Source organism: Salvia splendens, chromosome 7, assembly GCF_004379255.2.
Source record: "Salvia splendens isolate huo1 chromosome 7, SspV2, whole genome shotgun sequence".
In the NCBI taxonomy this organism is placed as follows: domain Eukaryota; kingdom Viridiplantae; phylum Streptophyta; class Magnoliopsida; order Lamiales; family Lamiaceae; genus Salvia; species Salvia splendens.
In genome coordinates, this window is record NC_056038.1 from 5,025,162 (window position 1) to 5,081,861 (window position 56,700).

Consider the following 56,700-nt stretch of genomic DNA (forward strand, 5'->3'; position numbering starts at 1 on the left):
ATGCACACCTCGGCGTGGGGGAGACCTCGCGGTTGAGCTTCCGGCTATAATCATGTAGTCGTAAAAGCTAGCCACCATCGGTCCTTCGTCAGCTATAATCATGTTGTGCAAGATAATACACATGTACATGATGTCGGCGATATTTTTCACGTACCACAGCCAAGACGGGGCCTTCACAGTGTTGAATCGGGCTTGAAGGACCCCAAAAGCTCTTTCGACGTCTTTCCGAGCGGACTCTTGACGCTGCGCAAAAAGAACCCGTCTCGGGTCTTGCGGGTTGCTGAGTGTCTTCACGAAAGTCGACCACCTTGGGTAGATAACATCAGCGAGATAGTAACCCATGTGGTATGCATTTCCGTTGACGGTGAAGTTGATCACTGGCGCTACACCATTCAAAACATCATTGAAGAGTGGTGAAGAATAGAGCACGTTCAAGTCGTTGTTGGATCATGCAATACCAAAATATGCATGTCAATTCCATAGGCGGTAGTCGGCGACCGCTTCAAGGATAAGTGTTGGGCCGCCGCCTTTGTGGCCGCTTAGGTGTTGCCCCCTCTAAGCAGTCAGGCAATTCCTCCATCTCCAATGCATGTAGTCAATGCTGCCAAGCATACCGGGAAAACCATTGATTGTTTCGTGAAGACGAAGCAACCGTTTGCAATCATCGTGGTGAGTGCCCGAAGGAATTCCTCACCGAAAGCTGAACGAACGCCGTCGCAAAAAATTTTAAGGCAAAGGATTCCAGTTGACTCACCGACATGCAAATACTCGTCGAAGAGGTCAGCCGTTTGCCCAGTAGCAAGTTGTCGGATGACATACGTACACTTCTGCAACGCCGAAAGACTTTGCCGACCGGCTGTGTCTGTACTTGTTTGAAAGTATTCAACACGGGCAGATAATGTGTTGACAATACGCATAAACAAGTGTTTTGACATGCGAAAACGACGCCGAAAGTAATCTTCCGGAAACCGCGGCTGGTCGGAAAAATAGTCGGCAACGAGCCTTTCGTTGGCTCCTTCCCGGTCACGATGGATGTAGCAACGAGTTGATCTAGTTGGTCGAGGATGAGGGGCGGGGGTATTCGCGGTGACATAGGCTTCATAGGCGGCACGATATTGTTCGTAGTATTCTTGTTCTTCTCGCTCCGCTTCCGCAATGAGATTGGTGAAATCCATTTGAGAGGGTTTGAGTGAGAGAGGATGATGTATATAAGTTGTATGAAAAAATATGAATGAGAGATGATTTGATGCGAAAAATGGATGATAAATGTGTGTATTTATAGATGATTTTAGGAATAAATATAAAAAAATCAAAAAAATTCCAGAAAAACCGTAAAAAAATGCCATATTTTTGGGAGTCTGAATTTTTTTTAAAAAAATTTGGTATTATTTTCGATTTTAAAAAAATGAATTTCCAACGGAAATGCCGTTGGCCAATCAGAACGCGCTGTGTCAGCTGCTCACTGGCACGGACGTGCTCGATGCATCGAGCAGCGCCGCGCCAGCGGCGGACAGCGGGTGCCGTGACGCTGGCACGGACGGACGCCGTCCTTCAACCGCTGCGGATGCTCTTAAGGTAGTGTTATTGGATAGTGGAACCCACATTATTATTAGTGTTTAATGAGTTGTAATGGTGAGCATGGTGGTATAAGTTGTAAATAAATTAATGTATATGAGTTTTCAGTTGAGAATTACTTTCCATAAATAGAAATTGTATATATTTTTATGGAACGGTGGGAGTATATTCACTATACTTGTGTTTGCGTAAATATTTACTACTGTACTTTTTAGATTAATTAGATTTCAAAACTACTTTTTTTTATGGGTGAACGAAATAAATTTAAAGATTAGGCTATGGATGATCAAAAGCCCAAAATCTTTGAACTAAAGTTAATACTCCCCCGTTTCTCTATAGTTGAGTCATTTTTTCATTTTGGGAAGTTTCCTCATAGTTGAGTCATTTCCCTATATAGTAACTTTTTTCTCTTTCTTACTTTACTCTCTCTTACTTTATTCTCTACTTTATTCACTTTCTACTTTGTTCTATCTACTTTTTTCCCTCTCTTACTTTTTTATTTACTTATTTAACACATTTAACATCCATTTCTTAAATTTCGTGCCGAAAAGTTTTGCCTCAACTATGAAGAAACGGAGGGAGTAATGCATAACTTGAAGTATCTCGACAATATATAGTCCTTTGATTTCACAAAATAATGCCTAACTTGAAGTATCTCGTGTTTAGTACTAAGAGTTAATAATGCATTTTGTGAGTTTAAGACAATGACACATTTTATTTTATTATGCCATTCAATATAAGTAATGATATGTCATGTTTAATTTTGATTAAATGTATTGTCAAAATGCAGATAAAGACATAAAGTGATGTTCAAAAAAATTAAGAAATTTGCACTTATTTCATGAGACACTTGAAAATGGCAGCGGACACTATTATTTTTGATGGGTGGAGCATATTATGTTTAATTCATTGGTTATTAAACGACAATCTAATATAATACCCATCTAATCACCTCAATATTAATACGTGTCACTTTATTTATTAATAGTATATGTAATATACTTCACGCTTAGTCTAGTTATCTAGTTATGGGTTATTCCATTTTTGAAAACTTGAACTCGTTATAAATTACATTTTCGAAAAATTGAACTCGTTATAAGTTAAGCTTTCTTATTCATCAGAGAAACTAGGTGTCTGTGTTTCATATAGAGATCCATTCTTTTAGTAGCCCTTATTTTCAACATTATATAATTTGGAAATATGAGTTAATTTATAATGAACTTATAAAACTAGTTTAATGTTAATAATACTATGAGTTAATTTAAAAGCGAATTTTAAAATTAATATAGAAATTTAGAAAAATTAGTGAAAAGAATTTAGAGAGAAATACTCGGAGAAGATAGATATATTTAGAGCATATGATTTCTGCAATTTTGGATTTTCGAGCAACCATCCCCAGCATTTCAATTCACACCATTCCTCTCTCTCTCTCTCTCTGTCACACACACACACACAAACGTAGCCAGCTCTGCTCTCTCTCGGTCTATTCAACTCAATATAATATGTTTCCTGATTCTTGAATCCCTGAATCAGCTCTGGCTCTCTGGTCACCTTTTCTCTCTCCACTTCCACAGCAGCTCAAAAAGAACATTATTGACATGTCTTCTTCATCTTCTTCCTCTCCAATTCCATTATCTCCTCGTAGATCTTCAACAACTGTTGTGCTGCGCTGAGAAGCCTCTCTTCTTCCTCTTTTTCTAGAGAGAGAGACACACACACAAGCATTTTCTGTAATCCCTTCTAGCGCGCCACTTGTCCAATTCAATTACTACCCTTTTTCCTTCAAGCTCATCTCTCTTTTTTTTTGTAATTTAGGCAGAACAACCCTCAATTAGGCACCAAATTCCTGGTTCTCGACCGTATTTCGTTCCCCTCAAATTTAATTATATCCATTCATTTCACTGTAGCGCAGCAAACCCAATAAAAAAAATATTTTTTTTTGTTCCAACTGCTCTGGAATTAGCTTGAATAAAAGGGAGAAAATCATATTGTCGGTCTGCGTGTTGATAGTATACGTGCAAGGCTGATTGGCTTTTTCTTGAGCTGTTACCTTTTTTCATAAGGTAAGTGTGAGAGGTGTGTTCCTTACCCAACCCAAAAGGGCTATTCTTTAGAATCTTCTGCTTCAATCAAGATCGTTCATCTTATCCGTCTCATATCACCTCCGACTTTTCTCATAATTCAGCAAGAAGCAATCTTGGAGAATCTTTGTCAGCTGCAGAGAATTTTCAAGAATTGGTTTTTGGGAGAAATTACTAGGATGGCCATGGTGGCGCAGCATCATAGAGAGAGGGAGAATAGCAGTGGGAGCATAAGTAAGCATCTGGATTCCGGCAAGTATGTGAGGTACACGGCGGAGCAGGTGGAGGCGTTGGAGAGGGTCTACTCCGAGTGCCCTAAGCCGAGCTCCTTGCGCCGGCAGCAGCTGATCCGGGAATGCTCCATTCTTTGCAACATTGAGCCTAAACAGATCAAAGTCTGGTTCCAGAACCGCAGGTGAGGGACACAAATCTTGGTCTTGTTTGCTACTTTTTCAACTAGTCTTGATTTGGTGCATTCTGTATGAATTTGATTGAGGGTTGTGGCGAGTGAATGCAGGTGTCGAGAGAAGCAGCGGAAGGAATCCACGAGACTTCAGAGTGTCAACAGAAAATTGAGCGCAATGAATAAGTTGTTGATGGAGGAAAACGATCGCCTGCAGAAGCAGGTTTCTCACCTGGTTTGCGAGAATGGTTATATGAGGCAACAGTTGCAAACTGTATGTAATTCATTGTTTCCTCTCCTCTAGATTACTGCTGTTGGACTTGGATCTATTATCTTCTCGCCGCCAAGATGCAATTTTTATCATTCTTTAACGACATATTAGTATTGCAAAGACCATTAATTTCATTGTTTGTGTTTTATTCTTTTCATGCCAATCTTACATCAAATAACTTGCCAAAATGAGATTGCACTGCGTGTCTATGGTATCAATCACTTGAATTCTCTGAATAATGGCAACATATATCTTACTCTTATGGGAATTTCTCCAGGCGGCTGTACCGACCGGTGATGCAAGTTCTGAGTCAGCGGTCACGACCCCACAGCATTCTCTTAGAGATGCTAACAATCCTGCTGGGTACTTCATCTGATCCTTGTTTGTTCCTTTGAATTCTTATATATGCAGAATTGTTGGCCTTCTTACCATTTTAATGTGTATTTGCATATATATGATGCTTTTGGCAGACTCCTCTCTATTGCTGAGGAGACCTTGGCAGAGTTCCTCTCAAAGGCTACAGGAACGGCTGTTGATTGGGTCCAGATGCCTGGGATGAAGGTTCAATCTTATTTCTATAACTTTCCTGTGGCTGTTTGAATTAGTGAGGAGGTCCTTTCGAATCTAAACACTTATGATTTTGCTGTTCAGCCTGGTCCGGATTCGGTTGGAATATTTGCCATCTCACAACGTCGAGGTGGAGTGGCGGCTCGAGCTTGTGGTCTTGTTAGTTTAGAACCATCTAAGGTAATCAAAGTAATAATTGGATTATATCTGTGTTTGAATAACTTCCATTGTTATTAGAGATTTCGACTTGCAAATTTTAAGCTTCTTTCCTGAGAGGATTTCATGCTTTACAGATTGCTGAGATCCTCAAAGATCGTCCATCATGGTTCCGTGACTGTCGAGGCCAAGAGATTTTCACTATGTTTCCTGCTGGAAATGGAGGAATCATTGAGCTCTTGCATACACAGGTTGATAGGGTGATATGTCACTAGTACATGTTACCGTATCAGAAACTTGAATAACTTGTTATTGCTTTCAGATATATGCACCGACTACTCTGGCTCCTGCTCGTGATTTTTGGACCCTAAGATACACAACCTCATTGGAAAATGGCAGCCTTGTCGTAAGTAATCTTTCAGTATTACCTGCTTATTGTTGGTATATGCGTGATGATTTTGAATATGATTGTGTGTGCTGATTACTATTTACATCATTTATGATGTGTAACACAAGGCCTCTAGCATGATATATAAACTATTTAAATATGTCTTAGACCTTGGTCCAGCATTGTAAAAATGTTTTCATTTTCTGACTGAATTTATATGCGCTCAGTCTCCCATGTCAATATCGTCTTCACTTAGCTAGCATGGAAATTCTCATTATTGCGATCAGAATCTTACAGAAAGAAGAAACTGATGATTTCTGTGTGCTGCTATGTATGTGATTTTTAGTTGTTCTTATAATTGTGAAGGTATGCGAGACATCACTTTCTGGCACTGGGGCTGGTCCATCTGCAACTTCAGCTTCACAGTTTGTTAGAGCTGAAATGCTTCCATCTGGATATTTGATTCGGCCATGTGATGGTGGAGGATCAATTATTCACATCGTGGACCACGTTAATCTCCAGGTACCCCCCCTCCCCTTTCCTTTTTAGTTTAATTAGCTCAGCAAATTCTCTATCAATGGATGCAACATGATAAAGCAAGTCTCACTGCACTGTTCCAGGCGTGGAGCGTGCCAGAGGTGCTGCGGCCACTTTATGAATCGTCAAAAGTTGTGGCGCAGAAAATGACAATCTCGGTCAGTACAGCATATAAAAGGCTTTCATGTATTATTTGATATAGCTGTCTTATCTAGCTTTTGTTTCTTATTGAAGTGGACACAATTGCAAAACAGTGGTTTCTAATTTATTCCTTCTTTTGATGTGGCTAGTTGTTTACTATTTCCCTCTTTACATGTTACTTCTACAGGCGCTAAGATATATTCGGCAGATAGCCCAGGAAACAAGTGGGGAAGTAGTATATGGTCTTGGTCGCCAGCCAGCTGTATTGCGGACCTTCACCCAGAGATTAAGCAGGTAACAGTCGTCCAACTGAACTCCTATGCAAACTAAATATGGCTATGTAGTTTTATATTCTGTAATAGACATTAAGAATTTTTACAATTATGTCTTGCTCCTTGCAGAGGCTTTAATGATGCCATCAACGGGTTCAACGACGATGGATGGTCGATATTAAACTGTGATGGTGCTGAAGATGTAGTAGTTGCCCTTAATTCAGCCAAGAATCTGACTGCTGATGCAAGTGTTGTTCCGCTGCTCGGAGGTGTTCTTTGTGCAAAAGCATCTATGCTGCTTCAGGTTCTCTTCTATCTTTATCCACCAGGTTACATGTGCCAACTACTTATTGTACTAACCTAAGCCCAATATCACTTACTAGAACGTCCCTCCAGCAATGTTGGTTCGTTTTTTGAGGGAGCATCGATCAGAGTGGGCAGACTTTACTGTTGATGCCTATGCTGCCACGTCATTGAAGTCGAGCACATGCTCATATCCTGTAACAAGGCCTACAAGATTCACCGGAACCCAGATAATCATGCCTCTAGGTCAAACGATTGAACATGAGGAGGTATATGCCTTTTCCTTCTTTAGTAACTTCTTGTGCTATCCCGCACCACACGGCTTTTTTTAAAACATGATTTTAGTTTTTCTGCATAGAAGATATCAATTCCTAATCTCATAATTGTTTTGGTTCTTCGGTGTCACAGATGCTCGAAGTTGTTCGTTTGGAAGGCCACGGGGATGCTTTTTCATCCAGGGACGTTCATCTTCTACAGGTCTTCTAGTCTCTTGCTCGTATAGATGGCTCTCAAGCTTATTACCAGAATTTGCAATTTGAATATTTGAATGCATCTTTCTATAACAGATGTGCAGTGGAGTTGATGAGAATGCTGTGGGAGCCTGCTCGGAACTTATTTTTGCACCCATTGACGAAATGTTTCCAGATGATGCACCGCTGCTGCCTTCTGGTTTCCGTATAATTCCACTTGATTCAAAATCAGTTAAGTTTTGCCTGGTTTATTTATCACATATTCGTTTCTGCATCTACTCCTTTCTTATTCAGCTATTAGCCTATAGCTGAATATTAGTGAATTGTGTTTAACTAATGATCGGTACAAACAGGGCGATGCACAGGATGTATTGACCTCACACAAGACACTAGATTTGACATCGAGTCTTGAAGTTGGCCCAGCATCCAGCCGTGGTGCAGAAAATACAGGGTCTTCTTACAGCGCACGAGCAGTATTAACTATTGCTTTCCAATTCCCATATGAGAGCAATTTACATGATAACGTTGCTACAATGGCATGTCAATACGTCCGTAGCGTGATCTCCTCGGTACAGAGGGTTGCCACAGCTATATCTCCATCAGGGTTGAGCCCGACAGCGGGGCCAAAGGTGTCTCCAGTCTCTCCTGAAGCTCAAACGCTCACACATTGGATATGCCAGAGCTATAGGTACTTGCTAAAATAAAATCCCATACCACCTTCACACATAGGCTTGTAAACACGAAAATGAGATGCAGTTTGATGGTTTTTCGTCTTGAGATATATTTTGTATCATTTGCAGCTACCATGTGGGAACCGAGTTGCTAAGATCCGAATCCATAGGCAGTGACTCAGTATTGAAGACGCTTTGGCATCATCAGGATGCCATCTTATGCTGCTCCTTGAAGGTACATCTACAGTTCTTAATTATTCTTGCCCTACGTCGTTTCTCAGAAGTACTTATACACGCTGTTTGGGCCATGAATGTGTTTGTTACAATGCATTTCCCTCTCTCCCGTCGTAGCAGGCTCAGCCAGTTTTTATATTCGCGAATCAGGCTGGGCTCGACATGCTGGAGACCACACTGGTTTCTCTACAAGATATTGCGTTAGATAAGATATTTGATGATGCCGGTCGCAAGGCATTGTCCTCGGAATTCTCTAAGATCATGCAAGAGGTGACAACTTGGTGCAGCATTTAACTTGCCTTTCTTCCTCTGGTTTTGATTGAACTGGTTTTACCTATTTCAGGGATTTGCTTACTTGCCTGGTGGCATTTGCATGTCGACGATGGGGCGGCACATCTCGTATGAACAAGCCATCGTGTGGAAGGTCTTTGCTGCAGAAGAGAACTCCTCCGTCCACTGCCTCGCGCTCTCTTTTGTCAACTGGTCATTCGTTTAAATATGTAAATTCCCAGATGAAAACTGAAAATGGAGGAATCAAAAAGTTTTGTATGTCTGTTTCTGGTTTTTTTGCTAATCTATATTTATACCAGTGTTCCAAAATTGTGATCCTTCAATGTAAATTCTTCTACTTTTTATAGGTGGTATCTTTTTCTTGTTTGCAAGTCCAATTCGTAGAGATCATAACGAAGCAAGTAAACAAAGGCTAAATCACATTGGCGTTATTCAACGAGGAAAGTACTATCTCTTTCCTGCATTACTTGACTTGAAAGCCAAACCAATGCTCATACACAAGATGGCATTCAACTAGCACTGTTTATATACAAGAGACCACTGGTTTTGGAGTTGCACTGTACACATTAATAATCACACACAGCACGGTGGATTGATTACATTGAACTGGAGAACGAAGAAGAGAAATACTACTGCACATGATAGAGTTCTTCAACACAAAAATTATGTCTGTGATCACAGGATATTAGTTATTTTCATCGAGATGCCAATGACCAAAAATTTAACAAGAAAGAAGGCAATGCGGCAAACCAACTGAGGAAGGCCATAGCTGTAGCAGTTTCAAATTCTGTGCAATGATTTTTACTACAGTCGGCCAGATCGTTCCCAATCAGAACAGTAATGCCTGCTGATGCACATGCTGCAGCAAACGTTAGGTTAGAAGTAACCTGCAGCAGCCAACAAAATAATGTGGTTTAGATAATAAACATGAGTCCTGCTTCTGAGTTCATAAACCAACAGTGAGTTCTTGATGAAATGGTGAACTGTGCTCAAATTGAGCATGGGATACAGGGTGCCAATGTTATGAGAACTTTTGCAGATTACAGCTGAAAATTATTAACTCGGATGAAATCAATAGAAGTCACTTAATAAAAGAAATCACAAAGCAAACATCAATCTATGCCAATAATAATAGATTTATAACATGCCACTTTTTTAATTTAACAGATTCCGTTCTAAGAATATGAAATTGTTAAATGCACACCTTTAATTTGGATTCAATATTAGCATATCTCAACCTGCCCACCCTTGACAGTCTGGTTTTACCGTGAAGAAAATGTCACAAACAAAGTATATGCAAATGAGGGGCTACAATATCGATTAATGATATAACTTTTCTGTAGGACTTTAGCAGCCAACACTCATGGAAGTTGTGAATACAGTGCGAAGTTCATTAGTGATATTAGATAGACTGAAATGAGCATGACCACAGTCAGTTGCAAAACAAATGCCAATTGAGTTGTCAACAAACAAAGATAGATGTCAAGTGGCAGAGGATAAAACTACACATTACTGTTCACATCTATAATCTATAGTCTATAATGTTATAATGCTCAATACCCTATGCACTACATGCTGAATTCAAATATTTTACCAGACAGCCAAAGAAACATAATTCAAATAGACACAAATTGCGAAAATTGACTAATCTGTATGAACAAGCTTTCACACCCAGCAGAAAGTTTAAGGCACCTGCCACCAAAATTCCCCCTTACCAGATGCATCATTTAAAAGGCAAAAGGGCAGATACATAGTGAGACCAAGACTAAGGCAAAGGTGCTTGATTTTTAACTAGTTTGTGCACTTATGATCTGTGAGTATATGGTTTCTTAACATTGGAGACACTTACCCCATCACCAACAGCAAATAACCTAACAGCTTGAGGATTCTGCAAACGGCGTCCCACAAGAAGTGCATAAGCATCAGTAATTCCTAATAAAATGCTCCATATGCTCTGCAAACCAGTAGCAGCAACAAGGTAGCTAAGAGAGAAAAGAAAAAGGAAAGCTAAGTTAGTTTTGCAGCAGAACATCATCTATACAGAGTCAAGTTCCACATCATCCTTAAAATATATGTTGGTTACTAAGGTACAAGCTTCAAAGGGTTCTTGGAAACAAGGTGCAGGTACTTACCTTCTTGAACAAGTTCACAAAGTAAGAAACAGAAAAAAAATTCCATAATCCATATGATAAAGTTGATAGGCCTCATAACACATCAGAAGTCATATTCCGGACGTCAAAGTTTTGTAATTCTAAGACAAATGTTCCCAATAAAGGACAAGTACAAACTTATATACTTATTTATGGTAGTTTTGTAGTCTTTTTTAAGAGCTAAAAGGTACATTCTCAAGAGAGAGAAAATTGAAACCGTGCACTTACTAATCCTCAAAAATATATTTATAACTCTTTATCCACCTGTTAAATTACTTCTTATTATCATTAAAGCCATGGTCAATGACCTAGCAATAGAGTGTTTAATGACTAAGACCAAAGATCTTAGGTTCGAGTCCACTGTTGCATGGTCTTTAAATTCAATGTTGCATTTACGAAAAAAGGGATGATCCACATGGTCAATAATTCGGCCTAATACCTAATCCTCTTCTTAATCCAATTCTTAAATTTCCAGATGGCCACTTCCTAGTTCTTCTCAATCATTCTCTATAGATTCAATGTCTTCATCTCTAAGTATATCCATTATACTTATACAAATTGTAAGTTAAAGAACCTAATTCCAGTAATCGCCCCCTTCTTTTGCCATATTGGTGATGTTGTAAACATGTAAGGTGCAAACCTTAACTAAGTAGTGCGCCTCCAAGGTGCTAAGAATTAAGGTTTGCACTTCATGCCCTAAGTTTGGGGAGAAGTATTGACTTTTAAAACTTTGTGTTCTTTTTTTACCTTGTGAGCAGTAAGAAAGATGTAGAAGACCAACCTGCCCAGTTGAAAATATCTCTACTTTGTTGGTTACATGATTCAGTTTGCAGCTTAAAGTACATATTCAAGGTCCAAGGACTGGGTACAGACATATGTAAACCATAAGCTTGCAAGATTAGATAAACAAATTCACACCTTGCTAACAGAAAGTGGTAGAGAATTGCCGAGCACAGAGAAAGGATATAACATTCTACTACTTAACTTTTACGATGGATCATAGATGTATACAGAGGTGGGACATTTTGACCTTTTTATTGCTGGTGGATATATACACACTAGTCATATGTTTCCCTTAAAATTACATATGTGGACACATTTCATATTGTGAAGGACTTATTCTCACTGTTAGGACTTAATATCCTAAATAGCATTGCTCTGATATTATCTGAATAATCTTATCATGGATGTCCAAAGATTTTATGAAAGAGCGTATACCCTCTGATCGAACTAGCTGCTTCTCACAAGTCACACCCAACAAAAAACAAAATATTTTCTCAAGATAAATGAACACATAAACTTTATAAGTCCAGTCAAACTACTCTACAGGTAACTTTAATCTAAGGCAGCGAGCGCCATATTCACAAAACTACATATCGTGCAGAGAGCCAGAGAGCTGAATCTAATCAGAAATTTTAGAGAATTACATTTAAGTTGTATGATTTCAGTATTTTCTTAATACTAATACCGATAAAATAACTAAATAAATTCAGCGTTATAGCTTTCTCAGAAGCTCAGCAGGCATACAGAAATTCCTTTAGTTTGCTGGGATGACAACTCTGATCGCATCCATCCTCTCAGAGCTCAAAGCCAAGGTAAGATGAGTATAAGATAGTATAAAAAATTTGATCAAACAACGGTAACTCCATAACCAGTAACTGAATTATCAAAAATCTGGAGTGTATGTGAAAGGATTACTAATATACCAGAAGGCGGTGACCGACGGGAAGTCACTGGTGGTTGCCATAACGGCGAGCGCCACCGCCGCGAACAGAAACTGACACACGCGCAACACCAGACCGCCGACCGTCCCCGGCATGCCTTGGAGATCCTTCATCCGCACGCGCGGCAGCGGCACGTTCCCCGCACCCTCCGTCTGCAGCGGCGGCGCCTCCACTGGATGCACCGCTCCCTGGCTCAGATTCATTTGGCTCGCAATTAATTCAACGGCGCAATTGAATCCACGATTTCGAGGACGACCTATCAAAAAAGAGGAATTACGAGTTCCGCGACGGATGACACCGTCGATTCCGATCTAGGCTGGCGGCGATGAGATGTCACCTGAACTGAGGTTCGGAATCGGCGGACGAAGACCGGCAGAGCGAGGTGGGCCACGGCTGCTGAGTGGGGGTCCCACTTGGGTAGTAAGAGTAGATGTTTGGTCGATTGCGCTAACTTCTTCTGGTTGTAGTGTAATTATGTGCAAATAAACTTTGCTTCATATTCACACTCCTCATACAATAATTACAAATATAAATATTCATTCGCTATTGACAAATGTCGCTCAAGCTTCAAATTGTTTTTGAATTCAAATTATTTTCCTTTTTTTAATCCCTAAGTTCTTAGTTTTGTGCTTTAAGAGCATTATTTTGTTTTATTTATTTATTAAAAATGATCATCTAATTCATAAAATTTACTACTAACACTATGAATGAAAATCAATTCATTCAAATGCATAAAAAATTCATACTGCATATTACAATTCCTAAACCATCAAATTAAAATCATAAGAATATATAGTTTAAAATTTTACACTGCTTTCCCAATTTTTGTCCTGAGTTGCGTAAGCAAGATGGTATGGGTTGTTGTTTCGTATCATTGACTCTGCAGTCGTTGATGTTCACCCCGACAGTTTATACAAGTTATCGTGAGACTCCATTTAAGTTTTAATGCAGAATTTTCATACACCATTCAGGTAAAATTAATGATAAATTATGTCAAAAAGTTATAGATACGCAACTGAATATATCTACAATTATTTCACTTGAAATTGTGTATGATCTTTAAGTTTTACCTTAACAAATTTTCTTTATATTTGTTCATCATTTTTTGTAAGTATTTAAAAAAGATCATTTTTTATTTTGCATAACTCATTCTTATTTACAATAATTAGCTTAAAAATGAAATAAATTGAAGTCATTTTGACTAATTGTCACTTACTAATAGTGCTCTAGTACTAACACTAACAGACACACGATCAATTGTTGCGACCCTCATATTTCAGTGCATAATAATAACGGAAAACGAAAAAACGAAAAACGAAAAACGAAAAAAGAAAGAAAAGAAGTCAAGTAGGTTCGATCTTTTGCGGCTTCTTCTCCACATTCAATCTCCCAAAACTAGGGTTTTCCTGCCCCCACCACTCCTCTTTCGCTCCAATTTCCCCTAAACCCCTCCTTTCAAATCTCCTCACACCATCTCCTTCTCTTCCTATTCTTGCTTTTTCTGACTCACAATTACTGGTTTACAGATCTGTTCAGCTTCTTCTGCTTGTCTAGCTGCTCGCCGTCGCCGCTGCTCCAGCTGTTACCTCCAGACGGCCATTTCCCCGCCTGTTTATGCGTAGACAGTATGTTTTGGAAGCTCGCAGCTCTTTCTACTTCTTCTCCTGTAAGTCAACCGAACGAGTTGGTGCTTCCTTTCTTTCAGCTATCTGTATCGGTTAAGTCGGATTCATGATTCATGAAGTGATTTTGGTGTTGAATTACCTTTTTCCATGTTGGTTAGTAGAAAATCTAAGCTGCGGTTCGATGGGGAACATAAACCTTTTGCTGGTCTAGTTATCAGCTAATTACTTGTTTTTTCACATTTGTGTTTGTTTGACTAGTAAATTAACTTATTGATTTTCTTTAGTTCTATGAACCACTTATCATATTACGTCATGTGGTTGCATGACCTTAGAGCATCCACTATAGGCGGCCTTCCCCAATAGCCCCGCCCCCTTTTTTGTCTATAGCCCCAATTTTTTTGTCCACAGCCTCACTATAGGCGGACACTTCCAATAGCCCCGAAATTTTATAACCAATTTTCATTTTATTTTTTCGTTTCATTTTTAAATCAGCTGAATTGAAATAATTATAAAACGAGGTAATTAAGACCGAATATTCGTTGTATTGGCAAAGGTAAAATTATACAACGAACGTAAAAAAAAAATACAAATAAAAACGCCGCCACCGTCTAATCGGTGGCGAAGTCTGATTCCTCCTCCTCTTCTCCGTCGCCTTCTCCGTCTCCCTCGCTGCCGCTGGCCGCCGCTGCCCCAGGACCCTCATCAGCCAAGCGCAGACGGCTGAGAAGGATAGCCGCCATATCCCGACGGCTGAGACGAATAGCCGCCGAATCCCGACGGCTGGGAAGGATTGCCGCCATATCCCGATTCGTGCGAGTCGGGAGATTCGTCGTCTCCACCGTGCATTTTTAGAGTGTGAAAGTGTAGATAGTGAATGAAGGAGAGTGTGTGAAAATGGGGTAAATGGATGGTGGAGGAGTGGTATTTATAGGGGAAATTTTTGAAAAAAATAAAAATAAATTCAAGGGGGCGGACCCCTATCGCCCCGCCGCCCCACTATAGATAGCCCCGCCTCGCCCCAACCGCCCCGTCCTCGCCCCCATTTTTTCGTCCGCCTCGGGGCGGATGTCCCTCCCACTATAGGCTGCCCCGTCGTCGCCCCCTCCGGGGCGTCCGCCCCATATTCCCTATAGTGGATGCTCAACCACCTCCAATAGAGGCAGAGAGATGTTTTACCTTCTCGATGGTAGAGAGCGCTCCTCTGGTTCTGCTTTGAACCAAAAAGGCTTTCTTGGTTTCTTTATATCCAATTAATAATTTACTTTGACTGATTCTCATGAAACTCATGCAAAAACTAAGTTGATGGCAAACTTGTGGAGATCATTAATTGCAGTGTCTCGGTGAGCTAATATTTCTCTGATATCCCTGCTTGCTTAATGCTAATAGAAAAATACAAGGAATGTTAAATAATCTTCTCAAAGCCACTCAAATTGACATATGTTCAAGTGGATAGCTGTGGGATGAGTCAATCATTTTTCAATTTTACTTACCTGGTTCATTTGAGGGGAAGCCTGAAATGCAATCCTGATCAACTCATGCAATAGGTCAAGAACAGGATGATACGGAAGTTTGCTAGCTCGTAAGGGAAAATATGAAACTGACCTGATTTCCTATTTATGAGAGTTAAATCCTAGCTCTAATCGGCTAATTGCTTAAAGTTGGTCCGGACTCCGGAGGATGGGATTTGTGTCCTGAAAAGTTGTATGCTAAAGCGGAGTGTAGTAAGAATTCTTCTGTATTGTTCCTCAAATGTGCTGAATCTAGTTGGTCTCTTTCTTATATTTGAAATATAATAAATGGAATTAGGAAAAAAGGAGTTTTAAACACACTATTTATCACAAGGTCAAACAATCAATATAATGGAAAAATAATTGAAATATAAGCATATTTTCTACTAACCAATTAATAAAAACTTTGAAACCAGTGAGATGCTTGCCCGTTTGATTGTATGCAAAATATCATGCTGACAGGATATGGTGAGTACGATAAAGAAGAGGTTAGTGACAGATTAGTTGAAATGAAGGCTATACAAAATTTCTAGCACTTGTACAACCTAATTATGTCTGTCAAAATTTTGCCTATATGATTCTTAGGGATCCGACCCTAATGGATAATGCATTAGCTCAAGTTTTTCTGTGCGAGAACTACAGTCCTCTTCATTTTATGCTGCATATATAAGAATCAAGATGATTCTGCTTTGTGCTCATCTATCTAGTATTCTAGTGGCTACACTACTCTAGCCTTGTACCTTTGCTTCATTCCAACTTATTGGCTTGAGAGATTGTAATTGACGCTCAATGTTTAGTTCAAGTCTCTTTAAGAAAAGCTTGTGTGGCTTGAACTCTAATGTGCACTTAGTCCTTCTATTTGTCTTCATTTGGCTTTGTTCTCTGTTCTGACAAAATGATTCTTGCTTCAGGTTGAGTCTGTGCTCGACAAGGAAAACTTTGCGCTGGAAGAGCTCTTGGATGAAGAGGAGATTATCCAGGAGTGCAAAGCATTAAACAGCCGCCTCATAAATTTGTATGCCCTGCATGACTCTCTTACTCATTTACCACAAATATTAATGCATCTGTTCACCTTTCGTTGGAAATCTTGACCTGTTGATTTTGCATTAACATCTTTGGTTTCAGTTTGAGAGATAGAGCTCAGGTTGAGCAGCTGGTGCGATATATTGTTGAAGAATCCCCAGAGGATGCAGATAGCAAACGGACTTTCAAGTAAGTTCACATACTAACAAATTTAAATATTTCATAATTTATCTTCTTATTTGGTTCTTCTCTCAGATGGGAATAGAAGTCTGACATACGTAGAGGCATTTTTTTTCTAGTACTTCAGCTGTTTCATTTGTGGCTAAATCCTTTCTCCCCATGCTGTAGGTTTCCTTTTGTTGCGTGTGAAATTTTCACATGTGAAATTGATGTCATTCTGAAGACTTTGGTGGAGGAAGAGGAGGTTAGATATTCCTTCTGAGTATATGAAAATATATAATTAATTTCCACCTTGGAGTTGATATCTAGATGATAGTTCAATTTAATCTCTTCTTGCAGCTTATGCATTTACTCTTCTCTTTTCTGGAACCAAACCGGCCTCACAGTGCATTGTTGGCTGGATACTTCAGCAAGGTGTGAATTTATGGCTTATAAATTTGATTAGAATTTATTATTTACTGTGGATTAACCACCACCCAACCAGCTTGTTTGATGTGATATCTGGCCGTGCAGGTTGCAGTATGCCTAATGGTACGGAAGACCGCCCCACTAATGAATTATGTTAAGGTAATGCATTGTGCATTTTGAAAGTTATGCATGCTAGTCATACTCATGCCTCTAATTATTGAAAGCAAAATGCCTGATTTTGTTTCTCCTGCAACCTTTCCTCCTCCCAGTTTTATTTGCTCTTCCATTTTCTTTTGATGGGGGAATGAAACATTACAAATTGGATTCTTTATGGTCTTCTATGGGCCATATTTTTATAAATATGTTTTTTATTCTTTAATCATTCAGGGTTATTGAGTGAAAAACTGAATTTCCATTAATTGTTGCATAGTTTGTAGGAAGTTCAGTGATATGACCTCAATGTTCACGGCTGCTCTATATTTGGTGTGATTTCATATTTACCTGAGTCAGGCATGCACTTTATCTCTATCAAGTTGGTATTTAGAAATATAACATAAAATGATACTCCGTCAGTCCCCAAATAATATGCACTTTGGGTTTGGCACGGGTTTTAATGTAAAATTGTTAAAATAAGAGAGAAGTAGATAGAAAAAGTATTTAAAGTATTGTTAGTGGAGAATGGGTCCCACCTCATTAGAGTAAAAAGACTTTCCAAAATTAGAAAGTCCATATTCTTGTGGGACGGACTAAAAAGGAAAGAGTGCATATTCTTGTGGGACGGAGGGAGTATAAATGAAGTTGCATGACTGGGGAAGGTTCTTTTGAGAGGACTGGCTTGCCTTTCTGTTGCAGCTTCATTCCTACATTATTCATATAGGTTTTGATTCGTTAATTCCATGTCCTAAATATTGAAAAGTTACTTTGGGATTATGGACTGAGAGATTACTTAAGAATATCTCTCCCTGATAGCTGACTTGATATATTCAAGTGATGAAGGCCAGAAAAACATTGTATAACCATTTCAAATGGTGAGATTTGAGGAAGAAATCTGCTTTCTTTACTTTGATGACTTTTGTTTCTACATCAAGATCCCGGCCACTCTTTGATAAAACTGATGTAGCTTATAATGATTTTGAATAAACTGATGGCGGATGCTCAAATTGAGCACAACAATGCTGGTTCTAAGGGCTTCCTTTAGCCAATTCAAGTGGATTTTGGGTGCAATAGAATTCTTCATTTAATGCAAAGTATGCTTAAGTAGATTGCTTAAAGAATGTTGCTATTACATTATGAGATATGAGACTTGTTCCACCTTGTATTTTTTGAAAATGAATTATGACAAATGTGCTTGCAGGCCCACCAAGATGTTCTTCAGCAGCTGGTTGATTTGATCGGTATCACATCAATCATGGAGGTAGATTCTCATTTATTTTTTGTCTTCTGCTTGGAACACTGTGGTTGCTAAATACTCATACCCTTATGGACAATTTATCTCTTGCTGCTTGTTGGTTATCATCCCTTCTCATCAGTTTTCCTTGTTATCAGGTGTTGGTGCGACTTGTTAGTGCAGATGATCATTTATATCCAAGTTCTTTGGATGTTGTGCAATGGTTGACAGATAGCAACTTGTTAGAAATGATTGTGGACAAGCTCAATACCTTGGTAAGTTCAAAACTTGCAATCTAACATAAAAGGAATTGTTTGCTGCTGATGTAGTAAATGATGCTAGTTCGGTGAGTCTCTAGATATAATTATGATGTCTGGGATCAATATGGAGTAGTTAGTTTGGTAACTGCTGCCTTCTATTCTCCTGAGCCGTCAGGTTTAATTGATAGATTGTCAACTTTTTTTGCTACAATATGGAATAAGTAAACAAGGTCCACTATGGTCATGTTTGTTTTAATTGGGAAAAACTTGCTATGTTATGGCCTATAGACCAATCTGCTTATAGAACTTTAATGTACTGCTCCACTGGCTTCTGTGATTATTGTTTAGCTGAGCTGCAGTTGTAAATTTTCCTCAAGCAAGTATTGCTTCATTTCTAATGGTTATTTTTCTTTATTAAGATAAAATACCTGGAGTTGGTTACTTGGTTTTAAGCAAACAAACCAATTTCACATTATTTCCATTTTAACTATCATGTAGATCAGTACGTTCTAATGTTTATGTTAGTTATTCCACCTCTCTAAATGTTGGCTAATATCTTAAATTCTTAATATTGGGTTCTGCTCATTTTTTTTGTTGCAGCATATCTTATGCATCATATACATTCCTTTATGATATTTAATGTTTGGGGGATGTTCCATAGACTTAACCAGTCTGATGCTTGTAATATCTAATTATTGTATATATCTTGTCTCCTCCAGAACACACCCGAAGTACATGCCAATGCAGCTGAAACATTATGTTCTATAACCAGGAATGCACCATCGCCTTTGGCCACTAAACTATCCAGTCCAAGGTCAGTAGAGCTTAGTTGAATATCTCCAACAATTGGAACAATTATTTAGTCTGATACAAAAAAGTTCATTAAATAACTTCCTAAACATGCAGTTTTGTGGCACGGATTTTTGGCCATGCACTCGAAGATTCACAGTCGAAATCTGCTCTTGTCCATTCACTGTCTGTTTGTATTTCGTTACTGGATCCCAAAAGATCACTTCCTTCACCACTAATGTACTCTTTCAGAGGTCAACATGCATGTGAATCGCCAATAAATGCGGATCCTGATACTGTATGTGCCATGCTTCCAAAACTAGGTCAGTTGTAGCATATCTAGGAATATATAACTTTTTTCATATGTTCTCATGTTATCCAGTTGGCATTCTATTTTAAGTCATTGGTTTTGTTCCTTTTCTATTTTTTGAGTGATGTACAATCCTTGAGAGATCGGTGAATCACTAGGATTTCATTGGCCGTGCTTTTCTGGTCGCTGTTGTCATGGCCATTGGTCATTCGTCATTGGTCATAACTCATGAGTGTTTGTGTTTATCTGGGTCTGCACTTTTATTACAGTTTTGACCAATGTTTCTTCATTTTTGTGATTCAATTATTTTATTGAATTGGACTTTTGTCATCCTAAGTTCCTGACATCTGGAATTTTCCGCATTGATAATGTTGATGATTACCATATCTTAGCTAGTTAAACTTTTATTGGCACATGCTTGTTGTTTCTGAATTTCCATGATGTAATTATCTTTGTTCAGGTGAGCTGTTGATGCTTCTGAATGTTACATCTGATGAGAATATTTTGCCCACAACATATGGTGAATTGAAGCCGCCTCTTGGAAAACATCGTCTGAAGGTTAAATGACATGCTTTAATGAATATTTGCCTTTGATATATATATTTGCTCCATTTGATCCTAAATTACCCTTGAATATAAGGTGGCTGTTTCATTGTTTGTAATCATTTTCATAGAAGGCACATTATTTTAGTCTTGATAGATTTTCAAGAACTTTCTCTGGCTCAACCTTTGTGGTTTTTGCTTGCATAATGTCAGTCATTTTCATAGAAGACACATTATGTACTTTTCTTTGACATATAAAGCTACTGCTTCCCCTCCTCTTTTTCAATTACCCCTTTTGTCTCCTTTACTTGGCCATTTTTCAGATTATCTGAATTGTAATTCCTGTTTTAGATTGTAGAATTTCTTGCTGTGCTGCTAAAAACTGGCAGTGGGGTTGCAGAGAAGGAATTGGTAGTCTCTGGGACTATTCAGAGAGTAATTGATCTGTTTTTTGAGTAAGATTGTTATTTACTGCTATCTGTTTGTACCATATTAGCAACAAACACTAGTTTATGCGACATAAGTTTCTTTAATCTCATCATTAGCAGAACTAGGTATCAGGAGTTCGACATTAATATTGTTTTCATTGGTGTCTTGGTACAGGTATCCATTTAATAATGCTTTGCATCATCACGTGGAGAGCATCATATATTCTTGCTTGGAAAACAAAAATGATGTGATTGTTGACCATCTTCTCATGGACTGTAACTTGGTTGGAAAAATTCTTAATATAGAAAAAACTCCAACACTTTCTGGGACACATAGTCAGGTAATCCGTAATTGTGTGTTAAAGATGTTGAATATTTGGGGGTGTTTTGTGCGCATGTAATCATTCAAAGGACCATCTAGTTTCCTGTCATGTTTCAATGCTTTGTTTGGCATAATAAACAGACCATCCTTTTGAGTGTGGACCTTTTTCATGTTGCCTCTGTCATTATTATTTTTATGTTGAGTTTGATGTGTGGTTTGCTGTGGCGATGCTATGAGAATGCAGCAAACTTCACCACCACCATCAAGTTTCCTGTCATGTTTCGATACTTTGTTTAGCATGGCAAATGGGCTGTCTTTTTGAGTGTGCACTTTTTTCATGTTGCCTCTGTCATTATTTTTTATTTTGAGTTTGATGTGTGATTTGCTGTGGTGATGCTATGATAATGCAGCCAACTTCACCAGCACCTGGAAAATGGGCCCCTCGAGCAGGATATTTTGGACATTTGACTCGGATATCAAATAAACTTATTCATCTGGGAAACATCGATGATCGCATTCTGAAGCATCTTCAGGCCAGTAACATGTTTAATACTCGTTTTAGATGGATGACCACCACTCCCAACTTCCGATGATTGCATTCTGAAGGCATTGCACATTTGCACTAAATCTGTTTAACACAAATATGCTCGACACAATTCACATTTTTCTTATGTGCTATGTGAGTCTTTAATCAATATGTTTTCTATTTGCTTCAGGAAAACAATGAGTGGAGTGAGTGGCAGAGTACTATCTTACAAGAGCGTAATGTGGTCGAAAATGTATATCGATGGGCTTGTGGGTAAGACTCTTTAGTCATGTTTTGCAGTTGCTTTAACTCGGCAACATTGTTACCTTTTGTCTTATCCACTTATTAACCGCACCCTTGGGTCAAACTTAAATGACTAAGAGTAATGACAAATTTCTGCTCTTTATAGTTTGTTAAAGTATTTAATTCTCACTGTTACGACATCAGTCTAACCCTCGTCTCTTTGAATACCTTCGGTTTCCGTAAGATACCTGCATGCAGGTTTTAGACATTGCAAGCCCTCAAAGACATAATTTGATTTTTTTTCCTTTTTTTTGGAGACTAACTCCTGCTAGCGAAGTGTCTTTAGATTGCTCTGATCCGAAATCAATTATTCTTTACATATTTGCAGGAGACCAACTGCATTGCAGGACAGAACTAGGGATAGTGATGAGGAAGATGTTCAGGATAGAGATTATGATGTTGCTGCACTTGCAAACAATTTAAGCCAGGCATTTAGATACAGCATATATGACAATGATGATAATGAGGTAAATTTATAAACAGGGAGTTACTAATATTTTTTTTCTAATATTCTTATATGATGTCTTTAAGATCTATTTATGATTTTCATACTTACAGGGTCATGGATCTTTCGATCGTGATGATGAGGTAATCTGCATTCTGTTTACTTCAGTATTCTCTCATTTAGGGATGTCAATTGGGCCAGCCCACCGAGTTTCGGACCAACCCTATTCGGGTTGCGGGTCAATCGGGTGCGGGCTAATCGGGTTGTATTTTTTTGGGTTATAAAAGTTCAACCCTAACCCTAAAAGCTCGGGTTTCGGGCTAGGCCAGCGGGCTAATCGGGTTGCCACCGATAAAATTAACATGCGATCAATCCAATAAATAATGGTGAAAATTAGTTATATTTATAAAATGTAAAATATTTAATTATGATAAATTTGAGATATATGCTTAAACTCAAACATATACATCAAGAAATTTTAAAGCATGTTTTAGAAATTTAAATATATTTTTTTGTGAATTTGAAGTTTCTAATTTATATATCTATTATTATGTTAATAAAAATTTAATATATAATTTATACTCCCTCCGTCCCATTAAATATGCAACATTTGCTTTTCGGCACGGGATTTTATGTAGTGTTGTTTTGTGAGTTAATGAAGAGAGAGAAGAAAAAGTAGAGGGAGTATTGTTTCCATTTTTAGAAACGTTTCATTTTTAATGGGACAGACCAAAAAGGAAAACGTTTCATTTCTAATGGGACAGAGGGAGTATATTTAATATATAAAATTGAAAGTTATTTTTTTAGTAATCTATATTATAAATAACCAATGAAGTGTCGAATTAGAGTCAAATAAATAGAACGATAGAAATTTTATCGGGTTTCCGGGCCAGCCCATCGGCTTTTCAGGTCTAGCCCTAACGGGTTGCGGGTTAATCGGGCTGTAATTTTATCGGCTGGAAATTTTCAGCCCTAACCCTGTAAATTTGGCGGGCTATTCGGACCGGCCCACGGGTTGCGGGCTACATTGACATCCCTACTCTCATTGCATAGCTGGAAAGATGGAGCCCTTCTATTTCAAGTCTCTAGCTCCATGGAATCAGGATTATACTTTATTATTTTGCTTGTGCTTGTCTAAATGATTTTCTCAGTGCTCATATCTCAAAATTTGGACGTGTAGGTTTACTTTGATGATGAATCTGCTGAGGTTGTAATCTCATCCCTAAGGTTGGGTGATGATCAAGGGAGGTTAGTAGTCTGTTAACTTTTTGTCTCAGTAAATTTAGTAGCACCGCCCTGATAAAATCTCTATATTATATACCTGGGTTGCTCAGATTCGGCAGTTAGTTTTGGAATTTTCTTTTCCACTGGTTGTTGCTTGTCTTAAGTCAAAACTCTTAATATTCTGCCATGTACATATTCATAAGGTGTTTGTGAATTGTAAGGTATAAGGAATTGAGAATATATAAATGGTCGGAAAAAGCTTCTCGACATTATAAGACCATACCTACCTGGCAGTCTAATTTTATGAGGGATTGTTAATAAATGAGGTTTTAATTTTCTGCAGCCTGTTCACAAATTCCAACTGGTTCGCCTTCCAAGATGACAGAAATGGCGGTGATGTGCGAATGGATACCTCATCCTCTGACATGATGGATGATATTAATTTGAATGGAATAACAAATGGTGGTAACAGCAGCAGTGATGATGAGGTTATGGTTGGAGAGGATGAGGAAATGACAGAGAGTAGGTCTTCTCCGAATGGATCGTCTAGTTTTCAGGCAAATGGCTTTGATGGATTTGGTGCTAACAACTCCAGGGATGATGGGGACTCAGTTACCATGGCTGAGAAAACTGGTGCTTCTAATGACTTGGGTTTCTTTCGCTTTGAGTCACCAGACAACAACGACCCTTTTGGAGACAGACCAATACCTGAGTGGGTAGCATGGGGAGAGGGGTCTGATTTTCAAGTTGGTGGATCTGGTGTTAATCCATTTGATGACAATAAAAACATCACAGAAAATGTTATGAACTCAGTTGAGGATACTGCAGCTCCTATCTATCCCACTTCAAGTGGAGAACCTGTACCCAATGGAATCAGTCCTATAGATGTCTGTGATGGTTTGGCTAAAACCACTCCGAGTCAGAAAAGTGTGCCCTCTTTGTTTGAAGAGGATGTTGAATTCGTGGGCGTGGAAATGGAGGGTACTGAGAAGGCTATGGAACAGGCTCTCAAGGAAGGCATTGTCGGTGAAGCTGGGCCGCTGAAAAGGAACACCAGTCCAAAGAAACCAGAAAAGGAGGATGTAGATGACGGTGCTGGAATGAAGGAATTCAATGACGCCAACTATTGGAGAGTCGACCAGGAGGTTGCAGTGTTGGAGTAAGTACAGGATGAGTTACTGTCAATCTTGAACCTGCAGCCACAATACAGTGATCCCATCCTGTATTCAAGTGCTAACGAGGAGAAAGTATGTACAGTATATTTTTGTTAGAGTCGGATCAAATAGACAGGCTACGACATTGATGTCAGTGGTTATTTATTGTCACAGTCAGTTCAGTTGTGTAAGTTTGTTTTACTAGTATTTTTTTTTTACTGTGGGGATTCTTCTCCTCTTTCATACTAGTATTCTTGTTTAGTTCCTTCGTTCTCGCAAAAGTAAACACAGTATTCATCCTTGTGTAACATCATACTATATATGTCATAGAATTCTTCATCAAGTGGATGATGTCTTCAGGTTATATAATATATGCATGTATAGTTTCTTAATTGATATCAATACGACTCCCGTTTTTCGAACAGGTGTAGAGAAGAAACCGCTATCATATTTTAACTTCTGTATGGATTGGTACCATCATATCAGGTTTTCGGTTCTTCAGGTTTCAAGATTGTCGACCGATGCCATTTGAATTTTGCAGACTGTTTACGGAAAAGTATTAAGTTGATTATCTTGTGAATCTTTGCTGTAAATTTGTTCAACTCTCAGCCTTGTTTACTTCCTACAGTTTTTAGCAAAATTATACACAAATATGTACGGAGTATAATTTTCAGTTATGTAAAGCTCATTTTTTGGAGCTGGGATGGCCACACTTTGTTAGTAGAGAGATACAATGTACCAATTCAATTAAAATATCCCAGTTGTGTCACTATGCCCACTCTCAAAAGGTAGTATAACTAAAATAAGGTAGTCAAACGATAACATAGAAAATAATATGAAAACACACTGATTGGCCTCAAGTGGAATCAAATGTAGAATCCTGCAAAATTCGAATTGTCTCAGCTTGCTATATTAAAAATCCATCCCATTATTCATGCATGCTATAATAAGCATGCTGTAATTCTGTTTTCTTTACACAAAAAATCTAATCCCACAATGATGCTACAGTGATAATTTAAGTTATCATCACATAAAAAAGATTTCATAATTAGTCAAGTAGTTGGAGCACTTGCCGCCGGCCGCCACACACGAGTGAAATATAACGAACATTAGCAACATGCAATGTCTTGTCAATCTTCCATTTTATGTAATAATAAATAGAATGTATTAGCTTTTGAAGTCATCCCACACTAATTTGAACTAAATCTTTTGCCTATATATTGACACAATTAATCAACACTTGAAATAAACCAAGATAGCTGGCTCAAACATCATGGACAAGTTTTACAAACTTAGGGTTGTGGCCTTTTTAATGCTGTGTGTGGTTGTCCGGTCCCAACTAAGTTCAGATTTTTACTCTAAAAGTTGCCCCAACTTACTAAACATTGTGCGACGAGAGGTTAGGAACGCGATAAAGAACGAGATGAGAATGGCTGCTTCTTTGCTTCGCCTCCATTTCCACGACTGCTTCGTCAATGTTAGTAAGCGATATCATCATATAAGTGTCTTATTATATTTTGATTGAATGTATATCGATGATGTCATTTTAGGGGTGCGATGGGTCGGTGTTGTTGGATGGAAGTGATGGAGAGAAGTTTGCTCTCCCTAACTTGAATTCAGCTAGAGGATATGAAGTGATTGACACAATCAAAAGTGCAGTGGAGACTGCATGCCGTGGCGTCGTTTCGTGTGCAGATATTCTCACCATAGCTGCACGAGACTCGGTTGTGTTGGTGAGTGATTGTGCATTAGCTTTCTAAGTATTTGATGAAATGTATTCAGCACATTACTACATGCAATTTGGTAGTAATCCACATCAACTGTTATATAATGTGATTAATTGATAGTAATCATAGTATTACGATACTACCTCTGTGCACCACCAATAGTATACTTGATAGTAGATGACAGAATTTTAATACAAATTGATACAAATGTTAAAGAACTATGGAGAAATCTGTCATTTTTAGAAAATTTGAAAATGAAATATTAAATCATGCAATTAAATTTTCAGTATTATCCTATCATCGCATTCGCATAAAATGCCTTTTGGTGATGCTTAAACGATGTTCTTTTAGTAAAATATTTCTTTTCTTTTGCTTTCTTTTCTTTTTCGTTTTTTTATTTGTTTAAATGAGATAATGTCAATTTGAGCATCACATTTTGTACATACGAATGAGAAAATTGCGACTCCATGTAGAGTGGAGGCCCAACATGGAATGTATTATTGGGAAGAAGAGACGGAGTATTTGCAAACCAAACAGCAGCCAATGGTCTTCCTTCCCCCTTCGAGTCTCTCGATTCAATCATTTCCAAATTCGACGCGCTTGGCCTAAACATCACAGACGTAGTTGCTTTATCAGGTCAAACAATTTCTTACTTTCTGATCTCATATTTTATTGCATCGCGATCTACAATAACTATAAAAAGAATAATGATCCCAGGCGGTCACACGATCGGCTTAACAAAGTGCGCGCTCTTCAGCAACAGATTGTCCAACTTCAGCGGCAGTGGCGCGCCCGACCCCACGCTGGACAGCAGCCTGATCCCGGAGCTCCAGTCCGCATGCCCCGTCAACAGCGGCGGCAACAACACTGTGGCGCTCGACAACAGATCCAGAGACCTTTTCGACAGAAATTACTTCGGGAATCTGTTGAAAGGGAGAGGAATTCTGCAGTCTGACCAAGTGCTGGTTGCCAACGATTCAGCGACCAAAGCCATCGCGCAGCTCTACAGTAACAACTCTGCAGTTTTCTTTTGCGACTTCGCGAACGCGATGATCAAGATGGGAAATATCGCCCCCCTAACCGGAGGGGATGGAGAGATTAGGAGCAACTGTAGGGTTGTCAACTCTTGATTTTAAGTAACTAAACATGTTTTGTGGAGTAACTGTTGATAATGAAAATAATAGCATCCACCCTATACATAATAAACAAACTTTAGCAAAGTATGAATTAGTTCTTCATAAATTGGTAACAAGTGAAAGAATCTTAATAAGGAAAATTGGCTTAACTTTTCAAAGAAGACAAATAGTATCATCATAACATAATGAAACTCTCTATTCTTACCACCAGCTTCTTCACGACACTAATACAGTGAAAATTATCCTAACCTAGGCTGGACTCAACTCGACTCGATTTTTTACAAGATTCTACCCAAGTCACAGCAAGAAAAACAAACCTCAAAACCGGAGGAGAACTAAAACAAAGGCTAGGACTGACTAAATTGGTTACCTAACTAAAACAGAGCACTCTGTTTCAGCAAATAGGATCAAGCAGATAGCTACTCACTGGGATGAATTCGAGCTGTGGAGACATCGAGGGCTGCTCCATTTTCTTACCTTTGTTCCTCATCTCTATCACCTTCTTGTGGGAGTTGGAGTGTAGAGTTGACACGAATGTTGGACTCGCTGCTGGACGGTACTCCGGGAATAGGCGGCCGGATCGGTAACGGACACCGCATGCATTGCAGAGCGTCTTTGGCCCCAATGGGCCCTCCCTCCATTGTGGGGTTTTCGTTATTTCACAGTGAGTGCATTTTTTAATGGGACGCTGTTGAGCTGCTGCATTTGCTGGCTGTGAATAATCAGATGACTGAGACGAGTCTTCCATCATTTGCTTGGGGGCGAATGGTGGATGAGTTGATTTCTTTCTCCTCTCCCTTGTTTTCTTTGCATTGCAAGTCTTTCTGGAAGAGGTGGGGAGAACGGGTGATATTACGAGCCATGGACTCATGCCAGTTGGTCTAGCCCGTTTGGATCTTGCTCGCTTGGCTGGATGAGGCTTAAGCAAGCTCTTCCCAGTCGACGAGGAGATGCTGCTTTCAAGCACGGATACTGGGCTTTGTGACTGAAACGTGACAGTCTCTTGCACCTCCACGGATTTGTTCTGTTGACGAATACACGAGCCAGAGGCATCATCACTGAACCAGTAGGAATGCTGCTTTTCCTGGGAAGTAGCATCAATCTTTATGTGATCAGCATTCGGGGGAAAACAAGAAAAAAACCACAAAGTAGAAAAATCAAAGTTGTAGAATTGCAATATCAGATACAAGGGAAGTAAACAGAGCCCATCAACTCTTAGAGCTACTTAGAAAAATAGTGATACCTTATAATCCACATTGTAGACTCATTTTTGTTTTTTCCCAAAATTAGTGTGTAGGATGCATACAAACCAAAAACGAGCCAAACGAGATTAGGTAAACCAGCAGGTAGACAATTAGTATAACAATGGATATCTCATGCTTTTGACTCATCATCGTATACATAATTAACTAAGTTATCATGTAACTACTATATTATTTATACAACGTGCATGCACAAAAACTTGTGTAAGCAATCGAAAATTTCAATCAAACAATTCACCAATTCTTGAAACGAAAGACAGAGCTGAATGAAAAGCAACTCACAAGAGCATCAGGTTTACGCATGAAAACTGGGGGCTCCGTCTCGACTTTGGTTTGAGCAACCGCTGGCTGCCCCATTAGCACGTCCATGGGAATAGGCTGCATGAAAACTGGAGCCCCCGTGTCGACTTTGGTTTGAGCAACCGTTGGCTGCCCCATTAGCACGTCCATCGGAATAGGCCCTAGATACTGCGACTTACTAGCATCCCAATCGGCCCCCTCCAAACCCTCCATCGGAAAATCTGGAAAGTCAAGGATGCTACCAAGCATATTGTCCAACTCATCGTCTCCATCAATAGCTCCATCCCAGCAGCGATAAGGATCAACTTCAGCCATGTTCTGACTATTATTCATAAGCACAATCTATTAGGCCTGACGCTCAACACTATAACAACAAAAGCACACCCATATATTGTCAATATCAAGAATCCAAACACAGAAAAATATAACTATGAAGATTCTATAGTAATAATATATTTCAAGATTTTATAAGACAAATTTGGGCGAAAATTATCCTTAAAATGGATGAGATTCATTCTGTGGATAATAGAGTGACTGAATTTGACACAAGTCTGATAATGTATGACCAAATTATTATTATTATTATTATTATTATTATTATTATTATTATTATTATTATTATTATTATTATTATTATTATTATTATTATTATTATTATTTATTATTATTATTATTAAAAAAATGGATGTGGAGATTAAAAAAATTAGCTAAATAGATGTATATAAGGCGGTATACAAGATTTAAACTTAGTGCTTAAAAGCGCTAAAAATCAATAATAATAGTACAAAAAATTATCTTTCCTTCCTTTTACAAAAAACAATATCTTTCTTTTCTTTACAAAAAATTAAAATTAAAAATCCTGTCGTCTCAACTCACGGATTAAAAAAACTTTAAATTCTTATTAACGCTATAATCTATACTAAGCCTTCGAAAATAAACGAAAACTAGCCCCATTTTCCTTAGAAAATCAAATGGAAATAAAACAAAAAAGGGGGAATTTTAGGAGGAAAAGTCAGGACAGTTTACCTAATATAATAACAAATGCCTAACATATTTCACGAAAAAACATAAAGAAATCCGCAAAAAAGCGAAATGAAATATTCATATTCAAAAAATACACAATCCAAAAATCCATTTCCCCACTCACAAACACAAAACCTAAAACCTATTCAGTCTGAAATGAAACAGATAACTCGAAATGAAAGATATAGACAAACACGAACATGCAGAGGGCACAAAAAAAATTTAAAATGCAAAAAAAAATGTTAACTTTTGCAGAAAAAACACAGAAATGAAGATGAAAATTAGATTGCACCTCAGAAATGGTGGGACGAACGCGTTACCTTAAAACACTTTTCAAGTCATTGGGGGGTTTTGCAGAGGGAATCAGTTTCAATTTTAGAGAAAAAATGAAAAAAAGGGAAAAGGGGTTTTGAGCAGTGAGGGAGATAGGGTAAAGAAGATAGAATGTGGGCTTTGTGTCTGAACTGTACAATTGGACTTTAATGGGAAAAAAAGTAAGTACATTTGCATTGTTTTACTTTAGGGAAAATTAAAAGGTTTTTTCATGAGGAGTGTTGGTTATCCACTGCGGTGATGGTGCATGGGAGAGACGGTGGATGAGAGGATGGCCCAATTGGATTAAATGTTGATTGCGGAACAGGGGGCCGCTTTGTCATGGCTGTGATCTGCGGCAATTGCAAGACAAATTAGGGAAATATTTTAATACGAATATTTACAAAATTAATACAGTATTACTACTTTACAAAAAAAAAATTTAAATGATAGAAACATTATTAGTAGAAAACATGACATACATCGTTAAAATGAAAATTTCCATAAACAAATGGCGTATTTGTTAGTAAATTTCTAACCTTTCGTCAAATTTTGGTTTTATTTATCGATTTTAAAATTTATTTATAAATTATTATATTAATCAATCAAGATTTTAGCATCAACATGATTTAATATAAATCATAAGTATTATTTAACTTAGTATATTGTTTCATCGCCTTAAACATAGCATCGTTTTAATTAGTTGATGTCTGACAGTGTGACTTGAGTAAGTCGTTAAACTATGTTCGTGCTGAAATCATAACGAATCAATAGTTTGGCTATAAAATCAGAAGTAAAATTAAAATTTGATAAAAGTTTATAGGTAAATTACATTACATAAATATGAATATTTGTTATGGATAGAAGGAATCAATGTACTAATTTTAATGGGTCAATATCACAGCTAAGGTTATTTAAAGATTATTGGATGGTTATTGTAGTGCATATCATAATAATGAATTTTAGCTACATATAGAGGAATGAAAACTCAGTTCCTAGGAAGCATAGTTGCCAATCTTGAAAAAATGTTTTGGGGCTGGCATGGTGCAATAATAATTTTGTAGGTGTGATGGATGACTCATGATATAAGGGTTTGAATTAATCATTACCAAGCAACAATCATCACAACTAACTGATAGCAAATTTGCACTACTATCTTGTCCATCACTATATAAACTTTTTTTCAACTTTCATTGCAAAACATCCTTAATCTATTAATTTCAACCCAAGCTATCAAGTGTTCAAGTGTATTGAAATACACGCAACCATATCTTTCATTTTTACTACTCCATGTTAAAAAGTACGTAGAGAAATATTTATCATATGTGGAAAAGAGAATTATCATAGAAAAACATCTACAAATAAAATTCATTAGAGAAAGTAATAGTATATTTGATCGGTGTATAATAGAGAGAATGGAGTGTTGATATGTGATGTTTTGTGCATAGTACTATTATTGGGCTAGAATTGAATGTAGGGGAGAGACAGCCACACACATATCTCTGAAAAAACGAACAAGAATTTATGGGCGAATTAAATAAAATCCCAACATGTCACATGCCAAGTTAGAGCTAGTAGGGTTGGGCATTGGCTCAAAAACCCTATTACTCTCAATTCTGTAAAAGACTACAGATGGCCCTATTACATTATTGCTGCAACAAAAAAACGCAATATGTTTAGAGCAAATTCTGAAATTTTAGGTGACAATCATTTCTAATCACGATCCTTTATTTCTAAGTATTACTGTTACCTTTTCTTCTATAATACAATACATCATCCACCACATTCCATTTTTCCTGTGTTTTACAAACACTAATATTGTTACTTTAGTAGATCTTAAGGGAATGACAAGGAAAAGAAAAATCAAGATCACAACTTTTAAATATACTGTTATTTTTTATAATTTGAAGACATGTTCGACATCATCTAATCGCCTTGAGCTTGAATTTAAATTTTCTTTCAATATTATAGAAGTGGAGATACCTTGAGAGAAATTGAAAGAACATTTCATGTCCGAGGTCGGATACATGATGAAGCAGCAAGTATTTTCCCAACAAAAATTTGAGTCGGTTGAACCTAAAAACCATAGCAATCGTGGTTATGACCACAAATTTTCATGTTTGGTGTATTACAAGAGAATCGGTGTGGGTTGCGTTTTAGTAGTAATGATTTAGTGATGTCCAAATGGTTAAGGCGGCAGGTTCCAATTAGACATTCCGGTAGCTCTTCAGGTGTATTGGCCTGCATAAGCCATAATATTGTAAGAGTCATTGAGAAAGAGAGAGAGAGATAGAGCAAATGAAATGAATAAGCTTGAATGACCATAAAAACAATGAGTTTTACCTTGCCCAAAGCAAGGCTGATCACTCGACTCGCAACAGTTGAGGATCCAATATCAACACAAAAAACAGCCATCGTCACATTCACACAGATATTACTGTATCTTCTTAAATAAAAGGCACATGTCAGTTAAACTCTAGTTTCCCAAGCACAATTTGAAGAACATGATGGAAACTAAGTAAAATGCACAGTCAAGTTTCTTCCCAACTGGAATGACAGCATACCATAACATAAGACAACTGGAACTTCTTGATAGTATTATTTATATTTATTATGTTCTCTCAGATAACTTGAAGTCACACGAAATTATTAATTTCAAGGACCCGCCCATAGCTACCAACTTTTCTCTGCTAGTGAATGCCTTGCGCAAGCAATGAAAGAGAACGTGAATAGAAAAGTTAAACCAGTGTCCCATAAGTAAGCTCTGTTATATGATACCTCGAGGTAGTTCTTGACCAACCAGGAATGCCTTTTTCCCAACACTCTGCTTGACTATCCATCAGTCTTGAGAAACATATTGTATGAGTATCAAGTTTGATATCCATATTGTGGCAAGAGATTCATGAGATCATCTATCAATTGTAATTGTTACTCAATATTGGGGGAAAGTTATTTCATTTGGTTCCTCAGAAATGAGCTGGGATCCAATCACCTGAAACTTTGTTATGATATGCCATGTCGAATCTCCTAATCTTGACTGGTCATAGTCAGATTGCCAACGAGTTTCTGATTGATCATAATCCAGAGGTTCCGAGACATCAAATAATTCATCTGGTGGATCATTCAATCCCACAAGACTTCCGAGTGTTCAGAAGGTGTTTTAAGTGATTCTTCCTCCATATCCTCACTAATGATTTGATGCTCATAACAAAACTTTGATGCGTAGTTATAATATAATATAGAAAATATAGGATCATCCCCTGGTTTAATATCGATCACTGGAACAGAAACATAGAATAGCACTTGGTACAAGATTCAGGTAAACAATTCTACATACCTGCTCCCAACACGCGCTCTTAAACATCATCTAATTCTAATGGTTATTTTACACTAATCTTAATGTGGGCAACTTACGCCTCGTGAAAAGCTGCATCCCACAGAAAGAGTTAGACTACAAAACAGCACTCAAGAATCCGAGATGATAGGAAAGTAAAGGAAAATGACATGCGATATACACACTATAGGGCAGGGCTGGCTGGCCGTCGCATTATCCTACACCTGGGAGTAAGTATGACTTGTCTGCAGTAGAAAGCCGATCCTGAAAAATCCTCCACTCATTTCTGCATCTCTCTCGTACCTATGATATGATGAAACAAAACAAAAACACTGCAAAGTTATAGTGGTACTCAAACCTAGCTATACATAGTTATGGATGTACATACCCCAAGCCATGGAGCTTTTCCATTATCAGACTCTCCCTGCGGATTTTAATAAATTTGACTTTAGTGACACTTCCAACGACAATTCTGAGTAAGTAGTGAAAGAATAGCGTATGATATGACACACCAAAGGAAAACCAGGTAACTATTGCTTATCAACAAGTGGCAAGGTAGAGAGGATAGTTATTGTCGAGTACAAACGTTTAGAAGGAGCAAAAGCATCCCACAAATCCTAAACATTTGAAAGCCTGATTGACTGTTAAATTTTAATCACAAACTGTCACATCCCAACTATAGAGCATTAAATATGGTCTCTATCTAACTCCCCTACACACAAAATAGCCAATTTTTTGGCCCAAAGTAATGTCCTTATCAAACTGATCTCTACTAAATATATAAGTATAGTAGATTCAAACTTATCTGTACTGAATATAAATAGTAGTTCCAATGTGATGGTATAATACACTTTAGAGCTACAATACACATTCTAGAAAACTGATTCAGACAAAAAGATCCAGCAAACAGGTTGGAAGATTAAGCTGTTAGCAAGGTGTATTTCTAAACCTGATTTCCAAGTGATGGAATCACTAGATGAACAATCCATTGTGAGTCAACGACACCAATTTTTTCATGTGCAGGCTGCAGGGAAAAACACAAGTGACAATGAGATTGACCAAGGAGGTGGAAATTGTGAGCCACCCATGTTGAAAAACAAATTCAAGATAAAACAGGAGTGACTGCCCACACACATAGAGATAGAAACTAACATCAACACATCTTCTTAATGCAAAATCCAATCCCCATCCATGTACCAAATCATTCTGCAAGTGCAAGATTATAAAGAGTTAGGGTTAAATAACAATCTCTACTGAGAAGTTCTGAGATAAACAAGAAAATCATGTGGGCAAGACTTGAGAGGCAGAGTGGTATTCCGCCAATTTGACAAACACCTGAATCATATGCCAAACACATTTCCAAGCTTCACGTGAAAATACTGGAGCCATGATTTCTACGAAGCTGCAAAATGATAAGATACAAATTATTATAGTGACACTTGCCAGACGAAAATGTCCAGGTCAGGAGTTAATTTAAAATATAAAGATATGTAAATCTCTATGCGGAAAGGGAAATTAACAGCTTACAAAATGGTTCAAAGAGAGGTCTAATTTTAAACCCTTCGCAAATTTTATATAGTAAGGGATAATCTTGAATTAAGAGGCACCCTTTCCTTTCACCATAACAGAATTTAAAGAAAAGTTCCAAACATTATCTATATGGATAATATCCTCTTGAATATCGATTTGGTACAGAATATCACAGTTGATGGTATTACCCAGGAATTCCACACAAACACGGCTCAATGCATATACAGATACATGCAGAAACAAAAGAAAGATAGAAATGCATATTCATTGAAAGTACTTACGCTGCACATGGAGGCAAGAGAGGATCACTGCACCACCCAGGTTTCTCCTCGGTATCCCTGTTTATCAATCAACTTACATTTCACAAATACATATCTTCTCTTTGCTAGGAAAGAGGTTAATATAGAAAAGAAAGGGAAGGGGAGGTTGGGGCTGAACTGTTAATCAGTACTTACTTGTGAACTTCCCTGTCACCTCTCCTCTTAGTCATCTGCCATGTAAGTCCATTGTTGGGTTCAAGACCTGGTTGGGAGATCTCTAACCCATGTTTTTTAACTAACTGAATATACCTACCAAGTTGAGTAAGTAACAGATAAATTGGTGGGAAAAAGGTTGTCATATACATGACCTGAAATTTTTGGAACAATAGAAAAGGTTATTACTTATCAGCATTGAAGTGTTCAACTCCAAGATCTTCATCCCAAATGAAAATGTAATCATAAGCTGATACAACATTTGGGTGTAAAAACCTCTTTGCATACCACCTGTATAAGCCGGAAACAAGGAAGTTGATAAAAGTGGAGAAATTTAGTATAATTTTCCAAAAAAAAAACAAGATAGGTCCTACTATAATTCTTAATTTTATCAGACGTGTCTAATAATGAATGGACAAGAGGTAATCAGCTTTTGCTAAATCTCCTCTATCAGGTTACAAAATTGTAATGGAATTAGTCAGAAAGATATTTAAAGAGAGTTTAAACATTGACAGGCACCAACAAACTTGCTATTTTAGCATAAAGTGTGATCCCTTCAGAACACACCACATAGGTTCTATTCCAAAATGATAATAGAAAAGGCAGAATCTAGCAAAAACCTGGAGATTATTACCACTTTGTTTGTTTCCTTGCACTGACATGTATGGCATGATGTGACCACTCTAACTGATCCCATTCACTGGCTCGACCATCATAATGAAAAAGCAGTATTTGAAAATCCTCAGAGAACTACAGAATTATACCAAAACTAAAATTTAATATAATTGCTCTCAAGGGCATGAAAAGACATGCTATAACATGATAACATTCTATAGTAACCTTTTTCACTGCTGCATCAATATGATACATCTGTTCAAAACCAACTGTAAACGTCACTAGGTACTTTGGCTTTCTTTTCAGATCCTGAGAATTCCAGCATGTAGATGTAAGCAAAATCCTATTGCATGAAATCTCGTGCAAGATATGTTCTACTATATGTTTATCTATATATATAATTTCTCTCCTTTAGAAATTCAAACCCCGGCTTTGCACTCATCTAACAAGGAGATGCATCCAATGTCAATTTTCACGATCGAAGGTTGAAAATGGTTCTTCGTTCTTATTTTAAATAGGTTCTCATCTAAACCTCTCCCTATATTAATAGATAGATAGATGGATAGATAAAGTTTTTGAAGTTGTGGATATATGTTGATCCACCTACTGATGAAAATTAAGTATATCACAGCAATTTGATAACTACAACCATAAAACTGCATCAATATCAGGACACATACTTAGTGAAGCCATCAGTGATTTCCTACCAGTTCATCCCATGCAGCAAGTACGCAGCAACCAATAAGTTAGTTAACTCATAATTGAAACCAGTCAACCACCTAAGGCTGAGAGAATTTAAATACTCAGTGTGTTCAAAATGAAACATATAGTATTATATATTATTATCCAGTAAAACCACAGATTCACAGACCTTTTGGGCTATCATCATTTCAACTTTTTTATTACCTCTTTAGGTTCACCCCATAATCTCCGTAAATATAAGTCGGATTCCGAGACAACAATTCCTTGTGGCAAAGACTCCGCACCACGGGGATTTGTAGGAACATATATCTGAAATTCAAAAAGATGGTGGTTAAATATCCCCTCGCGAATATTAAATTGTGGAATAAATATGAACATTGTGAAACAAACGATGCAAGCTATGCCGACAGACTATTGCACCTACAACACCTTAATTTTTCAGAAATAGATTGAACACCAGTTTCAGTGATCTGGAAAGAGCAAGCTTATGCATGTAACCCCTGTAAATAAGGTGATCAAACAAAAGGGTGCAAACGCTTTACCTTAGGTTTAATCAGTGCAAATGAAAATGCAATATTATAATGACAAGCAAAGCCACTTCGTGTCGGCTTTTAACTTGTTACAAGCCAGGGAAGCAACACTGTGTGCTGTCCAAAGATTAGTTGTGTTCATGTAGACTAGTACAGGCAGCTGAAAATAGATCAATGAATACAGCCAATGCTTATCTTCAAATAAACTAGAAATTTAATGACAAGAGTATGAAGAACATACTAAAAAAAACTTACCTTAGGTGTCGAATGACTACTTTTGGTACCATGGTCTTCTGGAAAACTGCTATTAGTAGAACTACGAGGATATTCTGCAAATGCTATGTCTAGAGATGTCATTAAACTTGAAGGTAGATTAATCTGCCAGAAAAAGACAGACAATAAGGATGGAGTATAATGAACCTAATTGGTGATGGTGACACACATCAAGTTACTTGGTAATTTAGAGCATACCTTACTTAAGTAAACAGATGGAAACGAAGCACCTATAAAATATCCCAGGACCATTCCCATGATTGTTGTTAACAGAAGTCGCGCAGTGTCATTTGATCTCCTTAAGACCCCACTGCGTAAGCAAAGAAACTAATATGTAAGCGACCCATTTGCCAGATGTAGCAGTTTATACAACTTCGTAGAGCAACATAACATCCATACAAACCTGCGATGTGAGGTTCCCATTATGATGAAAAGAGTCGCCCAACTCAAAGGTAAGGAAAAGCCTACCATTCAGTAAACTCAAGCAGAATAATATACTGAAGTTGCCTCTTCAATAACTTGATTTTGCTCCATACAAATTGGATTCCTACAAAGCATCAAACTTTTGCATCACTCGAGACCTATCATTTCCAATCATTTAGCAGGTGTCACCACAAGACGACAAATCACCAAAAAGCAGAAAAAATAGTAACTTCAAATGTTCATTTACAGCATTTATCACAACAAAACAACAGCATTGCTCAAGTTTCTATTTTCCGAAAACTGCTCCTCCAAAAGCTGCTGCCGCAGTACTTACGGTACCACCGTCCGGCGCTATCAGAAATCAATCGATACAGTGACACAAACACACTCGACACTGATCGGAATGTTGTTTTTTCAGACTCGTAGCAGCATTGCGAATTACATAAATCTTAAACCCAAGCTTCTTATTCCAAACATACAGTAGAAAAGTCAAGTGTCACTAATGAGCCTAGATTATCACTGAAAACACCGAAATACCTTCCCAATTCCGTCTTCTTGTGAAGATCGACCACTACAAGCCCCAGATGCATAAGAAACAGAAACAAATTTCAACAGAAAAATACTATGATACGGAAAAAGGAATGGATTGTATCATATAGTAGCTCGGAATTTGAAATGCGTGTGATTGTAGAGAGAAGATAAAGTAGAGTTAGGAGATTGCTACGAATGCCGTCGCCATCCGATGGAGAGACACTCACAATGATCAAAGAGATTGTATGTTTCATATGGTTAGAGAATGCCGGTGGAAATTAGTTGAGATGAAGGTATTCCATATTAACCCCTGTAAATTACAGAAATTACAACAGGCCCACCAATTTAAGATTAATTGTAGTTTATGAAAAATCAAACGCACTGTGCGAGAATTATAGAAATGGCTGAATGGTTCTCGAAATTGAATATAGGTAGAATCTTCTGGAACATCTCACCTCACTCTCTCTATAAGCCCTAGTTTGTCAGACCTCACTCACTCCCACCAAACCCCTAACAGAACCCTCATTTCTTCTTCAATCTCCCAATTCCGCAAAAGCTCCCATTCTGCAGAAATGGCGTCGGCAAATGCAATCTCTACAGCCTCCATCCTCCCTTCCTCCTCTAAGCAGGTGCCGCACTTTGCACACTTTTCTGTTTATTTTGATTGGTTGACCTCTGTTTTTTTTCCCTATGTATGTTAATTTGTTTATTCATTTCGGTGTTTTAGGATGGATTGAAGAATAGGAAGGTGAACCAGTTGTTACAGCAGGGGCAGAGGATCGGGAAGCAGCAGTCCAGGAATCGGTTTGTTGTGAGGGCTAATGCAAAGGAGATCGCTTTTGATCAGAAATCGCGGTCTGCAATGCAGTCCGGGATCGATAAGCTCGCCAGCGCTGTCGGCCTCACTCTTGGTCCCAGGGGTAATTTCTGGATAACTTGGTGTTGTTACCACGTTTTTGTTTGCTTTATTTTCTGTAAATTTGTGAATTGAATTGACCAATGGCGGTGTTGGTTTTGGTATTTGTTGTTTGACTTTGTTTTCGGCCTTATTTTGAGGTGGGGTGAGTGAAAAATAATGTCTTTGATTGATATCTACATGGTTGAAGTTCACCTTGATGATGATTTGGTACTAGACTGTAACTATTTTATTGTCGATGTTTTATGATTAACTGCATAGCAGACTCTTGCTAGGGTGGTTTGTCTGTGTGGGAATGATAAGAATTGTGAATCGCCTTGTCTTGTGAAGCTTTTGTCGACAGAGTAGGGAGTCTAGGGACAAAGCAGGTTTCATTGTGCGATGATGTTAAACAATGCAATTTTTTCCATTAGTGTAGTGGAGATAAAATATCTAGCAAATGATTTGTGATGCGGAGTTTACGGAGCTAGACCATATAAGCTGCTGTTATAATTATTTGTTTGTGTTCTTGGCGAGCATTGTTCTGCACTTTCTGGGTGCTGGTTAAGCTGGTGTGTGACTTGGTTCTTTGTGCTGTTACACCCAGTTTAAGTTTGATTAACTTCGTGTAGGAAGGAATGTTGTCTTGGATGAGTTTGGGTCCCCTAAGGTGGTCAATGATGGGGTCACAATTGCACGCGCCATTGAGTTGCCTGATGCTATGGAAAATGCTGGCGCTGCTTTGATTAGGGAGGTTAGTTCTTCATCTTTGGTCTTCTCTGTTATTGGAAAATCAGTTTACCATTTTTAGCATTCTGCCATTCTTACACAGAGGATTCAGAGCAAGCCATTTGTCTGGTTGATTTTGACATAAATATCCGGCCCTGCTTATGTTATTGAATCTGTTACTGAGTTTGCGTTTCATGTCAAGGTTGCTAGCAAGACAAATGATTCTGCCGGTGATGGGACTACTACTGCATCTGTTCTTGCACGTGAAATTGTCAAACTTGGCCTCCTCAGTGTTACATCTGGTGCTAACGCAGTTGCTGTAAAGAAAGGCATTGATAAAACCGTGCAGGGTTTGGTTGATGAGCTCGAAAAGAAGGCTAGGCCTGTCAAGGGTCGGGATGATATTAAAGGTATTGCATTCATCACTCATGAGGTTGCACCTGTCGTATTCATATGGTGTTCTTCGGATGATGTCACTACATATAAAAACTAGTACTCCCTCCGTTCCAACTAAGTTGAGTCATATTCCTTTTTGGGACGTCCCAACAAATTTGAGTCATTTCTTTTTTTGACAAAAAAACAAAACATATAACCACTCTTACTTTACTCCATCACCTACTTTACTCTCTCTTACCTCTCCTACTTTTTTCCTCTCCTATTATATCTTATTATCATTTAACTCTTAACACATTTTCTTAATCTATGTGTCCAAAAGAAGGGACCCAACTTAGTTGGGACGGAGGGAGTAGTTCCTATGCTGACTTTTTTTGCTGTTGTTGCAGCCATTGCCTCCATCTCTGCTGGGAACGATGAGACAATTGGGACAATGATTGCTGATGCAATTGACAAGGTTGGGCCTGATGGTGTTCTATCCATTGAGTCATCCTCCTCATTTGAGACCACTGTCCATGTAGAAGAAGGAATGGAGGTATGCATCAGGGGGTTTTCATTTTTTTTGTGTGTGAGCATGTGCTGTGTCTTTCTGGTGTTGTATTTTTTATCTTGTTAAAATTGCTTTACCAATGCTGGTATTTTCTAACCACAGATTGACAGAGGATATATCTCTCCGCAATTTGTCACAAACCCTGAGAAGCTGAGTGTTGAGTTTGAGAATGCTAGGGTATTAGTTACAGACCAGAAGATCTCAGCAATCAAGGACATCATTCCTTTGTTAGAGAAAACTACCCAGTTAAGGGCACCTTTACTCATTATTGCTGAAGATGCCACTGGAGAAGCTTTGGCAACTCTCGTTGTAAACAAGCTCCGAGGTATTGTGAATGTGGCTGCCATCAAAGCCCCCGGATTCGGAGAACGGAGGAAAGCTCTTCTCCAGGATATTGCTATTTTGACTGGTATGTCACATGTAGATGAATATGTGTTGTGTAATAAAAAACAAGGGGGTTCCACAGGCAGTCGAGCATGGAACATCATTTCATGTCTCCCCTGAGGATCTTGTGCATGTTTTTAATTCAGTTTTCCTTTGTTGCAGGAGCCGAGTATCAAGCTACTGATTTGGGATTGCGCGTGGAAGACACCGATATCGACCAGCTTGGTGTAGCTAGAAAGATAACCATCACCAAGGACTCCACAACACTAATCGCAGATGCTGCATCCAAGGATGAGCTGCAATCTAGAATTGCTCAGCTTAAAAGGGAGTTGTCTGAGACTGATTCTGTTTACGACTCTGAGAAACTTGCTGAGAGAATTGCCAAGTTGTCTGGTGGTGTTGCTGTTATCAAAGTTGGTGCTGCAACAGAGACTGAGCTTGAAGACCGCAAGCTCCGCATCGAAGATGCCAAAAATGCAACATTTGCTGCCATTGAGGAAGGCATCGTGCCCGGTGGCGGAGCTGCATTGGTTCATCTCTCGACTTATGTCCAAGCGATCAAGGACAAGCTTGAAGATGCCGATGAGCGGCTTGGTGCTGATATCATACAAAAGGTGACAACTGCTTCACTTGTTAATATATGACACAGAAAGTTGTTTACACAGTATTTGTTAGATGTCATTAAAATGTGAATGAATATATTGCAATGTAAATGCAGGCTTTAGTAGCGCCAGCAGCTTTGATTGCCCAAAACGCTGGGGTGGAAGGCGAGGTAGTCGTGGAAAAAGTGAGGGCCAATGAATGGGAGTTTGGTTACAACGCGCTGACTGATTCTTACGAGAACTTGGTAGAATCGGGAGTGATCGACCCAGCTAAGGTGACGAGATGTGCGCTGCAAAATGCAGCTTCAGTTGCTGGAATGGTGCTCACCACACAAGCCATTGTCGTCGAGAAAGCGAAGCCTAAAGCTCCAGTCCCTGCCGGGCAGCCACCGGCAGGCAGCTACTCAGTCTAATCTGGGTTTTTTTAGGTGAGGAGAGGGATTGTTTTGGTGTGTTTTTCAAGTCAGCTGAATTTCGTTGTTACACATCAATCAACCTATTTGGCTGACTTCATATTGTAGTGTTATATACTCCTAATAAAATTGCTTTTTGCATTCTCCCGCCTGCTATTTATTGAAAGATAAATTTCGGAATAAGGGATTAATTTCGTTGACCTTTCGAAATTTAGGATTCAATTCGTTAACCTTTCGGAATATGAGATCGAGGCATGCGAATTTTTCAGAAGAAGGGATTTTTGAATTTTTCTTTTTTTTTCCTCTGCTTTTTTATTATTATTTCCATCTCAACATTTATGAATTGTCCAAACTATCCTGTAATATTTTCACAGATAGTTTTAGTTTTCTCTCTTGTGCCTGTTTCTTGAAATTGTCGACAATCTTCTTTGCCTTCACTTCTTTCCACTTTCCCAACCTTATTCAGATTACCTCTCAAAACTTAAATGGATCTCATCACCTTTCATCATCAAATTAATGATATAAACAAATTTTGAATTCTTATTAAAAAGGGGAAGATGTCTGCTCCACCTCACTACAATTCAACAGCCCTATGTCTGATTCGAGCTACGACAACCAGAAATTGGCAACTCCGACGTCGTCGTCACTCTCTATTTCGTCTCTAAGCCATTCACACACAACTGGAGTGCGCGGTTGGATTAGCCTAGCCGAATGTGCCGCAGTTTCAACCACTAAGTGCTCGAAGATCGTGTCATTCGATGAAGAAAGTATAAATCGATGGGGTTTGATTTTGTTTTCTATGGTTGTTTTGCGGAATGTGGATTAAATTGTTGGATTAATTTGTATGATTGCTCGTTTCAACTAAATGAATTAGGGATTTGGAGAAACTTTTGGTTTCTTAATTAAGTGAAGGCATTATTCTCGTGTGTGTTGTGAATGTGATTGGGGTTAACTGGTTTGATCAGTTCTGCAAAAAAAAAACAGAGTCGAGAGGTATCACTATTGGAGTTAAAATTATTAGAATTGGAGTGAAAATATTCTAGGGGTGATTTGGTCAATAATAAATGTTGAGATAGAAATAATAAGAGAAAAAATAGAAAAATTCAAAAATACCTTCTTCCGAAAAATTCGCATGTCTCAATCCCATATTCCGAAAGGTTAGCGAATTGAATTCTAAATTTCGAAAGGTCGGCGAAATTAAGCCCTAATTCCGAAATTTCTCTTATTGAAATCTCTTCTTGTCGTGTCAACAAATCGATGATTCTAACTCCTTTTAGATTGGATAATCCTTTTTTCTATATGAAGTCTTATAAGGGGGGTGAGGTGAGTGGTCTATTTCTAACCTGGTATCAAACTCCCGATGATATATATTTTTTGTTGAATACAAACTTTGGTATTAGGATACAAATCTACCATTAAACAATTCAAAAGATAAATAATAGGCTTCTCTTAGAAAAAAAAGCACTGTTTTTTCTTGACAAAATCAAAGAATATATATACTTTTGTCATCTTTTATTATTTTCCTCAACTTTAGAGCATCCCCATCCATCATCCCAATCTATGCTATTGCCAAAGAGCATGGATGTGGGCCCGGACCCACTTTTATTCATTTTTTACTCCCTACTCTTTGGCAAAAGCACAACACACACATTCATGCTCTTCCGCAAGGACATGCTCAAGGGTTCCACCATTCTATTATTCAATTTAAATAAAAACATTTCCACAATATTAAAATGCATTAAAAGTACCCAAAATACTATTACTAATTACTAAAAAATTAAAAATTACATAATTAAAATCCTTAAAATTAAAAATTACATAATTAAATTCATAAGATTAAAAAAAACCCACTACTCGTGGCTGAATTTCACCCAAATGGATGATGAATGTGTGTATTTATAGATGATTTTGGAAAAAAAAATTTTAAAAAAAAATCAAAAAACAGTAATAAAACGACTATATTTTTGGGAATCCGTTTTTTTAAAATTTTTGGTATTATTTTCGATTTAAAAAAAAAGAAAAGAAAATGCCAACGACCAATAGAAATGCGCCACATCGCCCTGCTCAGCGGCACGGACGTGCTCGATGCATCGAGCAGAGCCATGCCGTTGGCAAGAGCACAACGGCGGACAGCGTCCTTCCCACAAGTACCGATGCGGATGCTCTTAGAATCTGAAATGGTGAGTGCACTTATCTCTCTGCCTTGTGTTCTATTTATAGAGGAATTTGAGTCTTTTGGCTCTTAATTTAAAATTTGAATTTATTTTCTACGATTTTTTAATTTGTGATTAGTATTCATATGTTCTTGAGAGTAAATTTATCCTTTGGATAATTGAACTAAACTTTTTTTTCAATGTATTAATGTGTAATAGCATTGGTTTTTGATATGTTTTTGGTTTTGTTGCAACCTTCGGCCTTGTTATTATTTGTCATGCAAAAGTTAGTTAAGGTGTGGACATGTGAACTTAAGAGTTAACACACTGCACTCATGTTTCTTTAGATTTATTTTAATACTGATATTAGTCGATCAAAAGCAGATTTCAATAAACTTAATAAGACATTATCTTTTAATGTATTCATGTGTAATAAGCATTGGTTCTTGAAATGTTCTTGATTTTGCTGCAACCGGTGGTATTGTTATTATTTGTTATGCAGATGTTAGTTAAGGTGTGTGCATGTGAACATAAGAGCATCCACAACGGTGGCGTCCGGCGAGCAGCTGACGTAGCGCGCCCTCATTCGTCAACGGCATAGCCGTTGTGTTTAAATTAATTTTTTTAAAAAAAATCGGTTTTTAATTAAAAAACCGATAAAAAAAAAATTCACTTCCCAAAAAAATTATATCCGTTTATAACCGTTTTTTCCCACTTTTTAATTTTTTTTTAAATTTTTTTACCCCAAAAATACACACTTTAATCTATAAATACCCTCAATTTCACTCCCAAAAATTCACATCAAACTACACAATTCTCATCATCATTCTCTCATCTCCATTCTCATCTTCAATCTCTCATATCCATTTTCATCTTCATTCTCTCATACCCTACAACACCACTATGTCCGGTCACGACGATAACCCAAGCGGCTCCCACGGTTGGAACCCCGAATGGTTCGGTTCACAACCGCACCCTATGTTCCACCTCCACCCCCGAACAACTCGTTGTGGGCCCTTTTGGCCCAACTCAATATGGCCGATAGGTCATCTATGACCCCACGCAACTTCAAACGCACGAGACCATGATATTGGGTCTCCAAAAATAATTGGGGTTGGTGCCGCCGGATGCGTAGTCTTCCTCGGGTAATATTAGTCAATAATTGTGTAATTTTTAATTTTTAGGATTTTAATTATGTAATTTTTAATTTTTAGTATTTTAATTATGTAATTTTTAATTTTTAGGATTTTAATTATGTAATTTTTAATTTTTAGGATTTTAATTATGTCTTTTTTATTTTATTTGTAATTTTTAATATTTATTGTGGTTTTTTTAATGAATTTTAGTATTATGGAAATGTTTTTGTGTAATTGAATTTTAAATTAATTGTGCTCGTCCTTGCGGAAGAGCACAACTGTGGGTGTTGTGCTCTTGCCAGAGAGCAGGCAGAAAAAGTGGGGTCGGACCCACAACCGTGCCGCTGGCAAGAGCACGGTTGTGGATGCTCTAAGATTTAACACTCTGCACTCAAGTTTCTTTAGGTTTTATTAAAGACTGATATTAGTCAATCAAATGTATATTTCAGTAAGCTTATGAAGTTATCATATTTGCACTTTGTTATTATTCATTACCTAAGGGATGTAATCAAAATGCAAACTATAAATATTATACAAACTCAAAACTATGATTTGGACCGTTAGAAAATGTCAACAGATGACAAAATAACATCAACGGGAAATGTCACCACAGTGTCAACGGTTGATGCTATGTTGAAAATGTGTTGAATCTGTGTTAACATTTTCTGTTGATGTTATTTTATCATCTGTTGACATTTTCTAACGGTTCATATCATAGTTTGAAATTTGTATAATTTATAGAGTTTGCATTTTATTCAAGTTTTAATTTGCCATTGGGCACACTGATTGTGTGAGAATTTGTTTGGTCTTTGTTATTCAATAACCCTTCGTATTGTTTTCTACAGGGTTTGTAATGACCAGTGAATTTTTCATGAACAAAAGGCAAAAAGTGAAGATGTCTTATCTTAAGACAGACAAAGGAATGTGAAACATAACTCTTGTCTGTTTCATGTTATTCTAGCCAAGCAAGATAATTGATGGATATTTATTTGTCTGTGTTAGAGAACCATTTAATATTTATTTTGTGCCATGAAATTATCAAATTGAAAGTTCCCATGTGATCTAAAACAACCTATCTTGCCATAAAATGAGAAATGCTTGGAATCAGATTTTACATTACATGTCTCGTGAATTATGTAGTATGGTTAGCAAGAATTTTATGAAGTTTGGCGACAAAAAGTGAATAGCCAAAACTGTGGCTTTATAGATTATAGATTATAGATTATAGATATTACATGTCTCATGAATTATGTAGTGTGGTTGTTAGCATGGATTTGATGAAGTTTGGCAGCAAGAAGTGAATTGTTAGAACGCTTTATATATTTATATATTCAAAGTGCTCTCTCATTTCTTCCCCACAACAAAACAACAATCTCTATTTATAGTAACACATACACACAATCGTTGATTCATTGGTCCATCTACACTTATCAATGGCTTTCACTAACTCCATTAAAGCTCTTACTCTCAAGGCTGAAGCTGAACCTCTCTCTTCCACCGCTAATTTCATCACGAATCTTCGTTTCTCCACCTCTGTCTCAACCTGCAATATATTCAATGCTCCAAATCTCAGATCCATTTCCTGCGCCAGATCTTCCAAAGCCGCTCACGCCCCCAAGCCTTCTTCTCAGTGGCCGACCCCAAAAATGGCGGGAGCGGAATTTAATATTTAAATATTAAATATTTAATTTAATATTATTTTTAATAATAAAATAAATAATATTATAATAATATTTAAGTAGCACTAACTTCGTTAAGAAAATATAAACATGCATTAGCTTGCAAATATGTATTATTCATGTAAAAATATAAAATTATTATAAATATTATATACATTCAAAATCATCGTAAATAATATATACAAAAGTGATATGAGTAGATCAGTAAATATTTAGATTTCAAAAATATTTAAAAGTTTATTTTGTTACATAGAGAATAATTAAGATGCATGGATCACAAATTATAAGTACTTTAGGATAAAAAAACTTTAACACAAGATTAAAAATGATTTTAACTAAAGAATAAATATAAAAACATAATATATGCAAATTAGTAAAAGTTTAGATTTCATAAAGTATTCAAAGTTACTATTTTGATAAAAAGAAGAAATATGAATTGATAAAATAAAAAAGTAAGAAACGGAAAAAATATGCTATTGTTGAGGGTTGAACCCTAGACCCCTCCTAGTCAAAACCTAGCAACCAGACCATTAGACTATTACATTCATTGGCGGACAGTAAGCAATGGGGGATGGCTTAGAGGATCCCCATCCATTCTCTTACCAAAGAGTATGGATGTTGGCCCGGACCCACATTTATTAATTTTAGTAATTGAAGTATTTAAATTAAATAATACCCTTGGAACTTTTGGTTTTCTTCGTTGGCTCTGAAGATGACATTGCGCACCATACTCTCATTGCACTCGATGGTTCCATCCGGGCGGTTTGCATTGTACCGGCGAGAGACGCGCCTCCAAAACCTATCCCAGTTTTGGTTCGTGCCAACCTCCGGATCTTCGGAGATAATTAAATAGGCTTTGAATAACTAATCCATCTCCGTCGGAGTGTACGGGGTGCGGACGTGATGACTGTCGCCACGACCCTGAACACGAACACCACGAGGAGTAGAAGTAGGAATAGGAGTAGGAGTATGAGGAGTTTGAGTGTCGCCGCTCCCTCCCGATCCGGGTTTGGGTGCCCACCCGTATCGCACATCGGGGGCATCTTGGTCGTCCATCGGGTAAGGCCGGTAGCCACCCGAAATTTGAGAACCTTGGGTTTGAGGAGGGGCCGAGAATGGCGTTTCCGGACTAGAGAATGGTTGTGAGCCGAACCATTCAGGGTTCCAACCGCGGGAGTCGGAGGGGTGATCGTCGGAGCCGGACATTTTTTTTGTAAGAGTGAAAGATTGAGAATTGATGAGAGAATTTAGATGAGAATTGTGTAGTGTGGTGGGAAATTTTGTGTGGAAATGAGGGTATTTATAGATGAAAATGTGAATTTTGGAGAAAAAAATTGAAAAAAAATTAAAAGTGAGGAGAAAACGGATATAATTTATTGGGAAGTGGGAAATTTTTTTTATTTAAAAATGGTTTTTTAAATTAAATTCTAATTTTTAATTAAAAAATTGAAAATGTCAACGGGTATGCCGTTGGTCAATCCCGTCGCGCTACGTCAGCCTGCTCAGCAACACGGACGTGCTCGGTGCAACGAGCAGCGCCGTGTCAGCAGCAAGAGCGCAGCGGCGGACAACACGTTGCCGTTCCAGCGGCACAGACGCCATCCGTCCCGGAGATCACCAATGCAGATGCGAATGCTATTACAACCTGAAAATGATTTCCCATGGAATCTCTTTTGAATCTTTTCTAATGTGTAATGGAGACATAAATCTAGGAAGTAACTTGTCAACTAATTTTGTTGGAGTGGGAGCCACTCACATAGTATTATTTGTTTGAATCTTTGGCTAACAATCATTTATTTACCTGTCACTTTCTTTCAATAATCTGTATGGGCGAGCAATAAGTTATCATTGCTATTCTGTATCTCACTTTTGTAAAAAAATTTAATTGACCCTAAATTAATGCACCGGAAATGACGCCCTAGTGCAAAATTTAATCATTACTTTTTAAAAACAAATTTAATTTTAATATTTGTGGTTTATAACTTTGTTAGCAGTTCAATATCTCGTCACACTACCAAAATACAATATCAAGTTTATATTGACTATTACAGCATCCTTAGCGGTGACACCACGCCGTCCGTCCGTGCCAGCGGCACGGCACACCGCTGCTCGCCGCTGCGCTCCTCGATGCATCGAACATGTCCATGCCAGGGAACAACACACGTGTCAACGCCTGATTGATCAACGACAATGCCGTTGGAATTTCTTTTTTTTTTTTATCGGATTTTAATTAAAAAATCAGATTAAAAATAAAAAAATATATATTTTCCAACTTCCTAAAAAATTATATCCGTTTTCTCCCCACTTTGAATTTATTTTTCAATTTTTCCCCAAAAATTCACATTTTCATCTATAAATACCCCTACTTCCACACAAAAAATTTCACACAACACTACCCAATTCTCATATAAATTCTCTCATTTCCATTCTTACAATTCTCAATCTTTCTTTCACTCTTACAATAAAAAAATGTCCGGTCTGGCGATCACCCCTCCGACTCCCGCGGTTGGAACCACGAATGGTTCTGCTCGCAACCATTTCCTAGTCCGGAAACGGAATTTTCGGCCCCTCCTCAAACCTAAAGTTCGCAAGCTCCGGGTGGCTATCGGCCTTACCCGGTGGACGACCAAGATGCCCCCAATGGGCAATACGGGTGGGCACCTGAACCACCCGTACCTAGAGCGGGAGGGAGCGGCAGCTCTCAAACTCCTCATCTTCCTACTCGTGGTGTCCGCACCCCGTAGACTCCGGGGGAGATGGATCAATTATTCAAAGCGTTTTTGTCTATCTCCGAAGATCCGGAGATTGGCACGAACTAATCCGGGGACCATTTTTGGTGGCGTGTCTGTCGCCGGTACAATCAAAACCAGCCGGCTGGAACAATCGAGCGCAATGAGAGTATGGTGCGCAATGCCATATGCAGAGCCAACGAAGAAATCCAAAAGTTCCAGGGGTATTTCCTCTAGGAAGAGCGGTCGGCGGAGAGCGGCAGAAGCAATGTCGACATCATCAGTGCCGCGTTGGCGACCTACCAATCCCAACACTACAAATCGTTCAAGTACCTCAATGTTTGGCATGAAGTGCGTGTGCATCCGAAGTATAGGAGAGACGTATCATCCTCCTCTAGCTCCTCCAGCAAACGGTCGAGGTCGGTATCCCTATCCGACGCCGGCTCCGATGACGTGTCCACCCAACTCGCCGGAGCTAACTTGGGTAGCCCCGACGCCGGCCCGAGTAGTTCCCAACGCCTGCAGCAAGGAAGGAAGAAGTCGATGGCCAACCGCCGTCGCGTCGCGACTCCATCCGCCCCGATCCTGCTCCCGCTCCCTTTGTGCCGCCTCAACCCCCCACCAACTCGTTGTGAGGGGGTTTTGGCCCAACTCAATTTGGCCGATAGGTCAACTATGACCCTCGAGCAACATTGGGGGTAGAGTCGGATGAATAGTCTTCCACGGGGGTATTTTTAGCCTTTTATTATGTAATTTTTATTTTTTAGGAGTTTAATTATGTAATTTTTAATTTTTAGGATTTTAATTATGTAATGTTTAATTTTTAGAATTTTAATTATGTAATTGTTATTTTTTTATAATTTGTAATAGTATTCCGGGTAATTTTAATGCATTTTAGTATTGTGGAAATATTTTTATTTAAATTGAATAATAGAATGGTGGGACCCTTGAGCTTGTCCTTGCGAAAGAGTACGGATGTGGGTGTTGTGCTCTTGCCTAAGGACATGGAGTAAAAGTGGGTCCGGGCCCACATCCATGCTCGTTGGCAAGAACACGGATGGGGATGCTCTTATGGAGTAGTACGTGAAGCTTTACCAAAATATTAAAAAAAAACAGTCATATGTGTCCAATATATTTTTTCCTTTTATTTTCAGTAACGGTCCCATACTTTTTATTTGGAATGTTTTTGGTGTGGGAATCATATGGAGAAGCCAACACTTGAAAACTTTAAAGAGTCACGTTTGTGTGAAAGCTATGGCAATTGAATGCCATGGCCCATAATTTTCAATTCCCATCTTAATGATCCTATCAATTAATCTTTTTAATAAATCTATCAAACCTTGTGTTTGGAGAACAAATATTTTGATTAATTATCAGTGAAACTCCATCAATTCTGATATAAAAAACTTGAAAAAATGTAAAACATCATTTATTTCAAATTGAGCACTTATAACTTATATGGGACCTGTATTTAGTAGTAGTTAAGCCTAAAGCATATGAATATGTATTTTTCTACATAGTCTCTAATTTTCTTAATATTTGTTATTTATATGCGAGCTACTGAGTAAAATAAGAGCTATAATAGTGTAATAAAATCACTTACAAGTTACAAAAATTAATATGCAATTAAAGGCCATCGTTAATGTTAGTGGTGGTTTTTTATGTGGGTCCAGTAATAGTTTCTTGCGACTACGAGTTGATATGGAAATAGATGTCCGGTTGAAAACATAAATTGGTTTAACGCATGCTAGTATTTTTCAACTTATTAAATTTGAACAGACAACACTAAACTACCCACATGTATATGCATTACACCCATCCCTCCCTATAAAATTCCTCTTTCACCCGCCCAAAATTTTAAAAAATGTATAAAAAATTAGATAAAAAGTTAGTAGAATACTAATTCTATAATTATATTAATTTTATAATAAAATATGAGTGTAATATTGCAGTGAAATAAAAATTTTTACTGCGGAAGTCCATTTATTCATTTGATATTACTAATATTTTATGTTTCCTCTAATAAATTCTTTAAGATTGATTTTGACCTACATTATTTTGATCAATCACTAGCATAAGTACGCATACTTGTTTAGATTTCTTTTATTAGAATACATTCTTTTTTCAGATAATAACCTAATATCATTGCATACTTTAAGAGTAATTTATAAGGTTTTCTTTTTTGCATATCAACCTAATTTTGTCTACACATTCAAGTAAGGCGTTCACTTATGCATATTAACCTAATATTGGTATACAATCATCTTTATTGGATAGGTTTTTGTCAACTCCAAAAACATACTCCATAAAAATTTAAATCAAGGGTTTTGGTTTGGCCAATCTAGCAAGAAGATTAGATAAAGAGCAGCAATGCATATATAGGTTAGTATTTTTAGGCAGCTTCATTGCCAAATGTTTGGTGACCCAAGCCAAAAAAATTAAATTTTCTAAATTTCATTAATTAATTTTCACGCGCATATATGAGTTTTGTAGAATATTCAGATGGAAAGCATCCGGTGCTGAAAGAGCATGTATTCTGTATTCGTTGTTTGACATTTTTAGAAGAACAAATGCAATTTTCCTATTTTTATACTATTATTTATTCAAATAACCAAACCAGCGGGAATAATTTTTCTGTGCACTGGACCCATTCATTATTTTGTTAATCTTGGGAGTAGCATTTTTTGGTTATGACAACTATATTTATTTTAATTTGTAGTATGGTATTTATCAATATACATACATATATGTATTCTTATTTGGTCAATTTAACATAATCTTTGCTTCAAATTAATTAGAGGATAAAACTATATAATGTGTATGGAATAAACTTAAGAATAAATTTTGTCAACAATTTTTTGAATAGTTCTTATTCTCATACCAACATCTAATTTGATAGATTTCCACTTCTCCATCAACCCGGAATCGGAAAACAAACAAAAGTTTTAGTTATATATATATAAACTAAAAAAGTTTCTTAATTATGGATGCAAAATAGATTTCGTAGCTGTTTTGTCCGAGCACAAAATCTAATCGAAAACATGTAGAATACATTTGATTCTGTGCTTTTTACTTCTTTCCCTACTTTACACTTTTTCTTTTCATACGAGCACACATTGAGCTAGAAATAGTAAGATACCTCTAAATTAAGCCAAAGCTAGAAAGATACCCCTAATTATTTTTATTTGTTTCACATTGTAAATTATATGAGTAGTAGTAGTAGTATGTATGTATGTATGAACTGACGATGCTCTTAATTCATTAAAATTCTAAATTCTGACTAGGTAGAGAAGAATTGTGCTTATATGTGTAAAGCATAATGTTTTGATGTATTTTGCGAAAAAGAAAAGAAAATAAGTAAATATTTTCAATATTTTTAATGGGGTCTTTTTTATAAATGGGTTATAAAGTAAGATTCACTTTTGGCTACAAATCGCCAATCCATTAGTGGTTTTTTATTTATAAAAATAGATGGCTCCCCCACCAGATCTTTCATTGTGCATGTATAAAATAATGTAAACAAATTATTTGGACCAATATTAGAATGGATTATACCCATTCGAACTTTTATTTTCAAATCTAAAAATACAAAAGTATTCTACTCTAATTAACAATAGTATGAAGGAGATGAATGATTATATTTATGATAACAAAATGATGAGCTTAGCTTAGAAGCAATCGATTTAATAAAACGCCCCATGCAAAAGTAAAATTAGGGCGAATTCAATAAATACTCCCTCCGTATCTTATCTTATTTGAACGTCCCACTTTAATAGGCTACAATTAAACTCGAAATTCAATATATTAAAGTGAAAATGGTCTCAAACACCAAGTGTCAATAAACAGGAATTCAAATTTTCCTATGGGGTTCTTGTATAGTTCTATATATATGGTTGAATATAGTATTAAAAAAATCAGGTTGTTACGAAACTACATCTCGAAGATATAGTTTTCTTTTGATGGAATTTCGACTTGTTCTAGTTAACGTAGTTGTGGGATGTATTTGGTGCGACAGGATTGTTGAGTTGAATAGTAGTACTACTATAATGCATGGATGAATTTATTTATTCTCGGAAAAAAGAGATAAATTAAAAATATTAGTATACAAAAGTGTAAGTCAAAATATAGTGGATTTATTAAAATGGAGCTACCTTAATCGGCGTGCCGTTGAGGCGTGGGTCATCTACAAAATGGTTGAAGATTGGACCACCACTTCTATTTTTTGTGCTTTTTAATTTTTTACGCGTTTGTTGAGCTCCCACGTGCACTTTATGCCCTCATTTACTTTTATATTACTAAACGTAATATTTCATTCTCTCTAATCCTAAAAAGTAGTACTACGAGATAAAGAAAATAAAAATAATTAAATTATTATTAGATAATGATTTCTATCTGTTTACAGAAAAAGTCTTTCTAAAATTTGAATATCAGTACTTTTTAGAGACGGATTAAATTAAAATTGTTTATATTTCTAAAGTCTTTCTAAAATTTGAATATCAATACTTTTTAGAGGCTGATTAAAATTAAAATTGTTTATATTTTTTTAGAAATAGAGGGAGTATTATAATTGAGGTTATGTACTTATCTTTGTTACTAAGGTTTAATATGTAAATTTTGTCAAGCATAAAACTCACAAACAACATATATACTCATTTTGCGGTAAAAACTTTTAATTCCAAAAGATAAATTTTCAACGGTCGGGATCTCGTCGATTGAATTTTTTCTTTGTTCACACGTACAATAAGTTACGTACTTACGTTGTATGAACGCCTCAAAAATTAATTATAATAAGTTACGTTGTATGAACGCCTCAAAAAATTAATTATATTGTATAATGATTGGTATTTCACGCATTCAATATATTCATGTTTTTATTTTTTTAGCTAATATGTTTTATTGTTTGTGTATGAAAAATAGCTCAACCATAGAAGTGATGGGCAGAGTCGACCACGATATTATAATTAAGTAGTGTTTGTAAAATAAAAATAACATAAAAAAACAGATAAAAAGAACAACAAAAACACTAACATAACAAAAACTCAACTGGTGTTCACATAGCAAACAATACAGACTCAGAAAATCGAGATATGATGGTAGCAAGCAACACTACATAAAATTAGCTGATTACCAGCGCATTTTACCAACAGATAAAAGTCTGTCACTATTATTGGCGGATTAGTAATGGAACATCCGTTGGAGATAATAATATCGGAATTAGTAGCAGATTTCATTATATTGTGGCAGCAACATAGCGTGTCATAATTAGTGGTGGCGGATTTAGTAACAGAAGTACCCACTACACTACTACTCCTATTAGCAAAAGACACATTCACTTTTATTAATTGTTTCTTTATTTTTAAAAAATCAAAATTATAAAATTAAATAATTTAGCAATAGATTCTTGTCTGCTAGTAGTTGAAAACAAAAAGAAAATAGTACTCCCTCCGTCCCCTAATAGGAGTCGTTGTTTGACCGGGCACGAGTTTTAAGAAATGAAGAGACAAGTTGGTTGAAAAAGTTAGTGGAATGTGAGACTCACTTTTTTATATTGGTTTTATAATAAAATGTGAGTGGAGTGAGTTAGTGGAATGTGGGGCCTACTACCATTTACGGTAAAAATGAAGAGTGACTCTTAATGGGGGACGACCAAAAATGTAAATTAGCGACTCTTATTCGGGGACGGAGGGAGTATAAAATACAACCTGACTAAATTTTGTGATTTTAGCTGCAGGTGATCGTTCAAACTAGACCTTGCTCTCACGTTTACCCGTTTGAGCTTGAGCAACACAACAAAAATTTCGACTAAAACATTGATGTTTTATAGAATGCCCTATTTTACAGGATTGATTCTAGAGTGTAAAGCTTCCGTATGAATGTTGGCCAAATAAATCTCAATATCAAATTCAATATTACTAGTTCAATTTAAAATATTGGCAACCGATTATTATATCTCTTTATGAGTACGTATTCTTGTTAACAATTTATTCCAAATAACAATACTTCTTTTAAGGGGAATCTTAACTTCATGCGTTACTTAAGGGCAAAGTCAAATCCATTGCGTGGTATAAGAGCGTCTTGCACTTTGGGGAAGTTTTTATATTTTAAAAATATACTGTATTTTCATCCAATCATAACATCACCATAACCGTAAGTATATTAGAAAAATATGCATGATCTATACTCCAACTTCTATATTT

General features: G+C 37.3%; 7 protein-coding genes across 19 annotated transcripts; 4 read left to right on the forward strand and 3 right to left on the reverse strand.

Annotated features, from left to right (window-relative positions):
* The first annotated feature begins 3,001 nt into the window (after window positions 1-3,001).
* On the forward strand, window positions 3,002-8,731 carry LOC121742648 (homeobox-leucine zipper protein REVOLUTA-like). Of its 2 annotated transcripts, none has more exons than XM_042135850.1 (19): window positions 3,002-3,651; window positions 3,761-4,071; window positions 4,174-4,333; window positions 4,608-4,693; window positions 4,801-4,891; window positions 4,982-5,077; window positions 5,191-5,304; window positions 5,376-5,459; window positions 5,808-5,963; window positions 6,062-6,136; window positions 6,307-6,413; window positions 6,521-6,695; window positions 6,775-6,963; window positions 7,103-7,171; window positions 7,261-7,395; window positions 7,518-7,852; window positions 7,965-8,070; window positions 8,190-8,339; window positions 8,413-8,731. In XM_042135850.1, the coding sequence occupies exons 2-19, from the start codon at window positions 3,836-3,838 to the stop codon at window positions 8,563-8,565; spliced, it is 2,517 nt and encodes an 838-aa protein (XP_041991784.1). In that variant the 5' UTR covers window positions 3,002-3,651; window positions 3,761-3,835; the 3' UTR covers window positions 8,566-8,731. The 2 variants fall into 2 exon arrangements, with proteins under 2 accessions (XP_041991784.1, XP_041991783.1); XM_042135849.1 differs by having other exon boundaries at window positions 3,002-3,638.
* A 57-nt stretch (window positions 8,732-8,788) lies between these two features.
* LOC121742649 (CASP-like protein 5A2) lies at window positions 8,789-12,731 on the reverse strand. Of its 2 annotated transcripts, none has more exons than XM_042135851.1 (4): window positions 12,572-12,731; window positions 12,217-12,490; window positions 10,210-10,342; window positions 8,789-9,247 (listed from the first exon to the last, which is right to left on the reverse strand). In XM_042135851.1, the coding sequence occupies exons 2-4, from the start codon at window positions 12,435-12,437 to the stop codon at window positions 9,056-9,058; spliced, it is 546 nt and encodes a 181-aa protein (XP_041991785.1). In that variant the 5' UTR covers window positions 12,438-12,490; window positions 12,572-12,731; the 3' UTR covers window positions 8,789-9,055. The 2 variants fall into 2 exon arrangements, with proteins under 2 accessions (XP_041991785.1, XP_041991786.1); XM_042135852.1 differs by having other exon boundaries at window positions 12,217-12,422; window positions 12,512-12,722.
* A 771-nt stretch (window positions 12,732-13,502) lies between these two features.
* Window positions 13,503-25,061, forward strand: LOC121741494 (serine/threonine-protein phosphatase 6 regulatory subunit 3-like). 2 transcript variants are annotated; one of them, XM_042134261.1, is made up of 20 exons: window positions 13,503-13,585; window positions 13,761-13,900; window positions 16,279-16,382; window positions 16,493-16,579; window positions 16,739-16,814; window positions 16,910-16,984; window positions 17,084-17,137; window positions 18,333-18,392; window positions 18,524-18,640; window positions 19,345-19,439; window positions 19,532-19,737; window positions 20,185-20,282; window positions 20,619-20,722; window positions 20,871-21,036; window positions 21,428-21,550; window positions 21,734-21,816; window positions 22,175-22,313; window positions 22,405-22,434; window positions 23,472-23,539; window positions 23,859-25,061. In XM_042134261.1, exons 2-20 carry the CDS (start codon window positions 13,862-13,864, stop codon window positions 24,676-24,678), a joined length of 2,544 nt encoding a protein of 847 aa, XP_041990195.1. In that variant the 5' UTR covers window positions 13,503-13,585; window positions 13,761-13,861; the 3' UTR covers window positions 24,679-25,061. The 2 variants fall into 2 exon arrangements, with proteins under 2 accessions (XP_041990195.1, XP_041990196.1); XM_042134262.1 differs by lacking the exon at window positions 13,503-13,585 and adding an exon at window positions 13,616-13,634.
* An 873-nt stretch (window positions 25,062-25,934) lies between these two features.
* On the forward strand, window positions 25,935-27,558 carry LOC121810968 (peroxidase N-like). The gene is made up of 4 exons (XM_042211717.1): window positions 25,935-26,146; window positions 26,220-26,402; window positions 26,870-27,032; window positions 27,114-27,558. Exons 1-4 carry the CDS (start codon window positions 25,943-25,945, stop codon window positions 27,524-27,526), a joined length of 963 nt encoding a protein of 320 aa, XP_042067651.1. The 5' UTR covers window positions 25,935-25,942; the 3' UTR covers window positions 27,527-27,558.
* Window positions 27,559-27,659: 101 nt separating this feature from the next.
* On the reverse strand, window positions 27,660-30,607 carry LOC121810966 (GATA transcription factor 11-like). Of its 4 annotated transcripts, none has more exons than XM_042211716.1 (3): window positions 30,438-30,607; window positions 29,077-29,416; window positions 27,660-28,616 (listed from the first exon to the last, which is right to left on the reverse strand). In XM_042211716.1, the coding sequence occupies exons 2-3, from the start codon at window positions 29,407-29,409 to the stop codon at window positions 27,927-27,929; spliced, it is 1,023 nt and encodes a 340-aa protein (XP_042067650.1). In that variant the 5' UTR covers window positions 29,410-29,416; window positions 30,438-30,607; the 3' UTR covers window positions 27,660-27,926. The 4 variants fall into 4 exon arrangements, with proteins under 4 accessions (XP_042067650.1, XP_042067648.1, XP_042067649.1 ...); XM_042211714.1 differs by having other exon boundaries at window positions 29,077-29,458; window positions 30,438-30,579; XM_042211715.1 differs by having other exon boundaries at window positions 30,410-30,579.
* Window positions 30,608-32,413: 1,806 nt separating this feature from the next.
* On the reverse strand, window positions 32,414-39,100 carry LOC121811039. Of its 7 annotated transcripts, none has more exons than XM_042211796.1 (17): window positions 38,847-39,100; window positions 38,290-38,433; window positions 38,085-38,196; window positions 37,869-37,991; window positions 37,288-37,392; window positions 36,607-36,690; window positions 36,401-36,516; window positions 35,956-36,057; window positions 35,749-35,862; window positions 35,575-35,631; window positions 35,099-35,165; window positions 34,916-34,969; window positions 34,713-34,787; window positions 34,152-34,187; window positions 33,422-34,066; window positions 32,773-33,341; window positions 32,414-32,670 (listed from the first exon to the last, which is right to left on the reverse strand). In XM_042211796.1, exons 2-15 carry the CDS (start codon window positions 38,355-38,357, stop codon window positions 33,977-33,979), a joined length of 1,203 nt encoding a protein of 400 aa, XP_042067730.1. In that variant the 5' UTR covers window positions 38,358-38,433; window positions 38,847-39,100; the 3' UTR covers window positions 32,414-32,670; window positions 32,773-33,341; window positions 33,422-33,976. The 7 variants fall into 7 exon arrangements, with proteins under 7 accessions (XP_042067730.1, XP_042067732.1, XP_042067731.1 ...); XM_042211798.1 differs by having other exon boundaries at window positions 32,773-32,872; window positions 33,208-34,066; XM_042211797.1 differs by having other exon boundaries at window positions 32,773-32,875; window positions 33,208-34,066.
* Window positions 39,101-39,279: 179 nt separating this feature from the next.
* LOC121811037 (ruBisCO large subunit-binding protein subunit alpha-like) lies at window positions 39,280-42,947 on the forward strand. The gene is made up of 8 exons (XM_042211792.1): window positions 39,280-39,469; window positions 39,568-39,760; window positions 40,368-40,489; window positions 40,667-40,874; window positions 41,247-41,392; window positions 41,510-41,816; window positions 41,954-42,405; window positions 42,510-42,947. The coding sequence occupies exons 1-8, from the start codon at window positions 39,413-39,415 to the stop codon at window positions 42,804-42,806; spliced, it is 1,782 nt and encodes a 593-aa protein (XP_042067726.1). The 5' UTR covers window positions 39,280-39,412; the 3' UTR covers window positions 42,807-42,947.
* The last annotated feature ends 13,753 nt before the right edge of the window (window positions 42,948-56,700 follow it).

Bases quoted from the DNA above. Each gene is read 5' to 3' on its own strand.
- LOC121742648 (XM_042135850.1), top strand. From the start codon at position 3,836: ATGGCCATGGTGGCGCAGCATCATAGAGAGAGGGAGAATAGCAGTGGG. The intron at 4,334-4,607 runs GTATGTAATTCA...GAATTTCTCCAG, and splicing joins TGAGGCAACAGTTGCAAACT to GCGGCTGTACCGACCGGTGA. The intron at 4,892-4,981 runs GTTCAATCTTAT...TTTGCTGTTCAG, and splicing joins TCCAGATGCCTGGGATGAAG to CCTGGTCCGGATTCGGTTGG.
- LOC121742649 (XM_042135851.1), bottom strand. From the start codon at position 12,437: ATGAATCTGAGCCAGGGAGCGGTGCATCCAGTGGAGGCGCCGCCGCTG. The intron at 10,343-12,216 runs GTATATTAGTAA...TTTCTCTCTTAG, and splicing joins CCGTCGGTCACCGCCTTCTG to CTACCTTGTTGCTGCTACTG. The intron at 9,248-10,209 runs GTAAGTGTCTCC...TGGCTGCTGCAG, and splicing joins TATTTGCTGTTGGTGATGGG to GTTACTTCTAACCTAACGTT.
- LOC121741494 (XM_042134261.1), top strand. From the start codon at position 13,862: ATGTTTTGGAAGCTCGCAGCTCTTTCTACTTCTTCTCCT. The intron at 13,901-16,278 runs GTAAGTCAACCG...TTCTTGCTTCAG, and splicing joins CTCTTTCTACTTCTTCTCCT to GTTGAGTCTGTGCTCGACAA. The intron at 17,138-18,332 runs GTAATGCATTGT...ATGTGCTTGCAG, and splicing joins CACTAATGAATTATGTTAAG to GCCCACCAAGATGTTCTTCA.
- LOC121810968 (XM_042211717.1), top strand. From the start codon at position 25,943: ATGGACAAGTTTTACAAACTTAGGGTTGTGGCCTTTTTAATGCTGTGT. The intron at 26,147-26,219 runs GTTAGTAAGCGA...ATGTCATTTTAG, and splicing joins TCCACGACTGCTTCGTCAAT to GGGTGCGATGGGTCGGTGTT. The intron at 26,403-26,869 runs GTGAGTGATTGT...GACTCCATGTAG, and splicing joins CACGAGACTCGGTTGTGTTG to AGTGGAGGCCCAACATGGAA.
- LOC121810966 (XM_042211714.1), bottom strand. From the start codon at position 29,427: ATGAATAATAGTCAGAACATGGCTGAAGTTGATCCTTATCGCTGCTGG. The intron at 28,617-29,076 runs GTGAGTTGCTTT...GCTACTTCCCAG, and splicing joins TGCGTAAACCTGATGCTCTT to GAAAAGCAGCATTCCTACTG.
- LOC121811039 (XM_042211796.1), bottom strand. From the start codon at position 38,357: ATGGTAGGCTTTTCCTTACCTTTGAGTTGGGCGACTCTTTTCATCATA. The intron at 36,058-36,400 runs GTAATAATCTCC...CGGCTTATACAG, and splicing joins GCAAGGAAACAAACAAAGTG to GTGGTATGCAAAGAGGTTTT. The intron at 35,632-35,748 runs GTAAGTACTGAT...ATTGATAAACAG, and splicing joins GGTGACAGGGAAGTTCACAA to GGATACCGAGGAGAAACCTG.
- LOC121811037 (XM_042211792.1), top strand. From the start codon at position 39,413: ATGGCGTCGGCAAATGCAATCTCTACAGCCTCCATCCTCCCTTCCTCC. The intron at 40,490-40,666 runs GTTAGTTCTTCA...TTTCATGTCAAG, and splicing joins GCGCTGCTTTGATTAGGGAG to GTTGCTAGCAAGACAAATGA. The intron at 41,817-41,953 runs GTATGTCACATG...CCTTTGTTGCAG, and splicing joins GGATATTGCTATTTTGACTG to GAGCCGAGTATCAAGCTACT.